This window comes from Anolis carolinensis, chromosome 4 (genome assembly GCF_035594765.1).
Source record: "Anolis carolinensis isolate JA03-04 chromosome 4, rAnoCar3.1.pri, whole genome shotgun sequence".
Classification (NCBI taxonomy): Eukaryota; Metazoa; Chordata; class Lepidosauria; order Squamata; family Dactyloidae; genus Anolis; species Anolis carolinensis.
The window spans coordinates 52,372,018-52,436,908 of NC_085844.1; the positions used below are offsets into that span (position 1 = coordinate 52,372,018).

The 64,891-nt window shown below is 40.1% G+C and overlaps 2 protein-coding genes across 2 annotated transcripts; one reads left to right on the forward strand and one right to left on the reverse strand.

The window, feature by feature from the left end:
- The first annotated feature begins 13,987 nt into the window (after nucleotides 1-13,987).
- Nucleotides 13,988-34,395, forward strand: b4galt6 (beta-1,4-galactosyltransferase 6). The gene is made up of 9 exons (XM_062980420.1): nucleotides 13,988-14,539; nucleotides 24,598-24,714; nucleotides 25,050-25,163; nucleotides 26,339-26,463; nucleotides 28,515-28,631; nucleotides 28,769-28,956; nucleotides 29,990-30,112; nucleotides 31,119-31,220; nucleotides 31,920-34,395. Exons 1-9 carry the CDS (start codon nucleotides 14,425-14,427, stop codon nucleotides 32,065-32,067), a joined length of 1,149 nt encoding a protein of 382 aa, XP_062836490.1. The 5' UTR covers nucleotides 13,988-14,424; the 3' UTR covers nucleotides 32,068-34,395.
- Nucleotides 34,396-35,771: 1,376 nt separating this feature from the next.
- On the reverse strand, nucleotides 35,772-41,558 carry ttr (transthyretin). Its single transcript, XM_003223515.3, has 4 exons — nucleotides 41,404-41,558; nucleotides 39,763-39,902; nucleotides 36,911-37,046; nucleotides 35,772-36,045 (listed from the first exon to the last, which is right to left on the reverse strand). The coding sequence occupies exons 1-4, from the start codon at nucleotides 41,476-41,478 to the stop codon at nucleotides 35,938-35,940; spliced, it is 459 nt and encodes a 152-aa protein (XP_003223563.1). The 5' UTR covers nucleotides 41,479-41,558; the 3' UTR covers nucleotides 35,772-35,937.
- Nucleotides 41,559-64,891: the final 23,333 nt, after the last annotated feature.

The window sequence follows — 64,891 nt, forward strand, 5'->3', positions numbered from 1 at the left end:
ATTCTGCCATATGCCAAGCAGAGATTTACTGCTACCCTGCTTCTTTGAGCTAGTTTCGATGAATGATAAAATATCTTCACCATTTTGGATATTACAGAGGAGACTGGCTTGTTAAATCTGCAGATCTAAATGCGACTGACTATATTTCAAGTCCCCCACTCAATGCAGGGAGATATACACAGGACTGTTCTTTTTGTGGTCCAGCCAAAATGTAACAAATAATTACACAGCAAGGATGCTTTCATTCCTGCTACTGTGGAAGTAGAGGCTGTCTATACTCAAGTCTCTGTGCACATTTTTTAGAAATCTAAAGACACTCATACACTTTCTTACATATTATTACTACTTAGATATAGATGTTGTTGGACCTATAGAATATAAGGACTGATTTATGGAAGTTTTCAATAACCTGTATTCACAATGGCTATTTCAAAAGCTAAGATTGTATACTGCCTTACAGAAACATTCATCCTCCACTGACTTTTCTATATTTGCTGTATTACAACCTGGAATTAAAATTGATCCAATTGCTAAATGCCAGATACTCAACACTATAAAGGTGCAAAATGTATATTGTGGCATAAATATTAAGTAAACGAAAACAGAATGACACTGATTGGCTGCAAAAGTATAGGCCCTTGAAGTTGCCAAAGTAGTGGGCAGTTCTAGTGCCACATGATCTAATATAAAATAATTTTGGAATGTCACAGTTTGTTGATGAGGATAGCCAAACAAGGAGCACCTTGAAGACAAGGAGCTTAGACAAGTTTGAGATCAAGCTGCACAGAAGCACTAATCAGAATTGGGTTGTTTAAAATATCCTAAATTATGAACACCCCTTTTACCAGAAATCCTGCATTACCAAATGAAATGAAATAACAAAATTCTGGCACTCCCTTTAAGGCACAATCCACCCAAACTCAGTGAACAGGTACGGATGACTTTATTCAGAGAAGTATGGTAATTCTGCCACAGAGCTCTGCAGTTGATATGAGACAGTCTTTGGGACTGTCTATGGGACAGTTATAATTTAGATGCCCTACAAACCTAAGAGTTATGGAAAAGTTGTATCAAGAAATGCATTGGTGAAACAAGCTCATACCAAAGCCCTTTTGGATTATGCAAAGTGCAAGTGAGAAATATACAAAAAATATGGAAACATATTCTCCGAGCTGATAAAATCCAAACTAAACATCTTGGCCTTGTTGAGAAACACTACATGTGACACAAAGTGCATAGTGAAGCATAATGTTATGGGAAAACAGGGACTGGAAAAATGGCCAGGAAAAAAGACAAGACAGATGGAGACATATAAAGAACAATTCTTTTTTTAAAAAACAACACTGTTTCAACCTGAGACCGAGTCAGGGATTCATCTTTCAGCAGGAACATGACCTTATGTATACAGCCTGGGTGGCCTAAAAATGAGAAACATAATATTTTAGAAAAGCCCAGTGAAAGCCCAGACTTGGAAAATATTGACAATATGGGACAAGACTTGAAATTGATTGTTTGCTAGCAGTCTCCATCAAGCATGACAGGGCTCGAGCTGTATAAGGGAAAAAACTTCAGGATGCAGATGTGTAAGACTCACCACTGTAATAATTGCTAAATGTGCCTCTGCCAAGCATGGGCTCAAGTATTTACAGTTTACTAGTAAGTTTACTTACTAGTATTTAAGTACAGGATTCAAAAGTCATTCCAAAATATATCCTACAGTCATAGTATTCTTTGATGCAGCAATAAACAAAGCCCAGCACTGAGAATAAAGCCACAGTCCCCAAAAGTTAAGCAAAGAACTGTATCCAAATGAGATTCCCTGAACACAAACAGAAGAACATGACATGAAACCAAGGCATTCCTCCTCATATTTAATACTTATTCCAAAATGGGATAAAAAACATCATATTTCAGTCTGTCACAATACATATCAATCTGGTTGTTGGCTATTACAGGTCAGAACAATTGCAGGCTAAGTCTATAGAGAAAAATATTTCAAGATTCTGTATTTGTCTGTTGGTATTGAGTCATCATGCATGACAAAACAAAGTCTTAGCAAAAGCTTCTTAGGGCACCAGGAACTTAATTTCATTTCAGTCCCTTAAAACCTCAGAAAAGAAAAAAACAGAAGTGGCTTTTACTAATTTTCTGCTGAATTTTGAGTGATGCTTCAACAAAATCTGGCTTCTGAAGAGCCAATTCATTTGCTGTGGTGGTAGTGGTGATGGTAATAGTGTATCTTCAAGTTATTTTTGGCTTATAGTAATCCGAAGAGGAACTTGTTACAGCGTTGTTGTTGTTTTGGCAGAATTTGTTCCAAGGAGGTTTGCCCTTCCCTTTCTCTGAAACTGTGAAAGTGTGACTGACCTAAGGTCCCCTAGTAGATTTCCATGGCTGGGCAAGGATTTGAACCCTAGTCTTCTTAGTCCACTGTTCCAACCAATACTCCATTCTGATTCTTAGGCTTCTCACACTACAAAATTATAGCACTATGGTTTCATTTTCAATGCCATGGCAACGTCATATCATTGGAAATTTGGTATTGGGCATTTCAAATATTCAGACAGTGCCTTACAAGTCTACAAAGTAAAGGATTTCATAGGATGCATCCATGGTAGCTAAAGGAATGATATGCCTACAACTGTGTAGTGTGAAATGATCCAGTGCCTTGTTACAGGTGCCCATCCTGAACTGATGTGGGAGACCGGCAGTATTTTTCCTACTTGTGTCAAGAACTGTCATGAGACTTGTGACCATTATCTATAATTGTATTTTAAAACTCATTTTGTAAACCCAGAAGGTACTGGCAGTCAACTGCTTGAGGATTGTCACAGTCTAGAGACTACCACTTTGAGTAACACTACTCTAGACTGAGAATGTAGAGTATTGCATATTTTCAAAGCTCATTATCCAGTGTCAAAGGTCTTATCTTTATTTGAATGTTCTCACAATCATACTACTGTCATACCCACAAAAGAGCAAGCAGGAAAAATGTACAGGTTTTAAAACCTAAAACAAAACTTGTTCTGGAAAAAAACTTTGGAGTGTGTTGAAATGGTGACATCTAGCGGCTGTATCATACAGTGCTCCCAAACTCAATAGTGGTATCTGTGTCAAATCTAGAAAAATGTGGACAATGGAAACATTGATTTATCGTAGTTCTTGCATGTCCTTGGACAATTAATGCAATGCTTCCATATCTGCCTATCCCTGAATTCTCTTACTGGAAGCCAAGATGATTAAACTGAGGCCATTTTAATTGGGACATATCATGAGGCAACTTGACTCTTTGGAAAAGAGAATTAGGCTTGGTAATGTGAAAGGTAGTTAGACAACAGCAAGACTGTACTACAATGGGTTGATTCAATCAAGGAAGTTCCTCCTTCAGTTTGCAAGACCTGAGCTGATGAGTTGATGACTGAGATTCAGACAGGTCTTTAATTTGCAGGGTTGCCAATAGAATCATAAACTCATAGAGTTGGAAGAGACCTCATGGGCCATCCAGTCCAACCCCCTGCCAAGAAGCAGGAAAGTCACATTCAAGGCACCCCTGGCAGACGGCCATCCTGCTTCTGCTTAAAAACCTCCAAGAAGTAGACTTCACCACACTTTAGGACAGAGAGTTCCACTTCTGTACAGCTCTCACAGTTAGGAAGTTCTTCTTAATGTTCAGGTGGAATCTCTTTTCCTGTAGTTTGAAGGCATTGTTCCATATCCTAGTCTCCAAGGCAGCAGAAAACAAGTCTGCTCCCTCCTCCCTATGACTTCCCCTCACATATTTATACATAGCCATCATGTCTCCTCTCTGCCTTCTCTTCTGCAGGTTAAACATGTCCAGCTCTTTAAGCTGCTCCTCATAGGGCTTGTTTTCCAGATCCTTGATCATTTTAGGCACGCTTCTCTGGACACATTTCAGCTTGTTGACGTCTCCCTTAAATTGTGGTGCCCAGAATTGGACACAGTATTCCACAGTATAGCCATAGCCAACTTGGTGACAAGCAACAGCCTCAAATATAATGAACAAAATTTCCTATCACTCTAACAAGTAGAATAGTCCTGTTGAAAGAATGATAGATGGGGATGCATATGTGAATTTAATGTCAAGTTAGTCTTTAACAAAAACTCACCACTCTGAAATCCTAAATGTTGTTGAGTATGAAATAGATTTAAATCAGTCCTTGGCAGATAAATTGCAGATTGCTTTAACAACTGCAAGAGCTACTAAAGCAAAGCTAGAAACACAGGATCTTAGGAATACAACTTTAAAATCACACAATCATAATTTTATTACTCTTTATTAAATAGCGGCATGCATACATACAGTAGAGTTCTGCTTAAATGACTTCCGGTTATCCGACTTACCGTCAGGGCCGGCCCCACTATTGAGGCCCCTGACGCCGCCGCCTCGGGCGCAGGCCCGGGGGGGCGCCGTCAGGCTGGGCGGGAGGCGGGGCACCGTCAGGGCGGTGCCCCGCCTCCCGCCCAGTGCGCCCTGGCCCGTCTGGCCTTTCCTAGCTGGCCAGACTGCAGCGGAGGTCCCTGCAGGCCGCAATCGCGGCCTGCAGGGACCTCCGCTGCAGTCTGGCCTGCTACAAAAGGCCAGACGGGCGAGCGGGAGTAGCGTGGGAGGCGGGGCCAGCTCTGGCCCCGCCCCCCGCCCAGCGTGCCCTGGCCCCGCCTCCCACGTTGCGTGGGAGGCAGGGCCAAGGCACGCTGGGCGGGGGGGAGCGGCGTCAGAGCTGGCCCCGCCTCCCACGCACGCTACCCCCGCTCGCCCGTCTGGCCTTTTGTAGCAGGCCAGACTTCAGCGGAGGTTCCTCCAGGCCGCGATCGCGGCCTGGAGGAACCTCCGCTGAAGTCTGGCCTGCTACAAAAGGCCAGACGGGCGAGCGGGGGTAGCGTGGGAGGCGGGGCCAGCTCTGGCCCCGCCCCCCGCCCAGCGTGCCCTGGCCCCGCCTCCCACGTTGCGTGGGAGGCAGGGCCAAGGCACGCTGGGCGGGGGGGGGAGCGGCGTCAGAGCTGGCCCCGCCTCCCACGCTACCCCCGCTCGCCCGTCTGGCCTTTTGTAGCAGGCCAGACTTCAGCGGAGGTTCCTCCAGGCCGCGATCGCGGCCTGGAGGAACCTCCGCTGAAGTCTGGCCTGCTACAAAAGGCCAGACGGGCGAGCGGGGGTAGCGTGGGAGGCGGGGCCAGCTCTGGCCCCGCCCCCCGCCCAGCGTGCCCTGGCCCCGCCTCCCACGTTGCGTGGGAGGCAGGGCCAAGGCACGCTGGGCGGGGGGGGAGCGGCGTCAGAGCTGGCCCCACCTCCCACGCGAGAGAGCGGCCTGGAGGAACCTCCGCTGAAGTCTGGCCTGCTACAAAAGGCCAGACGGGCGAGCGGGGGTAGCGTGGGAGGCGGGGCCAGCTCTGGCCCCGCCCCCCGCCCAGCGTGCCCTGGCCCCGCCTCCCACGTTGCGTGGGAGGCAGGGCCAAGGCACGCTGGGCGGGGGGGGGGGAGCGGCGTCAGAGCTGGCCCCGCCTCCATTCGCGATCGCGGCCTGGAGGAACCTCCGCTGAAGTCTGGCCTGCTACAAAAGGCCAGACGGGCGAGCGGGGGTAGCGTGGGAGGCGGGGCCAACTCTGGCCCCGCCCCCCCGCCCAGCGTGCCCTGGCCCCGCCTCCCACGCTGCGTGGGAGGCGGGGCCAGGGCACGCTGGGCGGGGGCGGGGCCAACTCTGGCCCCGCCCCCCTCACTATTCGCCCTGGCCCCGCCTCCCACGCAGCGTGGGAGGCGGGGCCAGGGCACGCTGGGCGGGGCCATGGCGCCGGTGGCGGGGGCGCTTTTCAGCACCCCCGCTTCACATCAAAAAATATCTCCGGCCGGCCCTGCTTACCGTATTATCCGATGTGCTTGGCGGGAGGACGAGACTCTTCCCTTTGGCAAGCACCTGCACTTTGGAGAAGCCCGGTGCGTGTTGCTGCCTAGCAACACGCACCAGGCTTCCCTAAACCAGGTGCTTGCCAAAGGGAAGAGCCTTTTCCTTTTGGCAAGCACCCGCACTTTGGAGAAGCCCAGTGCATGTTGCTAGGCAACAGCACAGTCCGGGTTTCCCTAAACTGAGTGCTTGCTGAAGGGAGGAGGATCTTCCCTTCTGCAAGTGCCCGGCACTTTGGAGAAGCCTGGGCCGTGTTGCTAGGCAGCAGCACGGCCCGGGCTTCCCTAAACTGGGTGCTTGCTGAAGGGAGGAGACTCTTCCCTTCTGCAAGCACCCGGCTTGCAGTGAGGGATAATAGGGACTCCCTATTATCCAACAGTTCCGGTTATCTGACATTTGGCCCTCCCATTTATCTCGGCTAACTGGAACTCCACTGTAGTCCCATTTTTTAAAAAATGGTTTGTTCCTAGGTGTGAAGATTAAAGGAGGAAAATGAAAACCCCAGAGGTATCCTGTATTTATTATGGTCTTACCTTTTATGTGTTTTTAATGTAATTTTTTATCCTGTATTGTTGTTTTAATTGATATATTGCATTACTGTTTTATCTGTTTTATATTGTGATTGTATTATGTTGCTTATATTTTGTCCTTATGTTGTTTGGGCCTCTGCCCCATGTAAGCCGCCCTGAGTCCCCACGGAGAGATGGTAGTGGGGTATAAATAAAGTTTATTATTATTATTATTATTATTATTATTATTATTATTATTATAATATTGTATTGGGACTATCAATTGCAATGAAGTGTCTTTGTGGCACCCAAACATTCCAGTACTATGACATCAAAATATAAGATTGAAGGTTAAGATATGTCGAGAGTCTCATGGAGATGCTTATGTGCAGGGGCAACAGGAAAAGTACTGCCAAATCAGCTCTTTGTAAAAACCTTCTTGTGGTATGGGAACATAGTGTGCAGGAAGTTATGAAAAATAAAGGGTTGGATGAAAGGTGGAATGACACTGCTTCTACATCAGGGATAATGATTATAATTTATTTATATAGAACAATCACAGTACATGGTGTTCCTCAGTTCTAAAGTTTACAATCTAAAGACATGGCACAAGCGTAAGGTGATGGATTAAGTCCAGCAGATACTACCTCTTCTTCTCTGTCTTCGGGGACATGGCAGTGGCAGTTGGGATGGAGGAAGGATTTTTTATCTGCTGCTGACCATAGGCATGATGGAACTGTGGCTGCCTCTTCTGTCTTTCTGAGAATAGGACAGTGGCTGTTGGGATGGAGGAAGGGTTTTTTACTTTATTCTGGGTATAGGAACAGTGGAATTATGCCCGCTCCTTCTTCTCTTCTTGAGGCTAGGCCAGTGGCAACTGGGATTAAGAAATATCTTTTCGTCTGTTGCTGTTCCTAGGCATGATGGAGCTGTGCCTCCCTCTTCTCTATTTCAGAGAAGAGGGAAGTGGTTGCTGGAAGGCAGGGAGGGTTTTTCATCTGATTCTAGTGTAGGCATGGTGGAAATGTACTTGATTCTTCTCTTCCTCTGAGGTCAGGGCAGTGACAGTTCAAGGACATTTTTAATCAAGATATCCTAGAATTCCCTTCTGTGAGAGATTGCAAATGATAAAAATACACATTATTTTAGGTATAGATACAATTATTTTTATAAATAGGCTACCTGAGATCTGGAAATTATTTCAAGAGGGTTCACATAACCAATTGGAAAAGATGGTGACGCCTGATACACTGGAAAGAAGTAGGCAAACAGGGAGACTATAATGCAGGTTATTTGACCATAGAGCCATTATGTAAAAACTTACTAAAGAATGACTGAACACAATTAGCTACAAAGATAGTAAATAACACTACCATTCTTCCAAGTAACATGGCTGCATATTCATTCCTATTCCCAATTTATTGTGATTGTCCTGTCTTTAACAGTTGTAAATGGAATGGGATCAGATTAAAAACAACTCACAGTTAGGCAGCCTGAGGAATGAAATGAATGCTTGCAACCTTGCTTTTATCCTAGTCTCTAATGAATACTGTTTCACAGGTGGCAACAAAGATGATGCCTTCTCAGTGGTGATCTCACCCCTTTGTAATTACCTCTCCAGGAAAATACAGTAGAGTCTCACTTATCCAACATAAACGGGCCAACAGAACGTTGGATAAGCGAATATGTTGGATAATAAGGAGTGATTAAGGCAAAGCCTATTAAACATCAAATTAGGTTATGATTTTACAAATTAAGCACCAAAACATCATGTTTTACAACAAATTTGACAGAAAAAGCAGTTCAATACGCAGTAATGTTATGTTGTAATTACTGTATTTACGAATTTAGCACCAAAATATCATGATATATTGCAAACATTGACTACAAAAATGGCTTGGATAATCCAGAAACTTGGATAAGCAAGGCTTGGATAAGTGAGACTCTACTGTACATACAATTGGAATTGGGTTTGAGTTCTTACTTGAGTTTTTTTTTTCAAACATGGTTTCTGGCAGTCTTGACAAGCTTAACAGAATGTAGCTGCAATATCAGCTTATCTAACACTGACAAACAAAGCACTATTCAAGTGTGTTCAGTACTCTTATTCAAATGTTTTAGTGTTCCTTAGTTTTGGTTAATAAAAAAGAAATGAGATGAAGGTGTAATGAATATTTCTCTTCATGGAGCAATTAGGAAATGTTATTCAAGGGACTGATAAAAATAATACGGTTTTGACTAGCAGTTTTGACTAGCAGTCAAAACTTGGGATAGAGCCATTCTGACTTTTCGTCAATGTAAAGTTTATTTGATCTGTTCTCAGTTCTTGCTAGTAATACTTTTTATTATTATTTCAAATGTTTCAAAATATTTCATTGCCTTGAGGATCTTAGAAATAAACTGCCAAATATGTATTTTTCTGCATAACTATAATATGTAGAATATTTGAACAGTCCAGATAGGTCTGTGTCATTATGTTTTAGTTTTCCACTAAAGTGTTTTTCTTTAAATAAAAAGTTCTATTATTATTATTTGTTAAAGACCGCATGCACATTAATCAATTAATTATTGGTACTTCCCCTTTATATGGATTCTACTGTTTTGGTTCTACAATCAGAAGGAGTCCATTATTCATGTATAATGTAGGATATGGAAATAAAAAGCAGGGGAGATCATTATTGTTGTCCTTTGGAATGACATTCCTATATGTTTCTTCATAGCAGAGTAGGCATTTAAGAAAATCATGTATATTTTCTTCCTTCTTTTCCCTATTCCAAAAATTAGTTTTTACCTATTATATTAATATTAATACAAAATAAATTGAGATATCAAGAGTTCATGCAATACTGAGGTCAGGAAAAGAATTAGCTTTTGGTTTGGTTTCTGCATCATTTCCTACAGATATTTTTTTTTAGAAATGCGGCACATAAAGAGTTGCCATCCACTCCACAAAGGAGCCCCCAGTGGCTCAGTGGGTTAAACCCTTGTGCTGGCAGGACTACTGACCTGAAGGTTGGGTTGCTAACCTAAAGGTTGCCAGTTTGAATTCAAGGAGAATGGGTGAGCTCCCTCTGTCAGCTCCAGCTCTCCATGTGGGGACACGAGAGAAGCCTCCCATAAGGATGGTAAAACATTCAAACATCCGAGCATTCCCTGGGTAGTATGCTTGCAGACAGCCAATTCTTTCACACCAAAAACAACTTGCAGTTTCTCAAGTTGCTCCTGACATGAAAAAAATCCACTGTATAAGATTTCATGAGGTTTTTTTTCTGTAATTCAGGCCTACCATGTATGCAAGTTAATCTTCATTATGTTCTCTGATCTACCTAGTTGTTTGCTAACCTTTCATTCTTTTCATAGTGTCTTTACTCTATGCAAAAGACTTGTGTTGGTTAGCTAACTCAGGGCCATTCCACACAGCCATATAATCCAGAATATCAAGGCAGGTAATCCATAATATCTGCTTTGAATTGGGTTATCTGAGTCCACACTGCCATATAATCTAGTTTAATATGGATTTTATACAGCTGTGTGGAAGGGGCCTCCATGGCATATTAAAGAGTACAAAACATCTATGTTGGGATAGATACAATGTGTGCATTTAGTATTATTGTTACTCCAGGAAGATGTGTAAATATGTGTTGTTGATTTTATGGGGCTGAGCCCTGATGCCTGTCTTACATTTTGAATTAACTTTTACATTTTTTTGACAGGCAGCTTGGTTCAAAGAATCAAGAGATTTACCTCACCATCTAATATACAGAATAGAACGATGGAGAGGGTATTTTCAGTGGCTGCTCCCAGACTGTGGAACCCTTGCCCGAGAGACCCCGGGAGGGGGGCATCCATAGCCTTATGCAAGCAGGTCAAACCTTCTTCTGCTAGCAGGCGTTTGGTGAAGAGTAAGGGGCATGCTGCTGGGGAAGTGTGGTGGGATTTGGGGTGTGTTTGTGTGTTTTAAATACTAATTTAAGTGTATTTATTATATTTTAATCTGTTTTATACCTTAATGCACGCTGTATTAATTGTTTTTTCATTTTTGTATTGTGTTTTTAAACTATGACTAAAGTACAGGATTGTTAGCTGCCTCAAGTCCCCACGGGGTGAAAGGTGGAGTATAAATAAAGTAAATAATAATAATAATAATAATAATAATAATTACAAAGACTCTGCACAAGCCAGTCAAGGTGGTCCCAGTGGTTATCGGCACACTGGGTGAAGTGCCTAAAGACCTTGGCCTGCACTTAAACACAATCGGCGCTGACAAAATCACCACCTGCCAGCTGCAGAAGGCCACCTTACTGGGATCTGCACGCATTATTCGCCGATACATCACACAGTCCTAGACACTTGGGAAGTGTCCGACGTGTGATCCAATAGAACAGCCAGCAGAGTGTCTGCTGTGGACTCATCTTGTTGTGTTTCAAATAATAATAATAATAATAATAATAATAATAATAATAATAATAATAATAATAATAGTCACAAACCTGCAAAGTATTGGACAATGAGCACGCAAAGATACTGTGGGACTTCCGAATCCAGACTGACAAAGTTCTGGAACACAACACATCAGACATCACAGTTGTAGAAAAGAAAAAGGTTTGGATCATTGATGTTGCCATCCCAGGTGACTGTCGCATTGACGAAAAACAACAGGAAAAACTCAGCCGCTATCAGGACCTCAAGACTGAACTTCAAAGACTCTGGCAGAAACCAGTGCAGGTGGTGCCAGTGGTGATTTGGAAACAATAGACATTGACAAAATTACGATCTGTCAACTGCAAAAGGCTACCCTACTGGGATCTGCACGCATCATCTGAAAATACATCACACAGTCCTAGACACTATGATTCTATGATTTTATGATTCTACATTACAAAAGAAGATTTTGCTGATTGCAGTCATCTCTCTGGAGTCTTTGAAAATCCTCTGTCTCTGATGTGAAGCAATGGCTCACAAGCTGGAGCCCAAGGGCTGTCTCAATCTTCTTTCTTTGTGAAGCCTAAGCTGGTCAAAGGCTTCTGTTGTCTCTTGGACTGATGGTATAAGAATACTGCTGAATGCAGTGTCTAGTGCTAAGGATGCCTATTTTGGATTGCCTGGCTTACGATTTCCAGGGGGAGATATGCCCAATTAAATGCACAATTCCAGAGGTTAGCCAGAGGTTAGCCAGAAGCAATGCATGTATGTGGAAGAAGACATTAGGATAGGAAGGACAAGAGACCTCTTCCAGAAAATTAGAAACATTGGAGGTATATTTCAGGCAAAAATGGGCAGGATCAAAAACAAAGATGGCAAGGACCTGAAGAGATCAAGAAAAGGTGTTGAGAATATACAGAAGATCTGTATAGAAAGGATAATAATATTGAGGATAGCTTTGACGGTGTGGTGAGTGAGTTAGAACCAGATATCCTGAGTAGTGAAGTTGAATGAGCTTTTAGGAATTGTGGGAGTTGAAGTCCAAAACACATGGAGGGCCCAAGTTTGCCCATGTCTGGTCTAGATCCAGGGAAGTCATACTACCCCCTCTATTTTGCCTTGGTCAGATCACACCTGGAATCACACTGTGTCCAGTTCTGGGCACTACAATTGAAGGGAGATGTTGATGATGATGAGAGATGTGTCCAGAGGAGGGCAAGTAAAATGATTAAGGGTCTGGAGAACAAGCCCTATGAGGAGCGGCTTAAAGAGCTGGGCATGTTTAGCCTGCAGAAGAGAAAGCTGAGAGGAGACATGTTTTGGACTGCAACTCCCACAATTCCTAGCAGCTGGTAGGCTGTTAAGAATTATGGGAGTTGCAGTCCAAAACACCTGGAGGGCCGAAGTTTGCCCATGCTTGCTCTAAACTGAAGCATGGGAAAGCACAGGTGTCTCTATCTCAGCTACCAACGCAGCTTCCTCTCTATGCTCTTTCTTCAAGGATCTGAAAACCTGGTGGTTTCTGCAGATCATTGAGCAGGGCTAATCCTTGGCCCTTTAGACTACTAATTGGAGCAAATTAAAGGGAGTGGTCAATCCCCGTTTAAGGAACTCAACTGGCTCCTGTTCATTTTCCAGTCCCAATTCAAGGTGCAGGTTATCGCCTACAAAGCCCTGAATGGTTTGGGATCTGCCTACCTTGGTGATTGCATTTCCTCCTACGAACCTGTGAGATCCCTTTGATCTCCCTTTGAGGAGAGGTCCTCCTTTCGCTCCCACCTCCGTCACAAGCACGGCTTTTGGGGATGACAGAGAGGGCCTTCTCTGTGGTGGCTCCTCAGCTCTGGAATTTGCTCCCCAGGGAGATTAGGCAAGCACCCACCCTGGCAGCCTTTAGGAAAAGTTGAAAAACTTGGGTTTTCCTGTGTGCTTTTGAAGAATAAATAACTAACTAATTCCCATGTCAGGTCCCGTCTCAGTGTCAATTGTTTTTCTGATGCACTTTATTTCATCCCTCAATTGACAATAATCTCATTGTTTATCCCACCTGAGTCTCTCACTAAATACAGCACTTTATCTATCTACCTCACCCACGGCTTTTACAATTTTCACTCCTCGCATTTTGGCCCAGCTCGCCCTCGTTTAATTCTTGTACTGTTTTTATACTCTGTTTTATTATGTTATTGTTACTATTTTATTGCTTTATTAGGTTATTGTATAAGCATTTTTACTTGATGTTGTCGTGTGTCTTGTATGTATTTTATTTTGCCTTATTGTAATTGCTTGGGGTTGGCCCCATGTTAGCCACCCCAAGTCCCTTCGGGGAGATGGAGGCAGGGTACAAAAATAAAGTAGTAGTAGTAGTAATTATTATGATGTTCCCACTCAGCACTTTACCCACTTCCTGGCCCCATGTTATACTGTGTCACCTGACTACACCTTATAGTTGGCCACCCCAACGTTGAACCCTGGTCACTGTATCTTGGTTCCTTGATGGAATATTCTGTCATTAGTTCTTAAGTCTGTGTTAACTGATTGATTTGTATGTCTTGTGCACTTATGTTCATTATTATATTGTGTTTAGTTGTTGTATGGTTTAAAGTTGATGTATGGCTTTCTGTTACAGTAGAGTCTCACTTATCCAACACTCGCTTATCCAACGCATTTTTGTAGTCAATGTTTCCAATACATCGTGATATTTTGGTGCTAAATTCGTAATACAGTAATTACTACATAGTATTACTGTGTATTGAACTACTTTTTCTGTCAATTTTTTTGTATAACATAATGTTTTGGTGCATAATTTGTAAAATCATAACCTAATTTGCTGTTTAATAGGCTTTTCTTTAATGTCTCCTTATTATCCAACACATTCGCTTATCCAACGTTCTGCCGGCCCGTTTACGTTGGATAAGCGAGACTCTACTGTATGTTGGATACCGCCTTGAGTCCCTTGAGGGGATAGGGCGGTATATAAATAAAGTTTTTTTTTTAATTATTATGATTATTTGGAGCATGTGGGAGAAGGGATGCTCAAGCGGCCTCCTCCCAGCGACTCCGGAGCGCACCTGTTCCCTCCCTCCCTCCCTTTCCCGAGCAAAGCGCGCCTTCTGCAGCCGAGGCGCCGGGGGACCAGGAGAGAGCGCGCGCGCCGTGGACGCGCACGCGCCGGGTGACGAAGCGGAGCCCTGTCCCTCGCGCTGGGGAGGGAAGCCGGGCTTGGGAGCGCGCGCCTCCCGCCCGAGAGAGAGAGGCTGCGGGAGGAGGAGGAGGAGATGCGAAGGCACCCAGGGCCGGTCTGCCATGGTGGCCGCCGGGCTGAGGAGACCCCTCACCTTCGCCGGCGGCCCTAGACCCCGCCCTCTGCCCCTTCCGCCGGCTCTGGATGCCGGGCCTGCCGCTTCCCGGGGCTCCCGCGGCCCCCTCCCTGGGCTGCTGCCTCTGCTCCTCCTCCTCTTCTTCCCGGTGCCCTGATTCCCCGGTGGCTCTGCTTGGGTCGCCTTTGTCGGCCCCCTTCTGCCCCTGAGCCGCCGACGGAGCCCAAGGAAGGCCCGGCTTGGGAGGAAGGAAGGAGGAGGATGCCGCTCTTCAGGAAGGCGCGGCGGGTCTCCAACCGCTCCATTCTCGTCTTCCTCTTCTTCTTCTCCTTCTCGTCCTCCTGCCTCTATTTCATCTATGTGGCTCCTGGCATAGGTAAGAGGAACGAGGAGGAAGAGGGACCTCTCCTTTTCCTCCTTCCCCGCCCTCCGCTTCCCTCAGTCGGTGGGTGGGACTCCAAGGGGGAAACCGGCCTCAAGGACAAGGCGCCGACCTGCAATCCTCCAACCCTTTGGCTTCTTCCATGTATGGTTCAGCCCCCTTCCACACGGCTGAATAAAATCCTACATTTTCTGCTTTGCACTGGGATATATGGCAGTGTGGACTCAGATAATCCAGTTCGAAGCAGATATTGTGGATTTATCTGCCTTGATATTCTGAGGCCCCTTCCACACGGCTGAATAAAATCCCACATTATCTGCTTTGAACTGGAATAAATGGCAGGGTTATATGGCTGTGTGGAAGGGTTCTCACAGCCCCTTTCCACACAGTCAGATTGAACTGGGTTATAGGGCGGTGTGGATTCAGATAACCCAGTTCAAAGCAGATATTGTGGGATTTCCTGCCTTGATATTCTGGGTTATGGCAAGGCCCTCAGAGCCCCTTTCCACACAGCCACGTTGAACTGGATTATATGCCAGTGTGGACCAGGCCTGTAGCGAGGGGGGGGGGGGGGGTTAGGGGTTCAACCCCCCCCCCCAATTTTCAGGTTAAAAAACAACAACCTGGTTTACTCATGATTTTTAACTGGTTAACCAAATCCACATGCTAACATCATAATGTTATGAGATGCAAAACATTAAAAGTCCCTCTAGGCACTATCTCAAACAGATATTGACAGGTCTGTAGGGGGGGGGGGGTGTGCTAGGGGTTCACCCCCCCCCCCTCTGAAATTTTCAAAACCCCTCCCGAAATTTTTTTCTGGCTACGGCCCTGGTGTGGACTAAAATAATCCAGTTCAAAGGGGATATCTGGATTATCTGCCTTGATATTCTGAGGCTCCTTCCACACAGCTGAATAAAATCCCACATTATCTGCTTTGAACTGGAATATATGGCACTGTGGACTCAGGGCCCTTCCACACAGCCATATAACACAACATATCAAGGCAGATAAACCATAATATCTGCTTTGAACTGGATTATCTGAGTCCATATAATCCAGTTCAATGTGGATTTGATACAGCTGGTGGACGGGGCCTAAAATAACTGGGGACCCTTCCACATGGCCCTATATCCCAGAATTTCAAGGCAGAAAATCCCACAATATTTGCTTAGAACTGGAACATATGGTAGTGTGGACACAGATAACCCAGTTCAAAGTAGATACTGTGGGATTTTCTGCCTTGATATTATAGGTATATGTCTGTGTGGAAGGGCCCTGAGATGAGTAATGCTGTAGAATTGTTGCAGCTGGACACCTCTTTCAACTCCCATGGCTCCATGCTGTGGGATTCTGGGAGCTGCTGTTTGGTGAGGCATCAACATGCTTCAGCAAAGGAAACTACAACTCCCAGGATTCCATAGCAATGAGCCATGGCAGTTGAAGTGGTGCTGATGTATGATGGAGGTGCTCCCTTGCCTCTTTCCTCATCAGGTCAGTGAGCTTCATTGGGAAAAATAGGGGCTGAGGTTATCAGAGGTGAGGCAATTGTCTGGCAGGGCTGCTTTGGCACATGCAAGTCATCCTCAGGTTTTACTGTTTGTGAACTCATAAGGAGTCATCGTTTCAGTGCTATAAAGGATGGGATGAATAATAATAATAATAATAATTATAATTATTATTATTATGCCTTATAATCCCACTTAGACTCAAAGCAACTCATAACCTTAAGAACTCTACAATTTAAAAATCTACAAAATCTAAATATTAAAGTAGAATTAAAAGTTACAGTTACCATACGACATACTATTTTCGCCATAGAAACATCTCTACAGAGGGGTGCATCATAGAATCCTGGGTGTATATATATGCATTCTATCTATCTATCTATCTATCTATCTATCTATATTATGGTACTAAAATTAGTGTTCGTATTCCAGTTTATGGCATCTTAGAATTGAAGATATACAATGATACACATATATGCTGAGCAGGACTAAATTTGCTGTTTTTTGTTGTGTGCCTTCAAGCTGTTTCCAGCCTATGATGATCCTCAAGCAACCTTATCACAGTTTTTTCTTGGCACAATTTATTTGTTCAGAAGAGATTTGCTCTTGCCTTCCTTTGACTCTGAGAGAGCATGACTTGCTGAAGGTCATGGTCATGGTTTCCATGGCCAAGCAGAGATTTGAACTGTGGTTCCCAGAGTTATAGTCACACACACAACTGCACCACACTTCACACACAACTGCACCACACTGGCTCTTGTTGCTCTAAATATTGAAGGCTTATTTAAAGTATGTTTTTCAAATGTATTCTCTTCCTGATGTCAGAAATGCGTATTTAGCTATAATGACCGCGGGTGCAAGGGTAGGTTGTTTAGGATGAACACACACCAGTTTTATCAGTTACCCCCCCCCCCCCAATAAAAGTTGCTGACTCTTAAAATAATAACACCCATTTTCTTAGTGGCAGTATTTCAGTTGCGAATTGTGTATTATGAATTGATGTCCAAGTTACAGGACTATGTTAGGCTACACCTGTGGCTTAATTTGTAACTAGAACTGCCAAAACAGTGACATTGCATTTGGATAACTTTTTTAAAAAGAGAGTGAGTACTTAGATTTTATATGCAATTGCTCAAACACGGTCATTTTAAAAATCTTTGCTGACAAAGACAATGCTACCATGAAGTAATAATGAACATTTTCCTTTCCTGGCGCTCATTGCTGTCTTCAGATGCTTGCTTGTTGGGTCACACAAATACATACATGGGATTCAAATATTCCTCTTAGTTGTTTTTAATAAGATTGATCTGAGGACAGCTGTTTTACATAGTGCACACATATATATACATATATTCAAAAATTATAATTTGTACTTCAGCCCACATTGGGCTGAATCTCAGAGTTCTTTTCAACTACAGTACACCATTAGATCTATAAGATTTGTTCAAATACTAGCATATATGCCAAGTGTTGTTGTCACGACCCAGGCTGCAGAGCACCAATAACCATACACAGAGGCCAGAATCTAACTAATATCTTTATTAAGGAATTGTATAAGGTAAATAAAAGCAAGTGTAGGAAATAGTTCAGGAGTAGACCTTTCAGGGAAGGTCAAAATTAGTCCAAAGAAACAATGTCCAATATGAAATATTAAGGTCCAAAGTTGTAATCCAATAACCGAAACACTCACTTCGCCAAGCGAAGTGAGGGGAGATGACAAGGTCCTTTAGTCCATGAAACTTGAGCAAGGCTAGGTAATAACTTGATACTTGGAACACAAGGCTTGAACAAGGCAACAAGAAACGAGGAGCAAAAACCAAGATCCGTGGAATTTACTTGGCAAGGTCCGGGAAGCAAGGCAAGATCCGTGGAAGTAAACAAGGCTGGGAACGAAGGCTTGGAAACAGGAACAAGGCTTGGAAACAGGAACGAGGCTTGGAAACGGAGTAGCTGTCCACACACGCTACTCCAGTAGCTGACGAATTGACTCCGCAAGATTCCAAAAGGGGCAAGGAACCTAAATAGGGCCTCGTTTCCCACCAGAGAACACTTCTCTGGGGAAACCAGAAACGAAAGTCAATCTCTGTGTCCAGATGTATGACTCCCTTAAATTTCTCATGGAAGCAGGCTTAATCATCAGAATGCTTTGCTGCGATTCTCAGGCTTCGGCGATTAGCCTGCTGAACTCCTTTTTGTTGTAGATAATAATTACGGCGAGAAAATGGGGGAGATTTTGACTCAGGGCTTGTTTGGCAGATTTCTGGAATACAAACCTCCTGCAGGTGCAAGGGCTCTAATTCAGGCTGGGAAAGTTCCCTTTCTGGCTGAAAAGGTGGAAAACCCAAGTTTTCCTCTTCATCTGTCACAACAGCACTAGGAACGGGACTACATGGCCCATGAGTCATCACAGTTGTACAGATCCTCCGTCTTTCCCTTTCTGTCCCCTTATTCCCTTCTCCAGCTCTGTGAGGGCCTACCTCACAATGTCACCACAGCAACATGACTCTTTTTGTGACTCTTTCTTTCCTTCATTGCCTTCATACACATGTCACAAAGGGCCACTGCATCTAGCAACAGCCTTTGTATAGACATAGACACACATTGACTTTTATAGATATAGATCGAGCTAAAACATGCAATTCATTTATCTATTTGATTTAGGATTAACAGTTGGATTTAATGCACAGTTCTCAAAAGGCGGTTAACATACAGTGGTAGCTGATGTCTCCCATGCCAGTCTATTACTCTGAATTTTAAAGGAGCTCTCCAGGGCATCCAAAGCTATTTCCAAAACAGACTATATCCTGAAGTAGATTCATTATCTTGGGAACATGGGAGGCAGCAGCTATCACTGACTATGTAGTCTTATAATATGTTAAAAGTACAATTAAAAGGCAAAGGTTTCCCCTGACATTAAGTCCAGTCATGTGTGACTCTGTGGGTTGGTGCTCATCTCCATTTCTGAGCCGGCGTTGTCCATAGACACCTCCAAGATCACGTGGCCGGCATGACTGCATGGAGCGCCGCTACATTCCCGCTGGAGTGGTCCCTATTGATCTACTCACATTGGCATGTTTTTGAACTGCTAGGTTGGCAGAAGCTGGAGCTAACAGTGGGCGCTCACTCTGCTCCCGGGATTTGAACCTGGAACCTTTCAGTCTGCAAGTTCAGCAGCTCAGTGCTTTAACACACTTCGCCACCGGGCTTCCATAAAAGTAATATATTGCTCCCATGGCCCCTGATGAAGTTTAGAAAGGGGTGGGGGGAAGCTTCAGGGATTTCAAAAAGAGCCTTGGTCTTCCAGCAGTGGCCAAGTTTATGTATTTTCTCGGAGAGGTAATTACAAAGGGGTGAGATCACCACTGAGAAGGCATCATCTTTGTTGCCACCTGTGAAACAGTATTCATTAGAGACTAGGATAAAAGCAAGGTCACAAGCATTCATTTCATTCCTCAGGCTGTCTAAATTTGAGTTGTTTTTAATCTGATCCCATCCTATTTACAACTGTTAAAGACAGGACAGTCACAATAAATTGGGAATAGGAATGAATAGGCAGCCATGTTACTTGGAAGAATGGTAGTGTTATTTACTATCTTTGTAGCTAATTGTGTTCAGTCATTCTTTAGTAAGTTTTTACATAATGGCTCTATGGTCAAATAACCTGCATTATAGTCTCCCTGTTTGCCTACTTCTTTCCAGTGTATCAGGCATCACCATCTTTTCCAATTGGTTATGTGAACCCATGATAATGTCCAAAATAAAAAATAGAGATTGTAGTCAAGAAATCAGAGGCAAGCTAAGACCTGACAATCTGAAACAATCTGAATCATTCATGCCATATTATTTTTGATTTCTCTGTATGGTTGTGAATGTTGTACAGTGGCGAAAAAGATGAGAGGAAGATAATCACCTCTTTTAACCTGTGGTGCTGGAGGAGAGTTTGATTGATGCTGTGGACTGCCAAAATGATAAATTAATGGGGTGAAAAGAAACAAAATAAAGAGTACTAGAGAGCAGCCACAGCAGAGTAAATTGTGAGAAAGCCAGATTTACCTTTTTTTTAAAAACCTGTTTATAATGCTCATTTTGGTTTCTTAAGCCAATTTAAATTAAGCTTTGATAATTAAAAATATAACTAGTTGATACTGTCATCATAGAATCATAGAATCATAGAATCATAGAATCATAGAATAGTAGAGTTGGAAGAGACCACATGGGCCATCTAGTCCAACCCCCTGCTAAGAAGCAGGAAATCGCATTCAAAGCACCCCCGACAGATGGCCATCCAGCCTCTGCTTAAAAGCCTCCAAGGAAGGAGCCTCCACCACGGCCCCGGGGAGAGAGTTCCACTGTCGAACAGCTCTCACAGTGAGGAAGTTCTTCCTGATGTTCAGGTGGAATCTCCTTTCCTGTAGTTTGAAGCCATTGTTCCGTGTCCTAGTCTCCAGGGCAGCAGAAAACAAGCTTGCTCCCTCTTCCCTATGACTTCCCTTCACATATTTGTACATGGCTATCATGTCTCCTCTCAGCCTTCTCTTCTGCAGGCTAAACATGCCCAGCTCTTTAAGCCGCTCCTCATAGGGCTTGTTCTCCAGACCCTTAATCATTTTAGTCGCCCTCCTCTGGACACTTTCCAGCTTGTCAACATCTCCCTTCAACTGTGGTGCCCAAAATTGGACACAGTATTCCAGGTGTGGTCTGACCAAGGCATCATCTACACACACTTTGACTGGTTTGACTTGAACAGTGCATTTTCCAACTACCCCAACGAATAGTTGGACATGTAGAATATATACAATGCATTACCTACCCCACTAAAAAGACACTTTCAAAATGTAATGAAGTTCCTCTCATAAAGTCACACAGTAACACTATATTGAGAATCTTTGTGTCAAAAAGTAACGCCAGGTATAAAAAAAAATGAAACCAAAGGGGGGGAAATTGGCAACTGTGTTCTTGTTTTGTGTTGAGCAGGTGCTGAATATAACTTAGCATTCTAATAGCCCGTGAAATAAGTACAGTACAATAATCTTATCCACAGGATCCATATTCAAGGTTTCATTTATCTGTGTCTGAAAATATATGTCATATCTAAACATTTTCTAGATCCTCCAGGTGAATCTGTGATATGCTTTGGCCAGAAATTAATCATCAAGTCAGGCTGAAGCATCTAGTGCTGCCTAGAAAGGTGTCCTTGAGGCATTTCCTAGGTCAACCAGAATGTCTCCGTAGTATGCTTCTGCCAGAAGTCATTTGTTCAGTAGTGCTATTACCCAGAGTTTTACATTTCCATGAAAGGCCGTGGAACATATCCCCTTCAGATGTGAGGGTCACATTGTATTTGGGAGGCGGTGATCAATACAGAAATATTAAACTTTGGAGCCTTTGTGAAAGTACCCCCTTTTGCAAAACTTGAAAAAAAAACCCTAATATAGTATACCTGTATGATGTGTAACAGGTAAAGGAACATGTTTCAGGTGTGCTTCCATTGTGTATACCGGCATGGCAAAAGGCTGGAGTAGTCAGTCTTCCAGCTGGTATGATTTTGTAATTCTAGGGCTGCATCCAAATTGTAGCTGTTTAATACTACGGTAACTGCCATGCCTCAATGCTATTGACTTCTGGGATTTGTAGTTTTGTAAGATATTTACTATTCTCTGTCAGAGAGTTCTGGTGCCATAACAAACTAAAAATCTCATATGATGGAACCATGACAATTAGAGTGGTGTCAAATTGCTATAATTCTGCAATGTGGGTGGTCTCTCAGTAAAGCTTGAGAGTAGAAAGTGATGGACTCTGTCCTGGGGCTATGTTGCTCCAGATGTTTCAGGGTATATTGTGAGTTCATTCTAAAGGTGAAGAATGTATGCCAGCTGTGCCTAGGGCCTAAGTGACTTGAGATGAATGGCATGGGTTGGAGCTACTCAGCCTTGCTGCCTGGAGAGACAGAGGAGAGGTAGCACATGGGCTATGATCCCTGCAACATTTGATGCCCAAGCCCTGATTGCCACATACCTAAGTCCCGACTGCTTATGTTTAAATTATAGTTTAGTCATGTTACATGGATCACAAGTATTTCCAGCATTCAGAAATCACACCATCAACATCCTTTTCTCTCACTGCCATACTAGTCCATGCAGTACTTTCATAAAAAGGGAACATGAAGTATGTAACAGGATAGTCCCCCTGGGGGAGAAGAGCAGTATATAAATTAAATAAATAAATAAATAATAGTTGAAAGTGAAAGATAGGTGTAGAAATAAGAAAGATGCTTCAGACAGGTAATAGATGTGCAACAGAAGGGTTGCAATGTGTCACAGAACTGGTAAAAAGCAAATAGAACTTGATTCAAATGAGAGGACTGGGTGAAACAGGTCTCTTGAACTACATGACCTGAAAGGAGATGACCTGAAAGCTGGGATAGACAAAGTAGGAGAGAGTCAAAAAGGGCTTGATGTTCACCTGAATAAGACCTCTTCTATCAGCTGGAGGTAATCTGCTATGTTAAAGTTGCATGTACTACCACTATCATCAACTAGCTATGTGTTGTCAATGGAGACTGACAGGCAGTCTCATTATTACCTATGGTATGACATCATAGTGTTAGTAAGGTGATGTTGGGAATCAGGGGCTTATTCTTTATAAGCTGTTCTTCTGCTTGGCATTTAAGAACTTTTGAATGTTTACTTTCGGGTAATATGGTCTATGAGCTGGATATCGTCCCCAGACACCACTTTTGACATCCCACACTCCTTGCATATCTTTTATAACCCAATAAACTCTATTCTTTTAAAGAGAAAAAGATGTGTTGGGGCAGCTTTTGCCTAGAAACCATGTAGAAAATTTCACAAAAGCAAGAAAAAAAATCATGAAAGCAACCACAGCGCCATGACACCTAGAGAGTCCCACCCCTTTCCCCAACATGAAAATACCTATTTTAGGCCCCTTCCACAGAACTATAAAATCCACATTGAACTGGATTATATGGCAGTGTGGACTCAGATAACCCAGTTCAAAGCAGATATTGTGGATCATCCGCCTTGATATTCTGGGTTATATGGCTGTGTGAAAGAGCCCTTAGTCACAATCCTACCCATTTTGATAGAGACATAAAGGGAAGCATTTTAGAGCTCTGTCCTGGGGTGAAATTGACCACCAATCCCATACATTTACCTAACTCACTTGATTGGTTTCTATTTGCAGCGAAATTACAGATTTTGATTTGTATTTTGACATACCTAATAAAGAAGAATTCAAAGGGTGTACTAGAATTTCACTTATGTTAATCATGGTGAAGGTTTGTGTTTGTTAGGAAATTAAACATTTTCACTGTGGTATAAAAATCTTTGCTCTGTTTGCGTAAAGTTAGGGTTATTGCTTTTCCTTCTAGATCTTGTTCTGGCATTGAGAACCTGCTTTCCAGTCTTTTGAAATAGATTTTAAAGATTGTATGGTGTAGAAATAGCCACAGAAGAAAGTGAGGATTGTCATACCTTGAGGCCCTTTTGGGGTAGAGAAAGGCAGAGTAGAAATGTCGTAAATAACTAATAATATCTAGCCATGGAGATTACTTTCATAGGTTTATTATCAGCATTATCAATTAATATTTATTTGTACCTTTTTGTAGTCAAAATTGATTCCACAGAATTTTATATCACACTATTTCTTCAATTCTAAGACACAGTTGCTTTTAAGACGAATCCTTATTTCAGTACCACCACCAAAAATACACATACCTGTGAATTTACTAAGTGCCTCATTTTTAGAGATTATATAGGAAAAAATGCACCCTTAGAACTGAAAAAATACAATGTGATTATGTGTTATGCCACTGACATCTATAAGCAGGCGGGCATATACATCAGGAAACAATGTGATTTTTTTTCAAGGGGATTGATTTTGGTTTGTGGAGGTATCAAGTCTGTGACCTACCCAGCCTGTATGGCCTTTAGGGCCATACCAGACAGGCCCTGTATCCCAGGATCTGATCCCAGGGCTTCTGCTTTAAACTGGATTATATGAATCTGCACTGCCAGATAATCTGGGATAAACAGAAAACCTGGAATCAGATCCTGAGATATAAGGCCTGCCTGGAAGGGCACTAAGTTTTCAGATACTGGGAGTGTTTCATGAGATTATACTTTACAAAAGCAGAGCTTTCTGCTTGCATCTTTTTTGGACAGATGACCAATGCTCTCATTATTGATCACCTGTTATGTCTCAGGACGAGACAGCCTCAGGAACTATAAGTAATTAATTTGTTTTGTGTTGGGGAATAAAATAAGATTTATGCTTGTAGCTAATAGTGTTATGCATATTAATAAGAGAAACAACTCATTTATACTGAATTTTCTGCATTTCATCTCCAAAATTTTCTTTGTATTTCCCAAGTACCTCCATTTTATATATAAATTTGATTTCACTGTGTTAGTTCTTCCTAAAAATAGAAAGATTATATGATTCATCTGATTATCATTAAAACCATGCATTTTCAGTGTTAAATTCAGGTTAAAACTAATTTTGGTTTTGCCTTTCTCTCAACAGCAAATACATATTTATTTATGGTACAGGCACGAGGTATAATGCTAAAAGAAAATGTGAAGACAATAGGACATATGATCAGATTGTACACTAATAAAAATACTACTCTTAATGGTACAGGTAAGACTGTAATATGTTTAAGTTTTTAAAAAGCAATATGTTTTTAGTAATAAACTTAAAGTAAGGGTGGGCAGAATGTAGCCCACCAGATGTTGGACTGCAGATCTCAGAATTCCTCACCTTTTGGTTATGCTGGCTAGAGTTGATGGGACTTACAGTTCAACAACATTTTGAGGTTGACTAAGAAACCTCCAAACCTCCAAAAATTATGGTGTACCACAATCAGATAATTAGCATACATTAAACATTATGTCTTGTTAAAAATTCATCAGGCAGACTTCATTTTAAATGCTATAAAAATAGCTGAACAGTTTATTGTGTTTTTTTCTATTAAGATTATCCTGAAGCCAACAATACAAGCGATAGCCTTGCTCAAACTGTGATGTACCTTCCTGAAAATTTCACTTATTCTCCTTTCCTACCTTGCCCAGAAAAGCTACCCTACATGAGTAAGTTGAAATGGTTTGTTTACTTCAGATTGTTTTGAAATAGGCATTTTCAATATACTACTTAAACATCTTTATACTGATTAAAATTAATTCCTGAATGAATAGTGATATAACTTAAGTAAAACTCTACAAAGGGGAAAAGAAGAAGAAAGCAAGGATCTTTTTTATTTTCAAAAAGTTCTTTGAGTTCACATAGGTATTAGATCTCATTGTTTGAATTCATCAGTATGCATCAGATCTGACATGTCATCACTAAAAGCCATTGCATGTACAATATAGTGGCAGAATGTATACCACTGTTACATGCCTTTTGTGTTTTATATACTTTCTTCTCACAAATCTGCCTGCACACATATATCACAGACACAAACATCCTGGATTTTTGTAATGTATTCTACACAGGACTGCTTTTGAAGAGTACTCGAAAACTTCAGCTGGACCAAAGAACTGCAGCCATAGTGTTAAGTGGAGCTGGCTATAGGGAGCACACGTTTCTCTTGTTGCAACAGCTCACTGGCTGCTGATCAGTTTTGGGGCATAATTTAAAGTATTTATTATGACTTATAAAGCACTATATGGCTTATGTCTAGGACTTTTGTGAATCATATCTCCTCATATGAACGTGAGATTTTCTGGGAAGGCTCTTCTCTGAGTTTTACCACTGTCATAGATAAATAGAATGGGAACATAGGAAAAAGCCTTCGCTGTAAGTCGACTGCCAGGGCATAAAAAAAGGCAGGGTGGTGATGATAATGTACAGAAAATACCTTAAACTGGCTGGATTGGACACTCAACTGATTGAACACCCATGTAAAGAGCAGGGTGCACTAGCACATACTAAGTACTTTTAAAAAAAGGCATATGTTAAAGGCGTCTAGCACAAAACCTGCTGAAGCTTTTTAAAACATTTGGCAGTTTTATCTGCTCTGAAAGGGCTACAAAGTCTTCATAATTCATGTTCTTGTATAAAAACATGAAAATTACTATAAATTTTAGTTTTTAAAAGAAAGTCAGGGATCAGGAAAGCTGAATTTCTGAATCTTGATTCAGATTTGGAATGTAATCAGATTAGATTGGGTTAGACCCAATTGGAATTGAAATAGGGCTTACAATTCTTGTTTTAATTATGACCAGAATTCTGAATCAGAATTAATACTTTATTTTTTCCTACCTAGGAGGCCTTATTGATGTCAATATGAGTGAAATTAGTTTGGATGAAATTCAAGAGATGTTTTCAAAAGATTTAGACATTGAACCAGGTGGTCACTGGAAGCCAAAAGATTGTGAACCACGCTGGAAGGTGAAGTATTACTTTATTTTTTTTGCTGACTTTTTTACAATTTCTTAGTATTAAAAAACTGTACAAATCCTTGGAACTTTTCATTTATGTGACAATATGCTAAAGCTAAGGGATCTCCTTAGAGTATTGAGCTTGCTTGCTTTTGTAATATTGAAACACATTTTCAAAATGATATAAAACATTTCTTGAATATATGTATAAAAGGTAAAGGTTTCCCCTGACGTTAAGTCCAGTCATGTCTGACTCTGGGGGTTGGTGCTCATCTCCATTTTTAAGCCGAAGAGCCGGCGTTGTCCGTAGACACCTCCAAGGTCATGTGACCGGCATGACTGCATGGACCGCCATTACCTTCCCGCCGGAGCGGTACCTATTGATCTACTCACATTGGCATGTTTTTGAACTGCTAGGTTGGCAGAAGCTGGAGCTCCCGGGATTTGAACCTGTGACTTTTCAGTCTGCAAGTTCAGCAACTCTGTGCTTTAACAGACTCCTGAATATATGTATACATTCTTTAAATTATTTTTCTATCTAAACAGGAAGCTTATTATGAAATATTATTACACATCTGATGTATACAAAATTTCTAAAATTACAATATCAATCCCAGAACTGTTCAATTCATTATTCCATTATAACTGGCTTCAAACCAAACTGGATGTTCTAATGGTAGTCACAAATCTTGCTTCATTTGTATGTCTGCCCATGTATAATTGACTAGCTATTTGTACCTTGTTGGGCTAGCTATTCATACAACAACCATATTTGCCATTGTGACATAGTAAGGCTCACTATAAAGCAGTATAGTTGCCCCCCTGTATCTATTATTTATTTATTTACTATATTTATACCCTGCCCTTCTCACCCCAAAAGGTACTCAGAGTGGCTTACAAAAGTCGGCACAAATGCAGTGCTGCATCATACACATAACAGTAAACAAACCATATTAAATTATAAACCAAGCATTGTAGGAGATGTGGCCTAGGATCAAGAAATGGAATAGGAGCATGGATGATAGAATTTTGTGAAGCCAACAGTTTTCATTGCTAACACTCTATTCATGTAACTAAAGAGGCAACTATGTATGTGGATATCACTTGATGAGCAGTATAGAAATTAGATTAGATTACATAATTGGAAGCAGAAAAAGGAGGAGCTCTATTCTTTCTGGAAAACAAGACCAGGACTGTGCCACATACCATAAATTATATCAAAAATTAGAGTAAAGCCAAAGAAAAGAACAGTGAAATGCTGACCTGCAAATTTGTGCATACACACATTAATGCACACACTTTGCAAAAGAGAAAAAAATGAAAAGACAACACTGCCTTTTCCAGATGCTGATACCAAGAAGGGAGCTATCTCTCCATAGTCGAATCAGTTTTATGACCTAATTGACCACACACCAAACTGGTGGACTGAGATGGTCAGTCTTAGCAGTGGATAGAATCATAGAGTTGGTAGAGATCACATGGGCCATCTAGTCCTACCAGCCTTGCCATTCAGGAAAAGCATAATCAAAGTACCCCTGACAGATGGCCATCCAGCCTCTGTTTAAAAGCTTCCAAGAAAGGAAATTGGCCATTAACCAGAATCTCTTCATGTTGTCTTAAGGCTCTAATACCTGTTACCATTAAGGCTCTGGCCATGTTTGGCCAAAGTGGGTTATTAAATCTCATCTTCATCATTTTATCTTGTTCTGCCTGTCCTACAGTTTAATTGCTTGTCCTACAATTAAACTGTGCATTGTACGCAGATATCTTGACAATGAAAATAACTTGCATGTTGTAGATCTACTTCCTCATCACATTGCTTTTGGAAGTCTTCCGCTTCCCCCATTTTATATCTAAATAGTATAAAATATTTTTCTTCAAATATAGTAAACATGTAAAACTCCACAAAAATTAAACATAATATCTAAAATTCTTGAATATCTAATATTCAATAATTCAATAAGCAAAACAAGTGTTAGTTTCTTTGTTTAATTTGAGCTGACTTCCAATAACTCAGCACTACTACCATATGAGGGTTTACCAGGCTTTCTATTTTTAAAGGTTGCAATATTGATACCTTTCCGCAATCGCCATGAACATCTTCCAATATTTTTTCGACATGTGATACCAATGTTACAAAAACAGAGGCTGGAATTTGCTTTTTATGTTGTTGAACAGGTAAGATGTTTTCTTTCTCTTTCTATTCTGAACTATTGCAAATTTGTCATTATATAGATGTAGAAGGGTTAAAATCCAACACAGTGCTATGTATTTCTGTTAAATATGGGTTTCTTTTGTTTTCCTGTTTTGTTAAGACTGGAGTTCAACCTTTTAACCGAGCTATGCTTTTTAACATTGGCTTCAAAGAAGCCATGAAGGATGGTGATTGGGACTGTATAATTTTTCATGATGTGGATCACTTGCCTGAAAATGATAGAAATTATTATGGTTGCGGAGAAATGCCACGTCACTTTGCTGCAAAGCTGGACAAATATATGTACATGTAAGTAACATAGTCACATTGTAATGTGTAGAAAGGTTTTATCTGTCTATCTGACATTTTTTGTCTAACATTGTTTGACAAATAGAAAATCCTCATAGTAACACACATTAGATGATATCTAACATTAAAAGTCTCTTGTCTAAAGCTACCAATGCACCTATGTACTTTTCCCTTATCTTTCCTTGCCTCCTGGCTTTATCCTTGGTACTAACAGTCTTTGAAGGTTGGGTTCTGGTTTCTCCCAGTCTCTCTGATTTACTTCTGTGACTGTCTTCTGATTCCTTTTTTTCCCTCTCAGCTTTTGATATATCTTTGGACTACTACTTACCATAATACCATTTCCTTTTGCTTTTACTTTCTCCTACATTTGCAAATTGTATTGATCTTACATAATATGTGTGGGGTGATACATTAAAATTCTAAATCCAGCCATTTGTGTATACAGACAGTAATCTTTATGTATTCCAAGTGTTCAGTGCCTTCCAAAGAAGGTGCTGAACAGACTGCACTCTGGCACCACGAGAGCCAACCTTACAAAATGGGGCCACAAAGTAGAGTCCACGACTTGCAAGTGCGGAGAAGGACAAACCACAGACCACCTATTACAATGAAGTCTGAGCCCTGCCACATGCACTATGGAGGACCTTCTTAGAGCAACAACAGAGGCACTCCAAGTAGCCAGCTACTGGTCAAAGGACATTTAGTATAATGCCAAGGTTTAAACTTTGTTTAAACTTTGTTTGTGTTTTTAAGCACATTACATCCGTACCCTCGGTTTGCTTCTGATGCAATAAATAAATACATATTTTTATGCATGATATTTCTATGAAATGTGTTTTCGTAGCAATAACTATATAACACTTCACAAAAGCCTGTTTAGGTTCCATATATTGTACAGCTCCTCAACAAATATTTGAGACCACTTATCTGAAATATTTTGCTTGTATATTTAGGTGAATTAGCTGTATCTGTGAATTGGGAGTTTTTGTGAGAAGAGAGATATGCTAAATAAAATTTCTGCTCTAATTTTCAGTCTTCCATATAATGAATTCTTTGGAGGTGTAAGCGGACTAACGGTAGAACAATTCAAAAAAATCAATGGATTTCCTAATGCTTTTTGGGGATGGGGTGGAGAGGATGATGATCTTTGGAACAGGTGAGTATTCACAAAGTACATGTGTTTCTAAATAGAAATAGATTTGATGCTACAATATCTCACAGAGGTATTTTTCCCTTCTTGACTTTTCCATTTTCTGTTGTTTTGTGCCACAGTAAAACTATTTTGCTAACTTTCCAATGTTAACTATTTTGTGTGTCTCAAGCGGTACTAATCCCAGTTGAATCCATTTTAGTTCCTGGTTGTAACACAACAAATTGGGGAAAGTTAGAGGGAGGTTATTTGCAAAGCTTTGTATTGTAGCACTTTGATGAAGGTTTATGTAGCTTTGAGAGGATCTATTGTACATGAAAACAGAAGCCAGATTGTTTAAAAAAGATAATGGTATGATGATGATCTTTACAATATTTATATATGTAAAGATTTTATCTTCAGCATATTTAAATAAGTAGTTTGGCTTTGGTGATATTCATAGTTTTACCATTTGACAACTTTTAAAAAGACAGTACTGACCTATGAAATAATCTCATAATATTATTGATGCAGTTTCCTTTCATTAAGTACCTGCATATCTATAACATATTAAGAGTTTTGTTGTCTGCTTTTGATTTGAAAAGTGCCAGCACTTTCAGAATTGATCTACTGCCTAGCTGTTTTCCTTCTTTCAGCTGCTGTGTTAATTTGAACAAATTAAGATTTTTTTACCAAAGTTTTGGCTATAGGTTTCCTTCAGTATATCCCCCTTGTACAATATTTTTAAAAGAAAGAAAAAAGATTTATTTTTGTAGTGGTCCGAAATCAACAGGTAGCATTTGTAGACATCTGATCATTCAATAACTTTGGGGTTGATTTTTTTCTTCCATAGCTGAACAGTTAGGCTATGTCTTATTGAAAACAATCTCTGTTGTCCTGCAAATAATTGTACCAGAAATGCCATAGATAATTAGCATGCACAAGACTTTTATTCATTTGCACATATAGACTTCTTATGTAAAAATCATTGCAAATGTAAGTTTTCAAATATAAACCAACTGTTTGATCATAGGGTTCACTACGGAGGATACAATGTGACAAGACCAGAAGGCGAACTAGGGAAGTATAAATCTATTCCTCATCACCACAGAGGAGAAGTTCAGTTCCTAGGACGGTAAGAAAAAAAAGTCTGAATATCATAAGGCTTAACAATTTCATTGTCAATATACTTTATCTAGGCCAATAAAGCATAACAGATAAATCTGCTCATATGTGACTTTTTCATATTTAAAACATTTCTGAAGTTGGTCCCCCAAGAGGGAGCCACCATTGCAGAGGAATGGGCATATTTAATAATATGTAATAAAATAAAAAATATTCAATAAAGTGTTACACACAGACTCCAGTGAGCAGAGAATCTCAGACCTTTGCTTAATAAGAATATCATACTGTCCCTCTTTCCAAATACCCCATCCCTTGGTTCCACCTCAGTCTCCACTTGGGTGCATTACACGCCTGACAAAAGAACCCATTTCCCCCCTAAAAATGTGAAGTAAAAAGGCATTTAAAATTGCATTCAAGCCTGAAAGAAAAAAGAGCAACATCATGTGTTCCAAAAACACTGGGATTGAAGTAAGGACATATTATTTTACATGTATGAATCCAGTCAGAGTGGATACACAAAGAATTACATTGATTGAAATTCTTGTGTTAGGTACTTAAGATTGATCTGTGGAGATTATCTTTGTCCATTTTTTAAACAGTATTTTCACCGAATAATCACATGCTTGTTTTCAAGTCTGTTTTATCCTATCCACTTTCAACAGAATGTTATTTAGCTTTTGCTAATGCTTCATACTTTCCCCCCTCACAGCTATAAACTCCTAAGATATTCCCGAGAACGCCAGTACATTGATGGGTTGAATAATCTGGTATATACGCCAACTATTCTTGCGATGAGATTGTATACAAACATAACAGTAAACCTTGTACCGGAACTAGCTCCTGTTGAAGATTATTGATGATGCTTCGGAAGGGACAACTGGATGAAAAAAAGTATATTAGAGAAATATGAAGTTTAAGTTTGAAGTGTCATTTTTGAAATCTCCAATAACTTTAGAAAAGTGAAATGATTTTTTGACCATATGCTATTGGATTCAAAGAAATCCTGATGACTGCTCCTTGAAATGTTTACATCATGAAACTTAAGAAATGTTCAAACATCATTTTATCATGTTTCCTCAACTGAAGCCACCAATCTTAGTAATAGAAAACAAATCTCTAGTTTATTTAGAAGCCTATAAAAACATAATCTCCTGAGGAATATGCATTCAATGAACTGCAAGAAAGCTGAAGGGTTTTATATATTGCATTTTATGTAAATATTGATTATAAATCAATGTGCTTTTGAATACTACAGCAGTCATGGCTTCTGCATGTGCTTAATAGTAATTCTGTTCATTTTCTCCAGGGTTTTGGCATAAGCCGAGATGTTTGGTGAATAATGAAGGACCAATTTATAAGTGTTAATTGGCTATGATTGTAAATTGTTAAATTAGTTTTGAGCTTTGGGCCTCCCACATACCTTCTGTATAAATGATTTCTTGAAGTAATATTTTAGTTTTTATTCTATTTATTACCATGAACAATGCCATGATTCTCTGATTATTCTTGAAATAATATTGTTTATGCATATTGCATGTATATTACAGGATCCAATCCATAAAGGATGTTGCATTTCATTATGGTATTTACAATGTACTGGTAGTCTTGATGTCAGATTTATATCTAAGCATACTGTTAATTATGTGTCTAGATTGCATTTTGTAGCATTTTTAAAAAGCAATTTAAGTCCTTTCAAAATCAAAAGATCAAACAGCAAAAGTATCTTGATGAGAAGATTAGTGAGCAGTAAAGAGAATGGAATTATGGTAAAGAGATTTTATATGAATAGAAAATTCAGAATACTTGCATTTGACATAACGTTATTTTTATTTACTGGAATTCACCAAATTACGAATGTCTTGAAGATTTAATTAGTTCTAAATGTTCCTCCTCATTTTGAAAGAAAATATCTGTTACATTCTGCAACAAACTATCTGAACACATTGTGTTTCATGGGTTGTTTCCTTGTGTTCAATACTTAGGTTGTGTACATTTCACCAGTTTTTATAGAATGAATGAAGATTGCCACAAAGCATCATTTCATTGAGCATTGTTCTTTAATATCAATATACTTGTGCAGGTAATTCTGTGTGAAATGCCATGTCCTTGCATTTCAATATTGAATGTGATTATTTTGCTAACTTGCCTAGATGCAGCAACCAGAATACCAAAGAGTTTCTTTCCCTTAAACATTTACAGGAAAAACAAACAGATACAAATAAAAACACTATTATCTTGGATTAGCACCTCAGCAATGCATTAACACGTTTGAGACTGTTTATTTTTGTTTCTTCTTTAGAGTGCTGGCATGACATGTTGTTGCAAGCAGCTTATTGTTAGAACTCAAAGGGGACATGTGTAATTCAAAATATTGGACCGAATTATTCAAGTATTTGGTTTGAAAATATTAGGCACCTTATAAAACTAAAGATCATAAGTTCTGCACCCACCAACTTGTAGTCTTAAGAGGTTATGACAAATCAGGCAGGCAAAATTTATTTAAATTAAAGCCTAGATTTTCACATGATTTCTTCTCCCCCTTCCCATAATTTTTATGGACTTTAGCGGAGCTAAACAAATCACTTATTGTACACTGCCCAAGTTTGATATGGCCATATTATTTGAATGAAAAGGTTTAACTTAAATGTTGCCAACTTATTGCCTATTTTTATATAATTGTGTGTAACATTATATTCCCCCTCCTCCCCACAAAACAAACAAACAACCCCTCAAATATGAGGTGCAGTCTTTTCAGCTTGAACACACTAGATCTTTATATGCCATGTGCCTTTAAAGTAGCTTATGAGTGGAACTGGGAGCCATTCATTCTTTAATGATGACCTCTTATTCTAAAACTATTGGCAAGCTAAAGGCTAAAATGGGACACCTTTGAAAAATCTATAATCACTTATTGAGATCCCTTGTTCTCTAATTTAGTAACGTATGTAGCTTGTAATTTACATGCAGACGATGTGAATTGTTTTTTAAAAAAACTTGCTGCACATCAGAGGAAGTGTACTTAACATTATTTTAGTTTTTCAGGTGTGAGGTGAAATGTTCATTAAGTGCACTGAAATAAATTCTGAGAATTGTATAGAATCATGCTGTGACCTATCATTTTGCTCATTAAAATGTTTGTACTTTTAAAATGTATTGTCTTTTGAAATACAGTGTCCTAAAGCCTATTGTGTAGTGTTGTTTTTAAGGCTGAAATTCTTTGTTTTCAAGTGGTTTTGATAAAATGCAAACACTAGAGTTGTGTATTCACCTTAATGTCCCACAAAATGATTTCATCATTAGCTTTTATGGCATGCAGCTGGTTTTATCAAACCTCAGGTGCTCTGTTACTTCTGTTGCAGTGGACTTGGACAGTTGTGCCATTGAACTATTATTTATACCCCACTTTTTCTCTCCACAAAGGAGAATTAAAGTGCCTACAAAAGATACTCAATGTGTGATAAGAGGCATGTTGATTAATGCTGTTACTGGGATTTATGCACAGTATATTTCTTCAATTTTTGAAAAAGCGAGTTTATTGTTTTATTCTACAAACAGAAGGTTTAACTTTCAGATACTTTCTATTGTTTCAGATCTTTTGCCTAATAATAGAAACCCTCCCTATTCTTAATTATTCAAGAAATATTTTAAACAGTAACTCATGGTAGTCTTTTGTGCAATTGGTATTGGTAATCTGGATTTTCTGTAGCTATTGATTACTGACTTTAAATGAGCTTTCAAGTTTTCACCCAGCTCGCAAAAGGAGCATTGCACTTGCTGAGCTCTTTTTATCAGCACACTTCCATTAATTGGGGGAAATTTAAGATAAAAACCGTTCAAAATAGTTGTTTTAGTGTAACACTTTTTCTGTGTTGTCATTCTGCTGCTAACAAGGTTCAGGCAAAAGTAATACATCTGAACATTTGTTATGGAAGATTTTAAGGATATAATAGTTTCTCTAGTGCGGGTAGCACAAAGCTTATTTAAAATGATTCATATAAAATTATGTAGCTCTCTGGATATTGGACCACAAATCTCAGCAGCGCTAACCCAGCATAGGAAAGGGTGAAGAATGCTGGAAGTTGCAGTTCACCATCTTGAGGATGACATCTCATTTTGCTATATAACATAAGCTGAATGCTCTCTTCCTATCCTCATCTCTATATTCAGCAAGGCTTACAACGATAGGGCAACTGCTGGAGGGGACGATGGTTATTGATCTTCTATGGGTTCTTGGAAAACTATACCATGTTAATTGGGCAACTTCAGCATGTTTTGGGGTCTCCCTGGTTGAGGGGTATCTACATGCCTTAGGCCTAACCTTTCCTACCCTTTATCTGATGGTAATGCTTTTCTGTAAGAATGTGATACATCCAGTAAAAGATCAAGGAAAATCCTAGAAGGATAGAATGAATAAAGTGGACAAAGAAGCCGTCATTAACAGCTCAATACTGAATATGAAATTAATCTTAGAAAAACAATATAAAATGCAAAAGAACATATGTTCTCCATCTTTCTTAAAATTGCTTTAGGTGGAGAGTAAACACACAAATGATTTTTAAAGTGTTTAGAGAAGAAATATTTATTGATGTATCTCAAAAGTGTTTTAGCCAAGAAGTCAGTGCTATACTACTATAGCAAAAAAGTCATTGATTATACAAATTAACTGCCGCCTTTAAAAATAATCCTACAAAACAGCTGAGATAACTTTGCAAGAATAATCTAAGGTCTTATTCCTTTGGGTCACTGACAACAGCTGTGGTTGAATAAGAAAAGGGACTAAGAAGAGCAGCAATGGTGTAATGACGATGACCATAATCATTAGCCATAAAAACCACCTGTAAAACGAGAAAAACAACCATAAGAAAAACAACGATAAATATCAACAGTGTTCTTTGAATTCAAAACTGATGATTTCTTAACCACCTATCCTAGTTTACTAAATAACCAAGTACAGTAGAGTCTCACTTATCCAACATAAACGGGCCGGCAGAATGTTGGATAAGCGAATATGTTGGATAATAAGGAGGCATTAAGGAAAAGCCTATTAAACATCAAATTAGGTTATGATTTTACAAATTAAGCACCAAAACATCATGTTATACAACAAATTTGACAGAAAAAGTAATTCAATACACAGTAATGCTATGTACTAATTACTGTATTTACGAATTTAGCACCAAAATATCATGATGTATTGAAAACATTGACTGCAAAAATGAATTGGATAATCCAGAACGTTGGATAAATGAGTGTTGGATAAGTGAGATTCTACTGTACTGTTTTTTGTGTATGGAGGTCTGCTGTTCGACTAGGACCTCCATGTACATTTGTCCATAAGTGAACATAAGATTGAAAATTTAAGATAGCCAGGCAATTGATGTTTCTATTTTCATCATTTATTAAACCAAGACTTCTCAACCATTTGGATATTTATATGAAATCGTAGAAATTCAGTGACAGACATGTCTCATAATCCATAAAAGCAAAATTTGCTTGAAGGGATCAAATACTGAAAATACAGCCTGCCTCTGCAGCCATAATAAGAGCATTATGTATTTTTCTCTCTTCCATCCCTTTTTGCATAGTTGATAACAGTTATTTGTGCTGCATTATCATATTTGCTTCTTGAAGAATTATAAGGGGTAAATGTTTAAGTACTAATACTGAATTACATATAAAAAGCTACTGCCAAATACTTACATCAGCATATTCATGAAATGGAGAAACACCAAGTGCTTTCCAGTATGTGCTGGTGTCAAATTCCACCTTATACAGCCCTTCTACAAATAGCTCATCTGTTGTAAGTTCATGTATTTCTCCCAGTTCATTGGTTTTTCTATAACATAAAAGTATAAAAGGAATAAGGACACTATCTTAACTGAGCATAAGTGACAAACAGTAGAAAAAATTTACTCTGATTCAACATCATGGTTAAGATCATCATGTTTAGAGTACCATATATTCATTAGTTTTCTGGAATTAGTTATGATTAAGTTGAATTGATTTGAGTGGGTCTGTTCTATGCATCCTTGCATCAAACAGTAGCTATTCAAACTAGTATTTAACTCTTGCCTGCTGCTGTTCTAAACATATGGGAAATGGCAGGCTGACTTATAAATCCATTGCTAGCCCAACTAGCATTGACCCGTTAAAGCCATGGCTTTTGCATGTTGACTTCCTAAGGTGAGAAATGACTCTCCAATTTTCTCTACACTTAAAGCATTTTGACACCACTTTAGCTGCTATGGCTCCATCTAGTTTGTGGTACTCAGAGTTCTGGCAGTAGTGAATTCAACTGACTTACAAAACTACAAGTTCCAGAATTTCATGGGAATACAGGCACAGCAGTTAAAATTGAGAAGTGTCTGGCATATGACATATAGAGATAATCCTGGAATATTATGGAAGAAGTGTTCAGTGCTTTTCTACTTACGACATGGTATCTCACAGACCGTCATGTTGTCCCATATATGTATGTACCAAGTTTAAAAACTTTAATTAGTTCATATTATGGCAGCCAGATTGGTTACTGGTACATCTAGAAGTGACCACATTATACCAATAGTAAAAACACTCCACTGGCTGCCAATTAGTTTCTGGGCAAAGTGTTGGTCGTTATTACCTTTAAACTATCACATGGTTTGGGCTTAGGTTACCTACAGGATTGGCTTCTCCCGTATAACCTTCCCTCTATAGTTTGGTCCTTTGGGAGACTTCTACTGAAGTCTGCCAAAACTTTAGCTGCCTTTAGATTGTGGAATGACCTGTTAAAAGAGGTTTAACAACCCAAAATGCTATCTGAATTTAAATCTGCAGTAAAACCTAGTGTCTTCTGGCAGGCTTACCCAGAATTTTTAAAATGTATGGCTTTATTTATTGACCGATGGATTTGATTTAATATGCATTGGTTTAATATGCTTGTATATGTTTTTTATGTTTATATGGTTTTATATGTGTGTGTTATTTGTTATGCCTTAATCCACATGGATAGGTGGCTAATAAATAAATAACTTATCATTGTTATCATCATCAGAGCTCTGCTAGATTATGGTCTTGTTTCTAAACACATGGAGAAATGGCAAGGACTACCTTGTAAAATCTAAATGGTTTTGGGCCTGGACGCTTCCAGAAACATTTATCATATTTTTCATATAAATCTATAAATCTTCTTAGATCTTTAGAGAACTTTCTTTAAAAGGTGCACCTATAATCGCAGGTGTGGTCAGTGCTGATGACCTCAATGCCTTTGTAAGTCTCCAATGGAGAATTGCTTTCTATTGATGCTGGTATGTTTTAGCTCTTGGGTAAAGTATTTTAATTTGTGATGGCAGGGTTTTTTTTGTACTGCCCTAAGCCCTTTACTGGGGTCGGGTGTTTTACTTACCATTTGTTGTTTTATAGCTTATTGTATACCATCCTAGAAATACATAATCAAAAAGTGGTATAGCAGTGTTTTAAATCACACAGACAGAGATTTCCTATGGGTTCTAACAACAAGGAAGTAATTGTTATTCCTTCGATATGAATTCAGTGTTCTAACTCTTTTCCAAAAAAGCTTATTACTGAAAAAATTGAGGCATTCCATATTTAAAGCTGCTTTGAAACATTCCAGTATTAAGCTGTTCTATAAATCATTAGTATTCAGAACATTTTTTTTTGCAGTTTCTTCTCTCTCATATCGCATTGTTGCTCCTAGTATTGTCACTACATGCACCAAATGACAACCACCATCATTTTCATGCCCAGTGGTTGCCACAATTGCCAAATCAATGGAGGCAAGGTAAGAGTGGTATTCCAGTGCCTCTAAATTACTTCCAGCACTACTGAGGTGTGCAGACACATTCAGCCACGAGGCAGGCTGAAAAGCATGCATTGTAGACACTGGCCAGCCCCTGAGCCAACTCAGCAGCTAAGGTTATATGGACCATGGTGATACTCTGATTGCTTTGTTACTCTGGCGGCTGTCAATTCAGGTGCCAAATGATAGCCACCAAGTGATGATAATTGACAAGGCATGGTAAATGCCATGCCCTGTTCCCAGACTACCTAATTCCAGGCAAGGCAGCATGGTGCTGTGAACAGCTGCTTCCCAAATAGGAAGTGGCACAACTGCTTGCACAGGCTTTAAACAAAGGCAGGCTCTGGATCATCAGGGACTTTTCTTCCATGTTACAGGAAATTGATCCCATATGTTGTGTGGATGCCTCAGAGTCCATTCATCCTTGGGCCAACTGATACTCAGTTGGTGAAGTCTGCTATCAGATATGTTGCTCAGACATTGGTCTATGATACATTATATAGTCATGCAAAACCAATTGAGAAAAAAATCACATTTTCTTTTATAGTTTTCTAGTACAGCATCGAGAAGCAGCTTCTTTACTATGCTAAACTGTTGTTTTTCTGCCTCTGCTGCAATACGTGCAAGCCTTTAAAAGCAGTAATGAATCTTGGAGATAAAAGTCTGGATGATAGCTCTGAATGGAGAATTTGTACTATTTCAATTAAAAAGGCCACCTTGCTTTACACGATACATTGCTTGCTATACAACATACCCAGTAGCAAACTCCTTCCATGTTCCATCTTCAGCCCTTTTGGACACTTTTGCTACCAGGTTGGTAGCTGGGCTTCCACGAACTGCATCCAGCACTTTCACCATAAGAGGGCACCTGGAATCAATGGAGCCATGTGTTACCTGAATGAGACAGAAGAAAATAACCATCAGAATACCTGTGGTCCATGGCCTCTTTATTAATGGCCCAACATACTTCCTATTGCTTGACCAAGTGGTAAGTGGAAGTGATGTTAATCTAAGTAAAGACAGTGTGTAGCTCAGACAAATGACCTGTTAATAGAAGATATATAAAAACAAGGCTAAAAATTATAATATTTGAGCTTTGCTTTTAACAAATAATTTCTTGAGCAGAAAATGACCATTCATACCCTACACTTTACACTAATTTGAAGGCTGTCAAGCAACAGGACTTGAACTATTCATTCAGCACAATCAGTCTTGTAGGTATGGAAACCTTATTTATTGAACCTGGTCCCAGGAATGTTTAATTATCTAGTAAAAGATGCACCTTGTAGACATCCAAACATTACATTTCCTGCAAATGTAAGTGAAAATTTCCATTGTAAAAGGATAGATGAAATAATTTAGTACTGTCATTGGCTGCACTGACATATATTGACAATCAGCAGTAATGCTATTAATCGAAATACTTTCAAATACAGTTACTTTAAAATAATTAAAACTATAAGAGTATGGATTAGTGTGTGTGTATACATACAAATTTATATACATATAGATACATATACTTAATTGCTAAAACAACTGGAACAATGTAAGTTGTATTCCTCTATGTATGAGCGTACATATGTCTAATTATTATTTTCATTTAAGTTTTGATCCTTTGTTTATATAGGCATTGAATGTTTGTCTGTTACTATGTTGGAAGCCACTCTGAGTCCCCTCAGTGAGACAGAGTGGGATACAAATAAAGTATTAGAATAATAGTAATATTATTATTACAATATATTCATAAATGGCACACTGACATTTAGTTATCTTTTCAAATTGAAACATTTTATTAAACATTGTGTCTAGTTTTCCACCTGTAAATGAAGCACTGAAAGATGATTTTTGGTACATTTTTTGTAGAAAGGCATTAAATTAATAGATCAGCTAGTTACTAAGTAGCAGTCACTTTCTCAATAAGTGAATTTGCCAATAATATATATACCAGATAGCAGGTCTTACACTGTGTTTCCAACTACATCTGCTCATTCTTTCATCACAATAGATTACAAGATGTGACTCACTGGATGCATACTATGATGAGTCTAATTGATTAATTCCAACTGGAATCCTGTTGAAGCAACTATTTAATGGCAATACAGCAACAATAGAGATTGATCCCATTGATTCAGTGTGTCTAGTCTGGTTGGAAGTAGCAATAGGTTTGAGGCCATTTTGTTTCCCAAGGCATATTTGTGTCCAAACTAAACCTCACACCAACAGATGCATGACACCCATACCTTGGTGAACAGGACAGCCATTCAAAGAGTTGGGAAGTTCATTGTTGATCAGCGTATCAGACTGAAGTACAGATTTGGTAATGTACTTGTGGGAAAACAGTTTTCTACCTCTTCCCTTTAATTTGTCAATGCACTACTACTACTACAATACTTACCAGTGGTACAGCCTTGGTGAGATACACTGTTGCAGCTAAGCAAACGAGAAGCAGAGAGAAAGTAGAGGCAGCCATTGAGTATGTAGTTAGTAAGCCTTTGCCAGCAGCAAGAAGCCAGTGGGGATTGGGTTTTTATACTCCAGCTCCTACAAAACAGGCTACTTATCAAGTGCCCATATGACTCCAAATCTGCTGATTCTGATTATTTACTTAGTAAGCAGTCCAGCTGTGCAATTCTTCCATCCATTGGCCTCTTGCAGAAATCCATGGGATTATAGTATGTGGAATGAAAGACTGTGAAGGTGGTGAGAGCAAGAGAATCAGTAACCCATATAAACATGAACCTTGTCTGCTAGTATTAGGTTGTTAGGACATCATAAGTGGGACAAAATGATAAGCAATGTGTGTTTGCTTAGATTTTACTACCCCAAGTATGATGACTCACTCTCTCTCTCTCTCTCTCTCTCTCTCTCTCTCTCTCTCTCTCTCTCTCTCTCTCTCTCTCTCTATATATATATATATATATATATATATATATATATATATATAGCTGTGCCCGGCCACGCGTTGCTGTGGCGTTGTCTGGTGGTGTTGGTGAGAACTTGTTGAGATAGTGGTGGTATTGAATGTCTGTTGTATGGTTGTCTTTATGTTTAGTATGCATTTGCTTGTTTGTGTACTGTGAAAGTGATGAGGATAGAGGACACTGTTTATGAGACTCTACTGTATATTTGTAATCTTATATTATCTGCTTAGAACTGAGCTCCTTCTACACAGCTGTATAAAATGTGCACTGAAGTGAATTATTTGGCAGTGTGGACTCAAGATAATCCAGTTCAAAGCAGATAATATAAGATTCTAAATGGGTAATATAGCTGTGTGGAAGGGCCTTGAGTCTACACTGCCATATAATCCAGTTAAAACCAGATAATCTGTATCTTATAAGCCAGGGGTCCTCAAACTTTTAAAGCAAAGGGCTGGTCTACAATCCTTCAGACTGTTGAGGGGCCGAATTATCATTTGAAAAAAAATACAAACAAATTCCTATGCACACTGCACATGTCTTATTTGTAGTGCAAAACAACAACAATGAAAGAGCAATACAATATTTAAAAATGAAAACAATCTTAACCAACATAAACCTATCAGGATTTCAATGGAAAGTATGGGCCTGCTACTGGCCAATGAGATAGTCAAGTTAATTAGGATTGTTGTTGTTGTTGTTGTTGTGTGCCTTCAAGTCATTTCAGAATTTGGGTGAGCCTAAGTCTAAAATTATTTATTTACTTACTACATTTATATCCCACCCTTCTCACCCCAAAGGGGACTCAGAGCAGCTGTATGTACCTACAATATATTATATTATTAGCATAGCAAAATATTAGCATTATACATTACTGTATTGAACTATACCACTATACTGTAATACTATATGTAATATATAACATATAATTAATATTATTATATGGTATTATTATTAGTATTATATTGTATAACATTGTAATATTTTTATCAATATTATATGTATATACAATATATTATATTATTAAAACTGATATAAAAATGTATTATAAAACTGAGGGTGGGGGCCAGGTAAATGACCTTGGAGGGCCGCATTCGGCCCCCGGGCCTTAGTTTGGGGACCCCTGTTATAGACAGTGTGGAAGAGGCCTGAGGCCTAACTGTGCCTGTCTCCTGGACTGAGTAGGTTGCTAGGAGACCAAGTGGGTGGAGCTTAGCCCTCTAACTGGCAGCAATTGGATAAAAACAATTATTCCTTTCCCTCTACTTAGGACTTTATTTTTCTTTTCTTTTTTGTTGTTGTATCAACCTAGAGCCGTGGATGATGGGTTATGTTGTCAAATTTCGAGGTTGGGGGGCCTGTAGTTTTGTTGTCTTGTCAGCTGCCCTGATGCCATCACTCTTTTATATATATAGATATATGTGTGTGTGTGTGTGTGTGTGTGTGTGCATGCGCATGCATGCTGTGGTGTGCTGTAGGCATCCTGTTCTTGCTTTATGTGAACTTTTAAGGGTCAGACTAGATGACACATTTTGAGAAAAGGAGCTCTCCCAACAGTTCAAAGGCATCTGTTTGTCACAGCACATGTTTTTCTTCACACATGAAGTCTACAGTTAATGTGTTTTATTTTGCAGAACAAATTCTGTGGCATATATTTCTCAGAAAATCCAGTGTGTGAGAGAAAATGCATTAGTTACAAGGAACTTCAATTCTACCCCTTCAATTGTACTACTGTACTTTGGAGTCACTTATTTTCTTTCAGAATGCCTCCTGGGTACCAAAATCAATGGATGTTCAAGTCCCATTATATATAATGCATAGTTAAATGATGTCCCTTGTATAAAATGGCAAAAATCAAGGTTTCCTTTTATGGAAATACTTTAAAGTCATGGATGGTTGAATCCAGGATACAGAATCTGAGGATAACAAGGGCTGATTGTATATTATAAATTGCTTTATGAGCCCCCTTTACCTGCTATTTCAAAAGCATGGCTTATGAAAACATTGATTAATCCACAAATATTCAAACACCTAGTGGATTATCTGAATTCCAAAAGATATGAACTCCACCTGCTGCTAGTTAGAATACTATTTTCTAATAACAAGACCTCCTTGGGAGTCAGTATTGTTCCTGCATTTTTTTTAAAGTCTCCTCTTTACCTCAAAGTTGTTTTCCTGTTGCCATGCATATTTCAAAAGTGACAGGTGTAATCCTATTACCCACTTTCTTGTAAATTGTTTCCTTCACTGATATTTTCTTGAATAATTTCCACATGCATTACAGTAGGGTTCCAACAGAAGGCTATCAACACTACAGAATTAATGCACTTTGGACACCACTTTAATTGCCATGGATCAATGTTGTGAGATCATGGGAGTTATAGTTTTACAAGATCTTAAGTTTTGTCTGCCAAAGAGTGCTGGTGCCATATTGAATACAATCACTAGATTCCTTAGCATTGAGCAATGGCAGTTAAAGTGGCATCAAATGGCATTAATTCTACAGTCTAGATACACTCTGGGGCACTACACTGACCACTTAAATCAGTTTCAAACCAGTATTGAAGAAAGAGATTTCGCTATACAGATGGGAAATCTTGTAACCAATTTGAGGCCGAGATGGTCTTTACACAAACCACAAGGCACTGGTGAAGAGAATGTAGGGCTTACTTTTACTTGCTTTAATGGGAGTTCGTTATCTAGCCACCTCAGTTTGAAACTAGCTTCAAATTGCACCTAATGGTCAGTATAGATGCAGCCAGGGTCTCTGAACTAAGACAGCAGGACAACATTTCTAATTATTACTAGACGTAGATGCTTAAATGTGACCTGAAAGATAGTTTGCTTATCAGTCTGTTCATAAATATATACGGGGAGTCCCCAACTTATGAACAAGATACGTTCTATATGTTTGTTTTAAGCTACATTTGTTTATTTGGAACAGGTAAAAATTTTCAGTGTAACTCCAGCCAAATATTTATGTATGTATGCATGTATGTATGTGTGTTTTCAGAAAGTGAAATGAAATCTTCTGCACAGGGGCAGTCAGCAAAATAAACACCACTGGGGTGTTAACCTTTCCATATAAGGTAAAGGTTTCCCCTGACGTTAAGTCCAGTCATGTCTGACTCTGGGGGTTGGTGCTCATCTCCATTTCTAAGCCGAAGAGCCATCGTTGTCCATAGACACCTCCAAGGTCATGTGGCCGGCATGACTGCATGGAGCGCCATTACCTTCCCACCAGAGCGGTACCTATTGATCTACTCACATTGGCATGTTTTCGAACTGCTAGGTTGGCAGAAGCTGGAGCTAACAGCGGCTGCTCCCGCTGCTCCCGGGGTTTGAACCTGGGACCTTTCGGTCTGCAAGTTCAGCAGCTCAGTGCTTTCAGTGCTCAGCTCACACTTCGCCACCGGGGCCCCTTTCCATATATATTTCATCTCACTTTCTGTCCCTGTGATAATTGGATTTGAAAAATGTTTCTTATTGTGGAAACAAGGATTGGTGAGAAAGCTTCAGTGGAGACACCTTTTTCCAATGAGAACTCTTCCAGGAGTGAATTTCCTCTCTAAGGAGTAGATTTCTCTTATTTCCTCTTATCTCACCCCCATTCTTAACTAAGAGATGTTTGTAAGTCAGGTGTTTGTTTATTCAGATTCCTATGCATGGTAAGTTTTCAATATGAAGTATATATTAGGAAAAAAATCATTTATTTAGGCTGCAATCCTATATATACCTGTGCTTACTTCATTGGGAGCAGCCCTGTTGATCTTAATTAGAGCTGCTTTGGACATGATTGCACTATTGGAGTATTCATTCAGAACCCTTCTAGAACTGAGTAATCACCATTTTTTGTCTCCCAAATAATGTTTTTATTATATGTAAAGATGCTTTGAATTTTCACTGGTCTCAAGGCACAAAATAAAAAAAGTACAGAACTTTTACTCATTTATCTGGGAGCAAGCCCCATTGAAGTAAATGGGACTTACTCTGAATGGACATGCATAGGAGAGTGCTGTTAAACAAACATTCACTGAGCTTATTACTATACTTAAAACACACCGCTATGCATGAAAAAATAACACAAAACCCACATTTCTAATGTATCCAATAGGGCTTACTCTTTAGATTATTTAGGATTGTATTAAAAATGTAGCTGTATTGCACCCAGGAAAAGTGAATGAATTGTACTTAGAGAGATGTTTGTTAGTCCCCCCCAATTGGGACTAGCCAAGACCTCTTAAATCACTGGCTTTTACATACATATTGCTTTAACAAATACTATTCTTCCAATGGGACTTATTCAGAGTAATAATTGGACTTAGCCCACAGTCTCCAAATGATATTAGTGAAAGATATCTATATATATTTCTTGTAATGCATGAATTATGTTTTATGAAGCACGGTTGTTCTTTTGGGAGTTTGGACAGAGTATGCCATATACTTAAATAAATGAATATTTGGGCATCACTCCAGCTCAGAAGAAGGGCTCTTTAGAATGCATATTGCTTCTAAGATGCTAAAATGTATTGATTTTTACATTGCACTACCAATCATTCAAAAAAAAAAGTGTAGTTTAATTTGGAAGGTCACTGAAGGCACATGAGCACTGATGGTCTCTTAGAGCAAATCCTGCTTTTTCTCTGTTGCCCATCTAGTCCCTGTAATTCCATTAGAGCAAACATTCTCTTTGCTTACTTTAATAAATATGCAGCCCACCAGCCAAGTCTGTCTAGACAAATGACCTGGAACATAAATCAATTTGGTATGTCACTTCAATTGCTTCTACCCTCATTTTAGCATCACTGTTTTTGTTATCTGTGGCTATCATTTTAAAATTCCTCTTGGCTTGATTTATTAGCAACAGTAAAATAGGAAATATGTTGCTTAGACAACCTATTAAGAAGTAGCTTTGTTGACCATACAGTAAAATAAAGCCTTCACAAAAGAGCGGTGCCTGCATTAGCCAACCAACAACAGATGCATCCTGGATCTCAAGTGGACCTACTTACTACTAATGGAATATGATATCCATTATTGGTTTGCCACATCCCCGTGACAAAACTGTCCCCAGCGATTTGTGGCTGCATTCTGTGAACTCCTGGGATTTATAGTGTGGTGGGATATTTGGATCCGGAACATTTTAGAATCTCACTGAGCTATCAAACCCAGGTTTCATCAACCCAGAAAGGTGGCATCATCTGCCATTACCACTGCTATTCCCATAGCTTAGATTTCTCTTTCAGTGATGCAATGTTGTGAGCTGTCCTTTTGTTATCCAAATAATGTGTTTGTGATTATACAAAAGACTCATTCTTGGCAAAAAGGAAAACTCTGGGACTTATTTCTGCCCAACACAACCCATTTGCACATTGGAAGTCTCCATGAAGTTGGTTCTATAGAGACTGCCATAGTGAGGGCCAGAACTTCAGTTTTCACCACTACACCATTGACATGATCAGGGCCAAGACATTTTGCTCTTTGAGATAAAGGGCAGAGATTGATACCCTCTGTACTCCATCCTTCTCATGTATTATTTCTAAAAGCAAATGGGATTGACAGTTGAGTTTTAGACCAGCACATGTAATAGGACAGCATCCTTCATTGAACCAGAGAGCAACAAGGCTCCAGAACAGGCCTGATGGTACATAATGTACGTATATCTTCCAAGAGAGAGTAATTGCTATTTATCTCAGCCTCTGTCTCCTGAGATGGTTGTCTCACTCCATCTGTTTATAAGGAAAGGGCAGGTTCTGATTACATATGATACAACTCTGAACATACCCTTTTCTGATTTTGACCCTGACTATTTCTTGGATGGAGGCCACCAACTCAGCCTGGAAAAGAATCACACTTGACTTCTTGGAGATCTACTCTCATCAGAATTTCTGATGTTTCATTCAATGGACCAATACTCTTGACAGTCTGACTCAGTATAAGGCCGTTTCTTATGCTCCTGTGTAGTGTTCAGCACTCTTACAGCCTATAGCAATGAGCACTGAGGTGGGATGGCACAATGTGTGGACTGACTCTCAATGTGGTGAAACATGTCTGCTAATAACTGGCTCCTTTGGAGAGAGTGGGCAGCAACTAGTAAATCTGGCTTGCTGGCTTCCATGTGCAAGTCTGTTGCTAAGTGCCAGCCAAAGAAGATTAACAGATCACAAATTGAATTAGTTTGGCAATCAGTGCCTTTGTGTAATTATAAATTTCATTTGCTGTTTTGCTGTTCTCTCTTTCTAATATAAAGCTCATACTTTTCCACTGGGATAGATTTAAATTTTTGGCAGCTAGCCTCATTTTTCTATTCATTGCCTACTGAATGATTACCTTAAATGCCTTTACTTTTCATTTTTTTAAAAAATAGAAGAAAGGCCTAGCATCCCATCCTATTGCCACCATTTTTGGGCCACACTTGCTCTCTGCCTAGTGGTGGAAATTCTAATGTTCGTCAAAGTACATTTTATGCCATTGGTACTGTTGGGAAATCATCCTGGACTACTCAAGTCCAAATGTAATTAGATAGATGATAGAGTTAGATTGAGGGAATCCTTTCCCTGTTTCCAAAGCAGGCCTAGACAGGCTTTACTGTGTTTCACTCTATCCTGTTTACGTCACATCCCTTACTTTGAAGTTGGTAGAAATGTGAATCTTTAGGGACACTAACTTCCAATTGGTCAGAGTGTCTTTTGTGGCCCCAATAAACTGGACCATGCGGTTGGAACCATTTTGGTTCTCTTCTCCCTTTGTTCTTCAAGCTAACAAGCAGCATCCTGCCATCTCTCCTGGCAAGATGTAACTATGTAGATGTTTGTTATTTTTCCTTTCTTATTTTTCCTTAGAATCCAGTCTATAGTAATCTAGACAGCTCCCAAGGCTTTCTATCTACAATGGAGTTCTTTTTACCTAAATAAATACTTTTTGAACTTTTATTGAGACTCTGCAGTCCATTGCAATCCTAAAAGGCTTCTCTTGCTCGCCAGTGTAAGTAACTGTTGCATTTGAAAGCTTTGCTTTTGCTACTCTGCTGATTTTGGTGGAATCTCTCTCAGAGAGGGTTAAATTGAGTCTAACCGCTCAGAGATTACCACAACAGGTAATAGAATATATACTAGAATATATATGTATATGTGTGTGTGTGTGGGGGGGGGCATGCACACAAGTGCACATACATATAAATATCAGCTGAATAGAGCACTTTGTGCATCTCATAAATATGGCAAGCTCTCAAAAGCATATGATACAAAAATCTGTTAAGTCTTGAAATTATCTTGTCTCTCATTTTTGTTGCAAAAACGGACACAGTTTGACTTTTGAATATGTCTCTTGCTATTAGGACCCAATGTAGTGTAGTGGTTTGAACACTGCATTATGACTATGGAAACCAGAGTTCAAATATGTCAGAAGGTTATAGCCGTTCTTGTAGCAAGCATAGTCATAGGCAGTTCAAGCCATAACAGTACTTATTCCATACAAAGAGCAAGGCAAAAGGATATTCCCAATGTTTTGTTCCAAGGGTCAATTAGCAAGAAGCTCATCAAAGGTCCAGCACACAAAGTCCAAGGTTCAAGGCACAAGGTTTACAAGACTACCAGCTGAAGCTCTCCATACAACAATTGCTGCCAGCACCAGGCTACTGCCAGTATCCTTTATGCTCCCAGTGACAGCCGTTACAGCTGTGTAGCCCTCCTCTGTGCCACTCTACTTGACCTTCATATCTGTATGGAATCCAGCCTCAACTGAAGCCAGGCAGAGCAAGTTAATTTTTGCTCTTCAGTCTGATCCTGTTTTGACTCAGGCACTTCTAAATCAGAAGGGCCCAGCTCCTGCTGAGCAATCCTGCTGAGATACCACTCAGTGGGCCACCCTTGATCAATGCGCAGGGGATAGCCCTGACGGGGACAGTGCATCACCACATTCACACTTATGTAATCATGCAAATGCTCCATCCCCAATCATAGACCAGGAGCAACAGGAACATCCTTGGGAGAGTAATGGGCTCTCGGATGTATCTCAATGGATTGTCATTGATGAATGCACTGGGGATGTTGAGGAGGAGGACAACACTTTACACCTACAGGATTCACTTCAACAGGAACACTCTTCAAGGGACATACACACTGTCTTGCACAAAAGGGACCCTGTCAATCCTCAAAGGAAACAGGACTTGGTAGTAGGTGACTCCCTCCTTAGAGGAACGGAAGCCATCATTTCCAGACCGGATGGGATGGCTCGAGAAACATGCTGCCTCCCGGGGGCAAAAATACACCATATCACTCAGAGGTTCAGCAGGCTCCTAAAGCCCCATCACCCTCCCCACCTTATGTTGATTCATGTAGGTACTAGGCTTGCTCAAATAATTCGTTTTCCCCGTTTACCGTTATTGATTCGTTATTTTCGTTTGTTTTGAAGCAATATTGAACCTTGGTTGTCCACACGCCTGGATATCGCGGTTTCGAACCGCGATTGGCCGTTTTCCGTTATGGCGCCTTTTTTTCGTTTTTAAAAAATGCTTTGGCAAATCATCCAAACTTGTTTAAGTCCACTGGGGCAATCTAGTGTGTTGTTTGCACCTTGTAGCCAATCAGAGAGCACGTTTAACCAGGGGGAGGGGCTGGTAGGACGTCCTTAATGAAAACAGCGTGCACACGCCTCGTGGCTCAGTCGCACTGGGAATTTTGGAGAGGGTGGAAGGGAGATTTTGGTGCAGGCACTGGCAGGCAGGAAAGATTGCTGCGTCACAGCATGGCTGTGTGAAGACCGGGAGAAAAGGTGGGGTGGCTGGCAGAGTTTGGGTGGTGTGTGTTAGTTAGGTCTTTCTTTTTCTTTTGTTTTTGCAAAGGGCTGTCCTGTGGGTGTTTTTTTCCTGGCGCCATTTTTCTTCTTGCGGGCGGGGTGGGCTTTCTCCTTTCTTTTTTCCACGCAAAAGTGTTTTTGGGAAACAAGGGATCCGAGCCAGGGACGCTTCCTGATAATCCAAAGCCAAGTTTGGGAAAGAGTTGCACATCCCATACTTCCCTGTACAAAATACAACTCCTTTTGGGGAAAGAAGGGGGGTGCCTTTGTCCCTTCCCCAGTCTCAAACACAAGCGGGGCTGCTTGTGTCTCAGCCAGGGACGCTTTCTGATAATCCTAAGCCAAGTTTGGGAAAGAGTTGCATATCCCATACTTCCCTGTACAAAATACAACTCCTTTTGGGGAAAGAAGGGGGGTGCCTTTGTCCCTTCCCCAGTCTCAAACACAAGCGGGGCTGCTTGTGTCTCAGCCAGGGACGCTTTCTGATAATCCTAAGCCAAGTTTGGGAAAGAGTTGCATATCCCATACTTCCCTGTACAAAATACAACTCCTTTTGGGGAAAGAAGGGGGTGCCTTTGTCCCTTCCCCAGTCTCAAACACAAGCGGGGCTGCTTGTGTCTCAGCCAGGGACGCTTTCTGATAATAATCCTAAGCCAAGTTTGGGAAAGAGTTGCATATCCCATACTTCCCTGTACAAAATACAACTCCTTTTGGGGAAAGAAGAGGGGGTGCCTTTGTCCCTTCACCGCTCTCAAACACAAGCGGGGCTGCTTGTGTCTCAGCCAGGGACGCTTTCTGATAATCCTAAGCCAAGTTTGGGAAAGAGTTGCATATCCCATACTTCCCTGTACAAAATACAACTCCTTTTGGGGAAAGAAGGGGGGGGGGTGCCTTTGTCCCTTCACCGCTCTCAAACACAAGCGGGGCTGCTTGTGTCTCAGCCGGGGACGCTTTCTGATAATCCTAAGTCAAGTTTGGGAAAGAGTTGCATATCCCATACTTCCCTGTACAAAATACAACTCCTTTTGGGAAAAGAAGGGGGGGGTGCCTTTGTCCCTTCACCGCTCTCAAACACAAGCGGGGCTGCTTGTGTCTCAGCCGGGGACGCTTTCTGATAATCCTAAGCCAAGTTTGGGAAAGAGTTGCATATCCCATACTTCCCTGTACAAAATACAACTCCTTTTGGGGAAAGAAGGGGGGGTGCCTTTGTCCCTTCCCCAGTCTCAAACACAAGCGGGGCTGCTTGTGTCTCAGCCGGGGACGCTTCCTGATAATCCTAAGCCAAATTTGGGAAAGAGTTGCATATCCCATACTTCCCTGTACAAAATACAACTCCTTTTGGGGAAAGAAGGGGGTGCCTTTGTCCCTTCACCGCTCTCAAACACAAGCGGGGCTGCTTGTGTCTCAGCCGGGGACGCTTCCTGATAATCCTAAGTGTGCTGTGCCAGGACCATCTCCACATTGTATGTGTATGAGCCCCAATGGCGAAGTGTGTTAAAGCATTGAGCTGCTGAACTTGCAGACCGAAAAGTCCCAGGTTCAAATCCCGGGAGCAGAGTGAGCGCCCGCTGTTAGCTCCAGCTTCTGCCAACCTAGCAGCTTGAAAACATGCCAATGTGAGTAGATGAATAGGTACCGCTGTGGCGGGAAGGTAATGGCACTCCATGTAGTCATGCCGGCCACATGACCTTGGAGGTGTCTCTGGACAACACTGGCTCTTGGGCTTAGAAATGGAGGTGAGCACAACCCCCAGAGTCAGACATGACTGAACTTAACGTCAAGGGATACCTTTACACACACACATATGCAGGGACTACACCAATTTAACAAAGTTTCAGCCACAAAAACAAAGTTTCTGAAGTAGAGCAATGACTTTCACAGTAAAGACAACCCAATTTAACACGAAATAAGACTTTCAAACCAGGAACAGATTTCTGCAATTATTAAAAAATGGTTTATTATAAAAGCTATGAAAATTTGCCAAAAATCAGAGGATAAGGGAAACGTTCCACATTTTGGTGAGCTATCAGTGTTAAATGTGTTCTACCACTGTACCAAGTTTGAAGAAGATCACTCAAAAAATGAGGGTGGGAGAGCCCCCTAAGTCCCCCCCCTTCGGGCTGTTTTTGGGCCACCGTGCATGCGCGTCCGCCATTAACGAATTAATTTCGAAAATAACGAATTTTCGTTAATTTCGAAAAATTTTGGGGGCCAAATTCGTTATTAGCAACAAAAACGAAAAAATGCCCCCTCTAGTTTTGAAACGAGTTTAGAATCAAATTTTTCATGGATCGATCAAGCCTAGTAGGTACCAATGACACTGCTAGGCATACTTTTCAAAAGATCACAAATGATTTTCGAGCTCTGGGAACAAAGCTAAAACTGTATAATGTACATGTGATCTTTTCATCCCTCCTCCCCGTTGTAGGACATGGCTCTACAAGGGCCGGAAAAATAGTACAGGTCAATAACTGGCTCAGAAAATGGTGTCAAGAGGAGCATTTTGGCTTCCTTGACCATGGTCTACTCTTCCAAGAGGATGGACTACTGGCAAGTGATGGGGTGCATCTCACACAAGTAGGAAAACATCTTTTTGCACACAGACTCACAAACCTCATCAGGCGCACTTTAAACTAGATCCACTGGGGGAGGGGAACGACAGCCTGGCGAACACTATATTACCCATGACTACAGGGAATCGCCAAAAGGCTAAACGGAGGGCTGCACAAACACAGCAAGGACCAAGTACAGAGAGCACAATAATCTCAAATAAACAGCTCAAGGGGAGGTCACAGGGGCTTACATGTCTTTACACTAATGCTCAGAGCATGGGAAATAAGCAAGACGAACTCCAACTCTTAGCACAGCAGCACACATACTATGTCATAGGCATCACTGAAACCTGGTGGGATGACTCCCATCACTGGAATTTAACCATTGAGGGCTATAACCTCTTTCACAGAAATAGAACAAAGGGGAGAGGAGGGGGAGTAGCTTTATATGTCAAAAACAGTTACGTTGCAGAAGAAATGCAAGACTGTAATCTGGGAAACCAGCTTGAAAGCATCTGGATAAGAATCAAGGGAACCGGGACTCAAAAAGACCTTGTCGTGGGTGTCTACTACAGACCTCCGAGTCAGGATGAAGGACTTGATGAAGCTTTCTGTCAACAGCTGACCAAACAGGCACAAAGAAGAGATATAGTAGTCATGGGCGATTTCAATTATCCCGATATCTGCTGGAAAACAAACTCAGCCAAGAGTACAAAGTCCAACAAATTCCTCACTTGCCTTGCAGACAATTTTATGGTCCAGAAGGTAGAAGAGGCAACAAGGGGATCAACAACTCTTGATCTAATCTTAACAAATGTGGAAGACCTGATCAATACAGTTGAAGTGGTTGGATCCTTAGAGGCAAGTGACCATGTGCTCCTGCAGTTTGCAATACAAAGGAATGCTGAAACTAAGACAAGTCAAACACGCATTCTGGACTTTAAGAGAGCTGACTTCCAAAAAATGAAGGAATTACTGAGCGGCATTCCATGGACGCCAATATTAAAAAACAAGGGAGTTAAGGATGGATGGGAGTTTTTCAAAAGTGAAATACTTAAGGCGCAAATGCAAACAGTGCCAACAAAGAAGAAAAATAAGACAAATGCAAAGAAGCCAGAATGGATGTCCAAAGAACTTCTAACTGAGCTAAAGCTCAAAAGTGACATGCACAAGAAGTGGAAAAGGGGAGAAATCACCAAAGAAGAATTCAAACGTATAGCCAACACCTGTAGGGAAAAGGTTCGCAAGGCTAAAGCGCAAAATGAGCTCAGGCTTGCCAGGGACATAAAAAACAACAAAAAAGGCTTTTTTGCTTACGTTGGTAGAAAAAGGAAGAAAAAGGAGGCGATAGGGCCACTGCAAGAAGAAGATGGGGTGATGGTGACAGGGGATAGGGAAAAGGCAGAACTGCTTAATGCCTTCTTTGCCTCAGTCTTCTCACAAAAAGAAAGCCATCTTCAACCTCAGCAACATGGAATGGACGAAGGATTGGGGGAAATCCAACCCCAAATAGGGAAACAAGTTGTCCAGGAACACCTGGCCACTCTAAACGAATTCAAGTCGCCAGGGCCAGATCAGCTACATCCAAGAGTATTGAAGGAACTAGCGGAAGTTATTTCAGAACCACTGGCAATCATCTTCGAGAGTTCTTGGAGAACAGGAAAAGTCCCAGCAGATTGGAGGAGGGCGAATGTGGTCCCTATCTTCAAGAAGGGAAAAAAGAACGACCCAAACAATTACCTCATACCTCATACCTCAGCCTCATATCAATACCAGGCAAGATTCTGGAAAAGATCATTAAGGAAGTGGTCTGCAAACACTTAGAAACAAATGCGGTCATTGCTAATAGTCAACACGGATTTACCAAAAACAAGTCATGCCAGACTAATCTGATCTCTTTTTTCGATAGAGTTATGAGTTGGGTCGATACAGGGAATGCTGTGGATGTAGCCTACCTGGATTTCAGTAAGGCCTTCGACAAAGTCCCCCACGACCTTCTGGCAAACAAACTAGTTAAATGTGGGCTAGACAAAACTACGGTTAGGTGGATCTTTAATTGGCTAAGCGAACGAACCCAAAGGGTGCTCACCAATGCGTCGTCTTCAACGTGGAAAGAAGTGACAAGTGGAGTGCCGCAGGGTTCCGTCCTGGGCCCGGTTCTGTTCAACATCTTTATTAACGACTTAGACGAAGGGTTAGAAGGCACGATCATCCAGTTTGTAGATGACACCAAACTGGGAGGGATAGCCAACACTCCAGAAGACAGGAGCAGAATTCAAAACGATCTTGACAGACTAGAGAGATGGGCCAAAACTAACAAAATGAAGTTCAACAGGGACAAATGCAAGATACTTCACTTCGGCAGAAAAAATGGAAATCAAAGATACAGAATGGGGGGCGCCTGGCTTGACAGCAGTGTGTGCGAAAAAGACCTTGGAGTCCTCGTGGACAACAAGTTAAACATGAGCCTACAATGTGATGCGGCAGCTAAAAAAGCCAATGGGATTTTGGCCTGCATCAATAGGGGAATAGCGTCTAGCTCCAGGGAAGTCATGCTCCCCCTCTATTCTGCCTTGGTCAGACCACACCTGGAATACTGTGTCCAATTTTGGGCACCACAGTTGAAGGGAGATGTTGACAAGCTGGAAAGCGTCCAGAGGAGGGCGACTAAAATGATTAAGGGTCTGGAGAACAAGCCCTATGAGGAGCGGCTTAAAGAGCTGGGCATGTTTAGCCTGCAGAAGAGAAGGCAGAGAGGAGACATGATAGCCATGTACAAATATGCGAGGGGAAGTCATAGGGAGGAGGGAGCAAGCTTATTTTCTGCTGCCCTGCAGACTAGGACACGGAACAATGGCTTCAAACTACAGGAAAGGAGATTCCACCTGAACATCAGGAAGAACTTCCTCACTGTGAGGGCTGTTTGGCAGTGGAACTCTCTCCCCCGGACTGTGGTGGAGGCTCCTTCTTTGGAGGCTTTTAAGCAGAGGCTGGATGGCCATCTGTCGGGGGTGCTTTGAATGCGATTTCCTGCTTCTTAGCGGGGGGTTGGACTGGATGGCCCATGAGGTCTCTTCCAACTCTACTATTCTATGATTCTATGATTCTATAACTAGGGCCCACACACATCCTGACTGCTCAGGTAACTGCTCAACCATGGTCCTGAGTTTGTCTGCTGGAAGGAAGTCTCTTTCCTCCTCATCCTCATTCAGGACCTCCCCGCCTGCTCCCCCCAAAAAAACCCTTCTCAACAATGAAATCCACTGGGTGAGCTTGGGCAAGTCATGCAATTTTGCCCTCAGAGGAAACTTATAGCAAACCTCTTCTGAATAAAGCTTGCAAAAACAAAAAAAAAAGACTCTAATAGATTGGCCTCAGGATACATATCAATCAGAAATTATTTGAAGACACAATAACAAGTGGCAATATCCAGTAGTTGCTTTTCATTTTATTTGTGAACAAGACTGGCCTGAGGCATTTTGCTACCTAAGGAGAAACATTCCTTACAGAAATTGAATATTTTGTCTTAATAAATTAAATCCTATTTTCCTTAACAGATTAAATGTTAAATAATGTTAAATAACAGATGATGATTATGATTGTGATTTATGAGTGATGTTTCAAAATGCAATGTCCATCTTAACAGGAAATATACATGGTTTCTTGTCAAAGTGTGAATGGCTTTAAATTGTCTCCTTTACATCACACAGTTATACCTTATCATGCCGTTTTAACTGTAGTTGCATCCTATGGAATTTTGTCAGTTGTAGCCACGTGAGGCACTAGAACCCAGTGTGAGAATTCACAAAACCTTGAGATTTCATGGGATGTTGCCATGGCTGTTAAACTGAAACCATTGCACTGTGAATCACATAAGTCAGTGGTTCCCAACCTTTGGGTCTCTAGGTGTTTTGGACTTTATCTCCCATGATTCCTGGGATTTCTGGTAATTGAAGTCTAAAACACCTAGAAGCCCAAAGGTTGGGAACCACTGATATGAAGTTCAACAGGGACAAATGCAAGATACTTTACTTAGGCAGAAAAAAATGAAATGCAAAGATACAGAATGTGGGACACCTGGCTCGACAGCAGTACTTGTGAAAAAGATCTTGGAGTCCTCGTGGACAACAAGTTAAACATGAACCTACAATGTGATGTGGCAGCGAAAAAAGCCAATAGAATTTTGGCCTGCATCAATAGGAGTATAGTGTCTAGACCCAGGGAAGTCATGCTCCCGCTCTATTCTGCCTTGGTCAGACCACACCTGGAATACTGTGTCCAATTCTGGGCACCGCAGTTGAAGGGAGATGTTGACAAGCTGGAAAGCGTCCAGAGGAGGGTGACTAAAATGATTAAGGATCTGGAGAACAAGCCCTATGAGGAGCGGCTTAATGAGCTGGGCATGTTTAACCTGCAGAAGAGAAGGCTGCGAGGAGACATGATAGCCATGTATAAATATGTGAGGGGAAATCATAGGGAGGAGGGAGCAAGCTTGTTTTCTGCTGCCCTGCAGACTAGGACACGGAACAATGGCTTCAAACTTCAGGAAAGGAGATTCCACCTGAACATCAGGAAGAACTTCCTGACTGTGAGAGCTGTTTGGCAGTGGAACTCTCTGCCCTGGAGTGTGATGGAGGCTCCTTCTTTGGAGGCTTTTAAGCAGAGGCTGGATGGCCATCTGTCGGGGGTGCTTTGAATGAGATTTTGCTGCTTCTTGCAGGGGGTTGGACTGGATGGCCCGTGAGGTCTCTTGCAACTCTACAATTCTATGATTCTATGATATCAGTGGAGTCTTTGTACTAAGAGCAATGAGACTATTTAACTGTGTTTAAATGATCTTGTTTTCATTAATCAAATTGTTTAATATGCATTCAACAGGTTTGAAATAATTTTTATTGTTTTAAATTAAGTAATTGATTTTATTGTATACCACCCAGAGATCATATCATATGGTGAGTTTTGACATCTATTGGGGTCTGAGTCTAGAATTAAGACTTGTGTGCCAGCTGTGCCTGTACCTTGGGAAGTCAGACTTCGCTATGGTGGTCCATGCTCTTGTTACAACTCATATAGACTACTGCGATGCACTCTATGTGGGGTTGCCTTTGAAGACAGCCCAGAAGCTTCAATTAGTCCAATGGGCAGCAGCCAGATTTCTAACTGGGGCAGCGTACGGGAGCATCCTACTCCTCTGCTGTGTCAGCTCCACTGGCTGCCAGTCTGCTACTGAGCCCAATTCAAAGTGGTGGTGTTAACTATAAAGTCTTATACAGTTCTGGTCCAACTTACCTGTACAAACACATCTCCCTCTATGAACCTACAAGAGCATTAAGATCAGCTGGGGAGGCCCAACCTCTTCGCAAGCATGATGGGCTAAGATAAAAGACAGGGCCTTCTCAGTGGTGGCCCCTTGGTGTGGCACTCCCTCCCCAGTGGCACCAGACAGGCCCCATCCCTCCTGGATTTTAGAAAAAAACTTAATACTTGGCTTTTTATGCAGGTGTTTGGTGAATAGGAAATTACAGAATGAGACTTCAACAGCGCGAATAATGGACTATTGATTTTGGAAAACGATTTGGACATGGGATTATGACTCGGCATGTTATATGTCTTTAATCTGTTTGATATGCGTTTTAAGTGCATATATGCCTAGATTGTTTATATTTTGATGAGATAAAAAAGAAAAAATTAAATTTGTTATCTGAGCTACCAGAAAGGCCCTTAGCAGGGTTCTTTAAACACAAGTCCACATCAGCATTGTCTGTATTGCTTCAAGCTTCAAATGTCGGAATGCTGATGAATGATACCACATCTAGATAAGGCTTGTGTCTGTGCATCTCAAGAGATAGGAAGAAGTGGGTGCCCTTTAACCTCACCCACACCAAGTCCAGTCTATGCAGATATTTTCCCAGCTGGCTGAGGGTTAGAAGGCAATTCCTCACTTGCTTGAAATGTTTACTTTGATTATCTGCTTTTACAATGGGCCAGCAGTTTAGTCTTGCTGCCAAAGGTTGCTGTAAAAAAATCTAGCATGTTTGTTTTGCATCTATCTTATTCATTTTCCCTTTCAAAAGCAATATTCCCTACATTTAGTTCAGTTCTGCAAACTGCTGTTGAGACTATGAGGCACAGCAAACATTTCCAACTGGTAAGTTCTATCAGCTTAAGGCAATGGCAAAGCATACTAGGAGTTGCATTCCAGCATTATCTGGAGCTTGAGACAGGCATCCAAGTCTACATCAAGCAGACAATATTTCTCTTCCCAAATGTGAGAATTATGCCATCTAGTGGCACAGCATAAGAATGATAGTTTGTATATTGAGGAAGCGAGATTGATGACATAGGTTTGCTACATGATTTTGTTTAATTTACATTCATCCTAGTTTATGGGAAAATACGATAAAATGTTCTGGTTCTCTTCATACCAGCACAAGAGCTAAGCAACACTTGCTGGTACAATGGGGCTCAGGAATCCTGTGATTCCTAATGATTCTTGGTCGCTTTGACACCAAAGTACGTATAGTTGGAGAAACCAGTAATTTTGGATTAAATCAGGTGAGTATAACATGAATAGGTTCAAAATAAGGCAGGATACTGCACAGTGGAGCTGGGATGTAATCCTCGTGTAGGTAGAGCTGTGGTGACTTAATGTAGGGCTGAGAACTATGCAGGCCTTCTGTAGTTCAGAAACCCTTTCATTTTTGGGTTGTTGTATGTCTTTTGGGCTGTGTGGCCATGTTCCAGAAGCATTCTCTCCTGACGTTTCGCCCACATCTATGGCAGGCATCCTCAGAGGTTTCATTTTTCATTCTTAATGGGTTGGATCCAGAATTGGTCTTGAATAGTGCGTATGAACTGCAATCAATGAACTTAAACTAAACCAAATTTAAATGATGGTGAGAGCATTGTTCAAGGGTGGACAGAGATGTTTTAACCTTTTCTGTTTATGCTGATTCCACAGGGTAACCCCTTTCTCCTAACTACTTATCATGGTTGATTTTTAGAGGCAGAAGTGAAAATATTCAGGAACTCATATTTGTACTTATTGGGAAGCATTCTATTACTAATGTATGTGTGTTAAATGTGGCTTATGTATCTGTATGCCTTTGTTTGGGTGAAATATGGGGACCCTATTTGATCTTGAAATCTAACTGTAGTTAGCCTGGTTAATACTTGAATGGGAAACTACCAAGGTATTTCAGATACTGAAGGATCTATTTCAGAGGAAAGAACTAGCAAAACCACCTCTTGAGTATCCCTTACCTAAGAAAACCCTAGGGTCACTGTAAGTTGATAAGTGACTTGAAGGGACACACACATACACATATATCCACAGAATACATTCAACCAGAAAAAGGTAACCACTGAATACATCAGTATCATTCACAAGGGTGCATTATCTATATTGCACTGTATATATTTAATTGCATATTGATATCTAATATACCCGACACCAAATCAATATATCCACCATACCTGTCAGATGATGCACCTAATTAATCTCTTGTCTTTCACACTCCCTCAAAGCTTTCCTCCAGCAACTTTAAAGCCCTAACAGCAGATCCTGCTCTTTATTGCCGCAGAAAGGTGGGAGAAGCCAGTTCAGATGATGATATGGCTGTTTAGGGCTCCCAGGAGAAATAAGAGGGTGTATCTCATGTGTGAGTGCACCCTCAAGTCTCCTCCTATATTGATTTATTATTGGAAGAACCCTGATAAACAGCAGAAGAGTGTAAGAGGCCACTTGAAGAGATGACTAATCCAGAGCCATCTGCATTCCAAAATCTGGCAGCAACATGAAAGAAAGCCCTTTCATGCACCCATTAAGGGGCCTCTGCAGGTAATGGTATGCTTTTTTTTCTCAATTTTTTTTAAAATTACATTCCAACAATTAACAAAATTTTAGTGATGCATGTCTTATTTCAATATACATAATACCAAAAGTAAGTAATGCTAAATGACATTTTAAATGATCCTTTGGAATGTAACTCCCACCCCCCTCCCCTCCCCCGTTCCCCCTCCCCCCTGGAACAGCAATTCAATATATTATCATTGTATCATTTTAACTATGTGGAACGCCTGGTTCAAGGTGGTGTATCTTTCGTCTCCATCTATTTTGTTAATTAGGACTGACCATTTCCTGAACCAGTCAGGTTCTTTTAGACAATTTGTATATTTTCTTTTCCTTTGATTAATGAAATCATTGATTATATATTCTGATATATAAGACCACCAAATTTCTACATTCCATTTTGTCTCATCCCTCCATCCTCGGGCTATTGTGGCTTGTATTGCGGCTGTCATATATTTTAGAATCTCGGTCCAATTATTATCTTCCCTTACCTTTATTGTGAGGGACATAAATCTGGCTTTGTCCCATATTAATTCTTTCCCTATAATTTCTTCCATTTCTTTTCTTATTTTGCTATAAAAGATTTGAATTTTTCTACAGTCCCACCACATGTGGGAGAATGAACCTATTCCCCCACATTTATGCCAACATTTGTTCGAGGTACTTCCCGTTATATGAGCCAATTGTAGGGGGGTTCTATACCATTTTGTGATTATTTTCCTTTGTGTTTCTTTGATCCTTATATGATTAATTTTATGAATATTATTGATCCATGACCCAATTAGTTTCTCAGTAAAGTTTTTTTCCTGTTTCCAGATCTCTGTAAGCGTTTCTTTCGAATTATAAGTTAAGATAATTAGTACATCATACCATAGCCCAATCATTCCTTTATCTGTTTCTAATTTCCTTCTAATTATTCTATCCAGGGGGGTTTCACCTGCTTCTCTTCTTTTCATGGCCTGGGCTTTACTGGACAAACCTAACCATGCTATCCAGTTCCCTTGGCCACATTTATCTTTTATTTTATCCCACTTTAATATTTCTCCATTGGGGTCCCCAATCCTTTTAATACCATTTTCCTTCAGTGCCTTAATTATATTCCTAAATGTCTTGTCCTTATTTTCCAATGTTTCTAATGGGAAAGGGTTAATTTTATTTATTTGTAATTTAGTTTGCTATTTTTTCCAGATTGACAACATTGTTAAGCAAGGGCCTGCTTTTATGTTCTTTAGGTCTTTTATATCTATTCTCTCTCCCATTGACGTTCCCTTTAGCCAATTATTTGCTTCCTTTTCTATTTGCACCCATTTTTTTGACCCTTCCAATTCGAATTCTAGTAATCTCACTAGTTGACTTGCCTCATAGTATAATCCCAATGAGGGAGCCCCCCATCCACCCAATTCTTGTTTACTATAATATAAGAAGTTAGCAATTCTGTTTTTGTTTCCTCCCACTACCCATTTTTTGAAAGAGTTATCCCATTTCTTCAACAAATTGATAGGGATATTCACTGGGAGGGTTTGGAACAGGAATAAAAACTTGGGCAAGATCTTCATCTTGTAAATTTTTAGCCTTGAGGAGATATCTCGAAATTTTTTTCCCCATGAAATGATTTGTTTGCTCATATTTTTCCATAAATGATTGTAGTTCATTGGTATAATATTATTAATATTTTTTGGTATATCTACTCCCAGGTATTTCATCTTCTTATTCCCCAGTTTTATTCCCATGATGTTTTGAACCTTCTTAAGTTCTTCCCATGTTAGATTTTTATGTAGAATCTCTGATTTCCCTAAATTAATTGTGAGGCCCGAAGTTATACCAAAATCCTTAACTGTTCTGACTATTGATTGTAGTGACTCCTCCACCTCCCCTAAAATTATCATAACATCGTCAGCATATAGATTAATCTTGATGACTTCCTTGCCCACCTTATAACCTTTAATAGCTGGGTTGTTCCTTACTGAATTTGCTAAGGGTTCAATGGCCAATGAGAATAGGGCTGGGGAAAGGGGACATCCCTGTTTAGTTCCCCTGTTAATGTTTATTTGTCTAGTTTGTTCCCCGTTAACTAAGATAGTAGCTTTGTTTTCAGTATAAAGTTCTTTTATTACCTTACATACTTTCTCCCCCATATTGCTTTCCTCACAGAGTCTGTTCAAATATTTATGGTCTAATGAATCGAATGCTTTGCAAAAGTCCAATTTTAGTATAAGTACTTTAGATTTTTTTTCTGTGGCATGATTCAGAATGTTCAGAATATTCTTTATAGGGTCTGCTAATTTCCTGTTTTTTATGAATCCGTATTGATCTTCGTGAATTATATCTGGGATTATATCCTTCAGTCTATTAGCTAATATTTTAGTGAATATTTTGTAGTCCACATTGCAAAGTGATATTGGTCTGTATGAGTTAGGATCCGTTTCATCCTTATTTGGCTTTAAGATTGTGAGAAGTTTCCAAGAATTTGGTACAAATTGATTCCCCAATATTTCATTAAAGAGTATAAATAGGTTGGGAGTAATTTCATCTTTGAATATTTTATAAAAATTTGATGTAAATCCATCTGGCCCAGGTGATGTATTTGTTTTTAGGTTTTCTATTGTTTTTTCAATTTCTGATTTAGTTATTGTACTATTTAGAATAGATTCCGACTGTTTATTTATAGGTTTTCCCAAGAGGCCAATTCGTTTGGTTAAGTCTTTACCTTCGTAAAGTTTTTCATAATAACTAGCCATAATCTCCCTAATTTCCTTACCTGAAGCTCTCAGATGTCCTCTATCATCTTTCAGCTTGAGTATTCTGTTTCTAGCTTGTTTTGATTTTAGGACTCTGGCCAGCCTCTTCGAATTATTAATTGAGTTTATTTGATAATCGTTTTTAATCCATAGGTATTTTTTTGTGGTCTCTATTTTATCTAAGTTGTCTAATTGCTGTTTTTTCTCTTTCCATTTTGTTTTATTCTCGTTTGATGGGATTTTTTGAAAACGAAGGAATGCATCTTCAACCTCTGATCTTAAATTCTGAATTGTAATCTTTTCTTTTCTATTGATTCCTATTTCCATTGAAATACAAGTACCCCTTATGGTTACTTTAAAAGCATCCCATAAGATCTCTTCTTTTATTTGTGGTTGTCTGTTAAAATGAAAGAATTCTTGAATCTGCTGTTTGATGACCTGTTTATCCTTTTCGTTAAAGGTTACCCTTGGGTTGAAAATCCATTTCCTTGGGGACTTTCTTATTGGGATTCCTAATTTTAACAGCAGGGGAGCATGATCACCTGGCCAGTGATTTCCCACTTTAACCTCCCTTATTGGTTGTATATTGTTAATTCCAACTATGAAATAGTCTATTGCAGAGAATTTTGTGTGCCTGTGGGAATAAAAGGTTGGGGTAGTTCCCTCCTCTCCTAATCTATTTTGAGCCTCTATGAGGTTCCATTTTTTAAAGTTTATTTTGCATTCAAGTCTGCCTGGATTCTGCCCTGTTTTCTTGGTTTGTTTATAGAATTCCATATTAAGATCTCCCCCTATTATTATATCTCCTATTGCTTGTTTTACAATTTTAGCACAATACTTTTGTATAAATCCTAGCTGATTTTTATTGGGGGCATAGATACTTACTATAGTAATTTCTTTATTATTTAATTTCCCCCTAATCATCACAAAACGTCCTTCCCTATCTACTATTTGTTTATCTAACTCAAATTTATGTATATCCTTTATTAATATTGCCACTCCTCTTGCCTTATTTGACCCCCGGGAT

Coding starts and splice junctions, on each gene's coding strand:
- b4galt6 (XM_062980420.1), top strand. CDS start 14,425: ATGCCGCTCTTCAGGAAGGCGCGGCGGGTCTCCAACCGCTCCATTCTC. Junction 24,715..25,049: donor TACTACTCTTAATGGTACAG/GTAAGACTGTAA, acceptor TTTTCTATTAAG/ATTATCCTGAAGCCAACAAT. Junction 31,221..31,919: donor GAAGTTCAGTTCCTAGGACG/GTAAGAAAAAAA, acceptor CCCCCCTCACAG/CTATAAACTCCTAAGATATT.
- ttr (XM_003223515.3), bottom strand. CDS start 41,478: ATGGCTGCCTCTACTTTCTCTCTGCTTCTCGTTTGCTTAGCTGCAACA. Junction 37,047..39,762: donor TGGAAGGAGTTTGCTACTGG/GTATGTTGTATA, acceptor TTTATGTTATAG/AAAAACCAATGAACTGGGAG. Junction 36,046..36,910: donor CATTTCATGAATATGCTGAT/GTAAGTATTTGG, acceptor CTCGTTTTACAG/GTGGTTTTTATGGCTAATGA.